This window comes from Gymnoscopelus braueri, assembly GCF_963280865.1.
Source record: "Gymnoscopelus braueri genome assembly, chromosome: 15".
Taxonomy (NCBI): Eukaryota; Metazoa; Chordata; class Actinopteri; order Myctophiformes; family Myctophidae; genus Gymnoscopelus; species Gymnoscopelus braueri.
Genome location: NC_137620.1, coordinates 9,916,549 through 9,988,637, shown reverse-complemented (window position 1 = coordinate 9,988,637; position 72,089 = coordinate 9,916,549). Strand labels below are relative to the sequence as shown.

Genomic DNA, 72,089 nt, shown 5'->3' with positions numbered 1-72,089 from the left:
AAGAATGCCAACACTCAAGGAAATGTCATTCAGATTTTTATTTTATTTAGAATGGCTCGGGTAACTTATGAGTTGCCCGTGCCATTCTAAATATTACCTAAAAGACATTTCCGTGAGACAGACATTTTGCTATCATTAAACCAACTACGCCAGCCTAATGAATCACATTTTCATAATGAATTGCATTTTTATGGCGCTTTTCTAAGTACTCAGACTTACTCAAAGCGGTTTACAATGGTTCATTCATTCATACATTGGATAACACCAGCTAAGACCGGCTAAAACCAGCAACCATCTTAAGCTTGTCTATGCTGGGGGTTTTCTTTCAGCTTTCAGCAGGGTAAAACAGCTATTAAATTACCATATTGGCGGTTGGTCATATTTAGCCCACAGATCACAGTGTACTTGATATTAACTGGCATTTTCCAAAGCATTGTTGGTTTGTTTGATTGTCGAGGAAGATAATCCAACGCACACGTTGGATTAAGTTAATTGTGCTATTAGTTATTTTCAATGAGCTGTAGAAAAGTTGCATTTACAGACTAAATTCAAACGTCCATGATTTATTAATTCAGTTTTGTATACTAGATTTTCAGGCCTGAAAGTATAGTTTAAATTGGTCTTTATATATGGTTATGTTACGTTTGTGATACGCAACAGCCACAATGAACCTTGCTACTCCTACTAAACATAGGAATACACACAGCACACTGAGAACTAAGATACTTGGACACACACGCACGCACGCACGCACGCACGCACGCACCAAGGTGAGTGTGTACGTGTTGTTAGTTTTAAAACACACAATTAACCCACTGTAACTGTATCTTCCTGGTACGAGGGCCAAGGTGTATGTCACACACACACGCCTTGCTGTATTGCTATATAAAGCTGTTGCAACAAACAGTACGTTAACCAATTCTCAATATCCAGAAGGAGAGGACAGACGTGTGGACAGCAGACTGAACAACGGTTTGAACATCGCTATAACAATTCCAGTGATACGTCTGCACACTTCTTGACACCATGAAGACTCTGGCTCTGGGACTGTGTGCGCTGATTCTTATAGCTTCAGTTGCAGCGCAGGTAATTATTCGACTATATAAAGTATTCTTGTTCTGCATGTCACTTGACATACAGTGGTGTAAAGTTACTAAGTACATTTACTCAAGTACTGTACTTAAGTACAATGTTGAGGTATTTTCTACTTTACTTGAGTATTTCCAATTTTCAATACTTTTACTTCTACTCCACTACATCTCAGAGGCAAATATTGTACTTTTACTCCACAACAAGTATTTGAAAACTTTAGTTACTAGTTACTTTGCAGATATAAATGATTATATTATAAAACATACCATTAACCACGATTCAATACATAGGCTATTTTCAAACATTTTAGTACTTTTACTTTTGGCACTTAAAGTACATTTTGATACCAATACTTTTGTACTTTTACTCAAGTAAATTCTGACTTTCTGATTCTTACTTGTAACAGAGTATTTCTACATTGCAGTATTGATACTTTTACTCAAGTAAAAAATTAGACTACTTTTTCCACCACTGTTGACATACATTGTTCATGACATAACCGTTCATCAAATGATCTCACCAATGCTTGGTATTAGTTTTTTTGGGGGCATAATGGTCATCAGTCATGAAGACATAAGGCCACTTTCAACCAGGTGTCCCTATTTTGGTCATATAGGCGAACATTTTCAAAAAATAAAACAAATATTTTAATTGGCAAAAACAGCAGATCTACAGCACATCGCATTGCACTGTGAGCGAGTTGTGAGCTTGTAGATTGGTTATTTTTGCTATTCATTGTGTGCTGCAGTACAGTATATGGGGCTAAAGTGGTTATAACTATGTTATTAGCTAAGAATAACAGATATACCAACAATTCGGGACAGGTGACAGTGTACAATAGGGCCACAGTCCTCTGTTGCGTTCAATGACAGCAGCAAGTGTTATATTTACTGTAGTAAATTGTGGTGCATTGTTTTGTAACTCTAGATACATAGCTAATCATGTAGTTATACTGTATATCGTCTCTGTCGGGTGGACACCTCCAAAACTGTTACTTTTCAGAATTCAAATTCAAAAATAGCAAAAGTAGCAGATCTAAAAGCAAGTAAAGTATGGCTTTGGCCTTATTCCTGTATAAGTATTATAGTGATGTCTGTTTTTTAGGTGTGTCCTGTCATCCTTTTATTTGGACTACCATAACGGCCCTCTCTCTCTGATAATAGCCCTTGATCCTAACAGAGGCATTTCTTGCATGGCACACTGTCCTATAGCCTACCACTATAACTTTACAAAACACTGACTAATATCTCTCCATCCATAATTCCATTTAGGCTGGAACAGGCCCGATTCCAGCCGTCATTTCCAAAACCGCCGCAGAGATTGCCGCAGGGAAGACCGCCTCAGGGAAGACCGGACGCACGGTCGCCGCACCCACGACAGCCAAGATCACAGAACCCACGACCGGAGATAACTGAGGAAAACGACCACCGGAAAACAACCGCCGCACCCACGACCGTTGCACCCTCGACCGCCGCACCAACAATCGCCGCACCCACGACCGCCGCACCCACGACCGGAGATAACTGAGGAAAATAGTAAAACAGGACTGTACCTATTAGACTAAATGTTTATAGTGAACATAGTAAAACAGTACATACCGATTCTGTGTAACTTGTGCAAATGTTAACCGCGGCGCCAAATGTTCTGTGAATAGCTCCGGATCGTAAAACTAAATCAGAATGTACGTATATATATAATAATAAAACATTAACAGCCGCAGATCTATTCATTGCAATCATGCATTAAAGCCCTTCATGTTGATGATCATATCAGCCTATGCAGTACATTTTGGGTCCTCCTCCCTGACACAGAGAGAGAGCGGAAGAGATTCGCAGCCATAGAGGGCTTTGCAGGCCCTAAGCAATAAGTAATAGACCAGAAATGAGTATCCTTCCTGGCCCTGCTCCGCGTGCGTGTGTGCGTGCGTTCGTGCGTGGTTTCTCTAATTTATGCTAAAGCATGTCTGTCTCTAACGTTTTCCTGCAGACAAACATCTGTGTTTAGATAGGGAGGGTTGCACTGTGCAAAGACTAGAGTTGTACTTCACCACCATTTGTTCATGGCTTCACCTTATGGTGTATGCCTGCTCATGAAACCTACTTTTATTACTGTCAACTCAGACCGTGCGCAATGAGGACACAATCATATTGCCAATGCTATACTTTGTTATATCAGCTTCTCTGTGGGGGTGTTATATCATTCACTCATAAATGATTCCTAGGTGTGCTCCTCATTCATTTTGAACTGTATCTCTAAAGCTCATTCTATTATACTCTTTTGTGGGCTATAACCCAATAAATGATTTACTACTGTATGTGTATAGTTTTCATTCCTTTAAACTGGTGCTAGTTAAATTCTATGACGGGCCAGCTTTCCTAACTTTCATGTCCACACCATACTTCACATCTTTTCAGGTACCTTCCTTCAACAGTTCAGTCTTTTATTTTCTTGATTGAAATAAACTAGCTTTCAGTAAATAAATGATGTGTGTGTGTGTGTGTGTGTGTGTGTGTGTGTGTGTGTGTGTGTGTGTGTGTGTGTGTGTGTGTGTGTGTGTGTGTGTGTGTGTTGAAAAATGGAAATGGTAAATCCTTAAAGTTAAAGCAGCCAGGCTGTGTGCAGACATTACTCAAGATGAGGAATAATACCTAATACCTAAACTTAACCATCTCTAACCTAATTACTAGGACTTAACCATCTCTAAACTAATGACTAGGACTTAACCATCTCTAACCTAATTACTAGGACTTAACCATCTCTAAACTAATGACTAGGACTTAACCATCTCTAAACTAATGACTAGGATTTAACCATCTCTAAACTAATGACTAGATTGTTTTGTTTTTGTAGCATTCCTGAGCCAATAATTTGATAACCGGTGGTCTCTCTGGTAGGAAAGTCTCCTACCGGATACATTAGAATCTATCCGGTAATCAAATTATTGGCTTGAGTGCGACAAAAACAAAAAAATCTCCATAAATTCAATGCTTCATGGGGTGTGTAATTGATAGATTATTTTGTTTGGGGGGGTGAACTACTCTTTAAGTAAAAGCATCAATACTGCAATGTAGAAACACTATAATATAATAAAGGGGACTCTAATAAAATACAGAAACTGCATCTTGCCTAATAGTAATAGGACAGTAAATTTGTCAGAGCTGGCTCTGCTCTGTCTATGGTGTCACATTGCCACTGCCAGTTAAAGTAACTAAGTACATCTACTCAAGTACTGTACTTATAAGTACAATTTTGAGTTTTTTTTTTACTTTAATGGAGTTTTTCCGATGTTCAATACTTTTACTTTACTACATCTCAGAGGCAAATATTGTACTTTTACTCAACTTTAGTTACTAGTTACTTTCTAGATTTTGATTATTATTACAAAATATACATTTTGACCTTTTGAAAATAGCTGATCTACAAGCTCACAATGCTTCACGATGCAACGCATTGTGAGCTTGTAGATTGCTATTTTCAAAAGATTTATATACATTAAATACATTTGAAAACTTGTGAAATGACATTCTGCAGTACTTTCTACTTTTGGTACTTTAAGTACATTTTGATACGATTACTTTTGTGCTTTTACTCAAGTACATTTTGAATTCCGGACTTTTACTTGCAACAGAGTATTTCTACATTGCAGTATTGATACTTTTACGTAAGTACAAAATGTGAGCACTTTTTCCACCACTGGACACTGCACAGTAAGACAGAGGTATCACAGCTGGGATGAAATTGGCAGCAATAATTATGTGATCGTTTGGTTGTCTTATCCTGCCCTCTAGTGGATGAAATGAACTTCCATTTAGACATCAACTAAGGACAGGTGTGAGCAGTGATGTAAAGAAACTAAGTACATGTATTCAACTTTTTAACTTTACTGGAGTATTTCCAATTCTCAGTACTTTTACTTCTACTCCACTACATTTCAGAGGCAAATATTGTACTTTTACTCTACTACCCAGATAGCAAAAGTTGTTAAATCAACGTTGAATTATGGTACAATTAAATTAATGATTGAAATGCCAACATTGAATCAATATTGAATCTATGTTGTTGACGGTTGTTGTTGTTTGTTTTTGTTGTTGTTTTTTTTTGGGGGGGGGTCACATAACATTTAAATAAAGCACCATATGTTGAGGACAATGGGTTGTGATTCTTTTTTATTATGTATAAATGTTCCTAAGGTTTGTGCGTAATGACGAACATCTAAAAGTTGCCTTTCAACAGAGAGTACAAGGAGTGAAGCAGTCCAAATGTCCCATATCCTATTTAAACCTAATGGTACAGTATGTCCCAGCCAACCCCACCCCGGCCCGCGCCATTTGAATCTCCTGGCTTCGGGGACACACACGCGCGCACACACACACACACACACACACACACACACACACACACACACACACACACACACACACACACACACACACACACACACACACACACACACACACACACACACACACACACACACACACACACACACACACACACACACACACACAGTTTCCTATCAACCAACCCTCAGTGAATTGATCCCAGTCTGCTGCTTTCAATTAACATAATAAACTATATGTGACGTCACAACCACGCCGTTCGAAGGCGCGCGTGCACACGCGTGTGTGTGTATGGTTTGCAACATAAAAATTCAGGTGGATGTTTTTTTGTGTGCCATAACACCCCATCTTTACTCTCTGGAAACAGCGGGGAGCAACACTGCTCCACCACCCTCACTGTACATCAGTACATCCATGAGTATAGACCAATTATTTGTTTACCAACATTGAGACTGGATGCACATGTGATTGTTTCATGCAATCAATTCTCAACCTGTTGTTTTGGGGTGCGCTGAACCCCCTCTTGTGTGTTGGTTAGTGCTGTGCGTCCTAGCGAGATCTGACAGAATGAGTTTCATTTGCAACCAGTGTGACACTTGCAACCAGTGTGACGTCGTCTGTTAAGGGGTCTATTGGCTTCAGTGCCTCCCTAGGCTGGACTTGAACCTGTGGCCTTGCTTGCAGGGGTTGGAATTGAACCTGTGCCCATGGTCGCCGACCCCGTGTGGTATTTGCCAAAGACCTCAGAGGTGTCCACCAACTATCCGCTGCCCTATGGCACCTCCACACATTTGCACATGTTTCTTTTACACGTTTCTGGATGTTAGTCTTCAAAACATGCTTCACAAAAAGAAGCGGGAGGATTTGAACCCACACCCTTTGGATCATGTAGAGCAGTGGTTCTCAATCAGTGGTCCGGGGACCGCCAGTGGTCCTTGAGGGGGTTCCAGGTGGTCCCCAGCTAAATGATGGAGAGTTGGTAACCAAAGGACCCTTATAGATCTTTAACTTTTGAGAGTGTAAAGATGATTTTACTCTTGAGAGTGTAAAGATCATTTTACGCTCTCAAAAGTATAAGTATTGTTAAACATCTGCATTACTTACTTTATAAAAAGTCTACACAATTAGAGAATGTAAAATAATTGTTATTTTGATCAACGTTTGCCTGTTATCTCTCCTATCAATCCACAGCATGGAATTGTGGACAAAATCTTATCCAAAAAAGTTTTTAAAGGTTTTGGGTCTGAGAGTCTAAATCTCATCAAATGGTGGTCCGTGGCTCAAATCCCGAATAAATAATGGACCTTTATATGAAATAGGTTGAAAACCACTAATGTAGACAGTGTCTTAACACAGTGAGCTACCATGATGCCTGCTCTGAATCTGTTTTCCTCCTGTTTTAACTAACAACAGAACAAACAACGATACAAACAAAATATATCAAGATATGCAGTTGATTTTATTTATATATATATATATATATATATATATATATATATATATATATATATATATATATATATATATATATATATATCATTGTTTGTTATACTGTTGCTTGTCTGGATTGTTTATGGAGCAGTTTGGAGCACAAAACACAGTTTTTCTTTTTATGAATCCATTTGGCTTCATATGATTAACAAGTTCAATAGCTCACTGTGTTAAACACACTCTCTACATGATCCAAAGGTCTTGGGGTCAAATATTACAAATAGCTGTTCTACATCTTGAAGAATCTTACAATTTCTTAATACTTTTGAAAGTTTTAAACACAAATCTTTATGGGGCCTTAAGGGCCTTTACCTTTACCTTTTTTATTATTATTATCTTCACTCCATTACATTTCAAAGACAAATATTGTGCTTTTGACTCCACTACATTTATAGGAAGGGGGAAAACAATACATTATGAATTACGAATTCCACTTTCAAATATAATGAATAATAAACACACGAAAAAAGTAGGGGTGTGCCGATATATCGTCCCGCGATATATCGCGATACGTTTTCGTGCCGATATGTATGTTTTGGAGAGAAAAAAAATTTGAACTAGAAAATGTGCTCCTCGGAGCACAAGTCTCCGCCAGCAGACTATAGCAATTATATTATCATAGCAATAACTAATGAGATACAGTAGGGTTCGGCCTTGTTGTGGGATCAATTCAACTCTAGTCCTCTTCTGTGTTACTGTTGTAGATGAGTATGCTTTCTTAGCTTTGGCCTTCTTCGCCTTTGTTTGACCAATGTTACACACATACGCACGAGGGACACACACACGCACGGACGGGTGATTTGGACTAGAAGATACTGTTCCAATCAAGACTGATTGATCCTGTCTTACCTCGCTTCAAAAACGTAAACGGCTTTTTGAAGTGACACACCTATTTATAGGATTGTATTTCGTCATGCATCCCTCTAGCCAATCAGAGACATTGATGTCAACATATTGACACGTATTAAGACTTCGGCTTTGTTGTGGGATCATTTCAACTCTAGTTCTCTTCTGTGTTACAATTGTAGATGAGTATGCTTTCTTAGCTTTGGCCTTCTGCGCCTTTGCTTGACCAATGTTAGGTGTTCTCAGAGGGACACACACACGCACAGACGGGTGATTTGGACTTACTGAAGGTACTGTTCCAATCAAGTCTGATTGATCCTGTTTTACCTCACTTCAAAAAGTAGGGACTTTTTGAAGTGACACACCTATTTATAGAATTTTATTTCGTCACGCGTCCCTCTAGCCAATCAGAGGCATTGGTGTCAACAAATTGACACGTGTCACGTGGAGCTTGCCCAATCTCAGAGGGACACACACACGCACGGACGGGTGATTTGGACTAGAAGATACTGTTCCAATCAAGACTGATTGATCCTGTCTTACCTCGCTTCAAAAACGTAAACGGTTTTTTGAAGTGACACACCTATTTATAGAATTGTATTTCGTCATGCATTCCTCTAGCCAATCAAAGGCATTGGTGTCAACATATTAATACGTATTAAGATTTCGGTCTTGTTGTGGGATCAATTCAACTCTAGTCCTCTTCTGTGTTACTGTTGTAGATGAGTATGCTTTCTTAGCTTTGGCCTTCTGCGCCTTTGCTTGACCAATGTCAGGTGTTCTCAAAGGGACACACACACGCACGGACGGGTGATTTGGACTAGAAGATACTGTTCCAATCAAGACTGATTGATCCTGTCTTACCTCGCTTCAAAAACGTAAACGGCTTTTTGAAGTGACACACCTTTTTATTATAGGATTGTATTTCGTCATGCGTCCCTCTAGCCAATCAGAGACATTGATGTCAACATATTGACACGTATTAAGAGTTCGGCTTTGTTGTGGGATCATTTCAACTCTAGTCCTCTTCTACGTTACAATTGTAGATGAGTATGCTTTCTTAGCTTTGGCCTTCTGCGCCTTTGCTTGACCAATGTTAGGTGTTCTCAGAGGGAAACACACACGCACAGACGGGTGACTTGGACTTACTGAAGGTACTGTTCCAATCAAGTCTGATTGATCCTGTTTTACCTCACTTCAAAAAGTAGTGGCTTTTTGAAGTGACACACCTATTTATAGAATTTTATTTCGTCACGCGTCCCTCTAGCCAATCAGAGGCATTGGTGTCAACAAATTGACACGTGTCACGTGGAGCTTGCCCAATGTTAGCTTGGCTAACAATGTTTGCTCACACAAAGCGAAAACATATTCTCCACCTTCGGCGGAGACAATAATAATCAGGCATGCAAACAGCCCGAGGTGAAAAGGGTGACAACATGTTGTTTATTTTCGGGCCAGGTGTCACACTATTGCCCTATTTGGATTCAAAACGGCTATTGTAGCTGAAAAGCTACAAGTTTCCATGTCTGAATAATGCAAAAACAGAATTATTTGTTTGCATTTGCTTTTTTTCTCCCCCATATATTTTTATAATAAAAAAAAAATCGTATCGTATCGAAATCGTATCGAAGTTGTGAGCCTAATATCGTATCGTTTCATGAAATTAGTGTATCGGCACACCCCTAGAAAAAAGCTTATCTAAGCTCTCAACACGTCACATTTAGACGTGCTGTGAGCTTGTAGATAAGCTATTTTGTTTTTTCTGGGATTTTCCCCCTGATTTCTATGAATCTATTGTGGCCTTTTCAAACAATAATAAATAAAGCCACTGTTGGTCGGGGTGGTGTTGCTGTCTGTTGTTGTACACGTCTCTTCTTGTTTACAAACTCTCAAGCACGGAGATCTGAAAGTTGCGTCAAACAAAAGATATTTATTTTCGGAGCGTCACTTACATAAACATAAACTTTGATTATAAAACAAAAAAGAGCCTGCGGTCAACAAACTGTGTCGCTTCCCCGTCTCACATTCTTCTTTTGTCGGAGGGGGGGGGGATCTCTATTCAAAACCATTCAAACTCATAGAATCAAATAACCAAGAAAATATCAAATTCATATAGCAGGCAATTAATCAGAATATCAGAATAATAGTTCTGAGTAATAATCAGAATAAACACAAAACAAATAAATAGAAAATGTCTCTAACATAATCAGATTTGAATCACATTCCTAGGTGATCAGATCAATTCAGATCTACAATCTCACAATGCATGAAAACATGACTGTCATGTGAACCATGGCTAAGTGCCCCCCTATTCAATATCCAGGGATCTCCGGCACCGTTGGACCAATAATAATAATATTAATAATACATCAGACTTATATAGCACTTTTCTTAGTACCCAAAACAGATAAACAAATAAACAACTTTATTTAGGAGCGAAAAAGTAAAGGCAAAGGGCGTGAAAGTTTGCACACGCACTCCCAGAAGGCCAAGTAAGAACCTCCGCCACAAATGTTTAAAATCGGCCCAACAGTCGTGATTCCCAGTAGCAGAACTTTCAATGAAGGCCAGTCCAACCTACCAGCTTGACCAGCAGATTCCAGCTGGGTGTCCAGCCAAACAAACACATTTACAGGGTGGGCCTACATGGCTCAGAAGAGTTCAATGGCAGCAGAAGAATGCCAACACTCAAGGAAATGTCCTTCAGATACTTTTTTATTTAGAATGGCACGGGTAACTTGTGAGTTGCCCGTGCCATTCTAAATATGACCTAAAAGACATTTCCGTGAGACAGCAGACATTCTTCTGCTATCATTAAACCAACTACACCAGCCTAATGGATTGCATTTTTATAATGAATTGCATTGTTATGGCGCTTTTATAAGTACTCAAACTTACTTACAATGGTTCATTCATTCATACATTGGATAACACCAGCTAAGACCAGCTAAAACCAGCAACCATCTTAAGCTGGGGTTTTTCTTTCAGCAGGGTAAACAGCTATTAAATGACCATACTGGTGTACTGGCATTTTCCAAACCATTGTTGGTTTGTTTGATTGTCGAGGAAGATAATCCAACGCACACAAGTTAATTGTACTATTAGTTATTTTCAATGAGCTGTAGAGAAGTTGCATTTACAGACTAAATTCAAACGTCCATGATTTGGAAGTTTGGTATACTAGATTTTCAGGCCTGAAAGTATAGTTTAAATTGGTCTTTATATATGGGCATGTTACGTTTGTGATACCCACGCAACAGCCACAATGAACCTTGCTACTCCTACTAAACATAGGAATACACACAGCACACGGAGAACTAAGAAGCTTGCACATAAACAGATAGAACAGACACACACACACACACACACACACACACACACACACACGCACGCACAAATGCGCATGAGCACACACACACGCATGCACGCATTTACGCACGCACACACTGCAAGGTGAGTGCGTTAGTGTTGTTAGTTTTAACACACACACAATTAACCCACTGTAACTGTATCTTCCTGGTATGTACTGTACCAGGGCCAAGGTGTATGTCACACACACACCTTGCTGTATTGCTATATAAAGCTGTTGCAAAAAAAACAGTACGTTAACCATTTCTCAATATCCAGAAGGATAGGACAGACGTGTGGACAGCAGACTGACACATTAAAAGGCTTGAACATCAGAAATACTTTGACCATAATATGTCAGTGGTTTGAACATCGTTATAACAATTCCAGTGATACATCTGCACACTTCTTGACACCATGAAGATTCTGGCTCTGGGACTGTGTGCGCTGACTCTTCTGGCTTCAGTTGCAGCGCAGGTAATTATTCAACTATTTAAGTATTCTTGTTCCGCATCTCACTTGACATATAGTGTTCATGACATAACCATTCTTCAAATTATCTCACCAATGCTTGGTATTAGTTGAAGTGGTTTGTTTTCTGGCGGCATAACGGTCATCAGCAGGGGTGTGCTGTGGATTTTTGAGCTAGTGGAGCTCTATTTTAATGACGTCACGTGCACATGCATGCACATAATGCACGCGCGTGCTTAATGTCATGCAAAGCAGCCAGGTAGAGGGCTATTGTTCTAGGTGTTGAGGCGCCGTCAACGCGTGTTGGCGGCTCTCTCCCGGGCGTGTGCATGTGGGGCGCACGTGCCTGCAGCATCAGAGCTAGTGGAGCGGTGCTCCGGTGGGCTCCACCATCAGCCCATCCCTGGTCATCAGTCTTGATGACATAAGGCCACTTTCAACCAGGTGGCCCTATTTTGGTCATGTAGGCGAACATTTTCCCCCCAAAAAAAATCAAAAACAGCAGATCTACAACACATCGCATTGCACTGTGAGCGAGTTGTGAGCTTGTAGATTGGCTATTTTTGCTATTCATTGCGTGCTGCAGTACAGTATATAGGGCTTAAGTGGTTATAACTATGTTATTAGCTAAGAATAACAGATCTACTAACGATTCGGGACAGGTGACCGTGTACAATAGAGCCACAGTCCTCTGTTGCATTCAATGAAATGCAGCAAGTGTTATATTTACTGCAATAAATTGCGGCGCATTGTTTTGTAACTCTAGGTACATATTTAATCATGTAGTTATACTGTATATCGTCTCTGTCGGGTGGAAACCTCCAAAACTATTACTTTTCAGAATAAAAATAAATAAATAGCAAAAGTAGCAGATCTACAAGCAAGTAAAGCGTGGCTTTGGTCTTATTCCTGTATAAGTATTAATTCCATTTCCATGCTCATTGTATGTGAGTGAAGTTGTGCCAGAGCTCATTCTCAACTGTAATTGACCTTGTCTTGGCTGGACTTCTACTAGTCATTTATCTTTTCCTACAGTATAATCTGCCACATAAGACGTTTACTTATTATAAAAATTATAATTTATTACATTTTAATTAAAAAAAAAAAAAAAAAAAAAAAAAATATATATATATATATATACATATTATAGTGATGTCTGTTTTTTAGGTCTGTCCTGTCATCCTTTTATTTGGACTAGCAAAACGGCCCTCTCTCTCTGATAATAGCCCTTGACCCTAACAGAGGCATTTCGTGCATGGCACTCATAGTCCTATAGCCTACCATTATAACTTTACAAAACACTGACTAATATCTCTTCCTCTCCATCCATAATTCCACCTAGGCTGGAACAACCCTGGTTCCAGCTGTCACTTCCAACTCCACCGCAGCGACGACCGCCGCACCTACGACCACCGAACCTACGACCGCCGAACCTACGACCGCAGCACCCACGATAGCAGAACCCACGACCGCAGCATCCACGATAGCAGAACCCACCACCGCAGCATCCACGACAGCAGAACCCACGGCAGCAGAACCCACGACAGCAGAACCCACAACCGCCGCACTCACAACCGCCGCACTCACGACAGCAGAACCGACGACAGCAGAACCCACGACCGCAGCATCCACGACAGCAGAACCCACGACAGCAGAACCCACGGCAGCAGAACCCACAACCGCCGCACTCACGACAGCAGAACCCACGACCGCCACACCCACGACCGCAGAAGCCACGACAGCAGAACCCACGACCGCAGAACCCATCACCGCAGCACCCACGACCGCAGCACCCACGACCGCAGCACCCACGACAGCAGAACCCACGAATGCAGAACCCACGACCGCAGCACCCACGACCGCCACACCCACGACAGCAGAACCCACGACTGCAGCACCCACGACTGCAGCACCCACGACCGCAGAACCCACGACCGCAGAACCCACGACCGCCGCACCCGCGACCGCCGCACCCACGACCGCCGAACCCACGACAGCAGAACGCACGACAGCAGAAACCACGACCGCAGAAACCACGACAGCAGAACCCACGACAGCAGAACCCACGACAGCAGCACCCACGACCACCGCACCCACGACAGAAGAACCCACGACCGCAGCACCCACGACCGCAGAACCCACGACCGCAGAACCCGCGACCGCCGCACCCGCGACCGCCGCACCCACGACCGCCGCACCCACGACCACAGAACCCACGACAGCAGAACGCACGACAGCAGAACGCACGACCGCAGAACCCACGACCGCAGAAACCACGACCGCAGAAACCACGACAGCAGAACCCACAACAGCAGAACCCACGACAGCAGCACCCACGACCACCGCACCCACGACAGCAGAACCCACGACAGAAAAACCCACGACAGAAAAACCCACGACCGCAGCACCCACGACAGCAGAACCCACGACCGCAGAAACCACGACCGCAGAACCCACGACCGCAACACCCACGACCACCGCACCCACGACAGCAGAACCCACGACAGCAGAACCCACGACAGCAGAACCCACGACCGCAGCACCCACGACCGCCAAACCCACGACAGCAGAACCCACGACAGCAGAACCCACGACCGCAGAACCCACGACCACCGCACCCACGACAGCAGAACCAACGACAGCAGAACCCACGACAGCAGAACCCACGACAGCAGCACCCACGACCGCAGAACACACGACAGCAGAACCCACGACAGCAGAACCCACGACCACAGAACCCACGACCACAGAACCCACGACCACAGAACCCACGACAGCAGAACCCACGACAGCAGAACCCACGACAGCAGAACCCACGACCGCCGCCCCCACGACCGCCGCCCCCACGACCGCAGAACCCACGACCGCAGCACCCGCGACCGCAGCACCCGCGACAGCAGAACCCACGACCGCAGAACCCACGACAGCAGAACCCACGACAGCAGAACCCACGACCATAGAACCCACGACAGCAGAACCCACAACAGCAGAACCCACGACCGCGGCACCCACAACAGCCGCACCCACTACCACAGAACCCATGACCACAGAACCCATCACCACAGAACCCACGACAGCAGAACCTACGCCCGCAGCGCCCATGGCAGGGACCACCACAGAGACCTCTGCCGGCACCACAACAACTGTGGACAGTACGACGCACGGTGGAAGCCCTTCAATTAAAGCAGCTCTGTTGAGCTTTGTGGCGCCGTTGCTGCTGTATGTTGTGACACACTGACAGTGGTGTAAAGTAACTAAGTACATTACTCAAGTAGTAGTAAAGTACAGTTTTGAGGTATTTTTGCTTTGAGGCAAATATTGTACTTTTACTCCACTACAATTATTTGAAAAATGTAGTTACTAGTTACTTTGCAGGTATAAATTATTATATTATAAAACATACCACTTAAGCCCTATTTTATACATAGGCTATTTGAAAATACCCGATTTACAAGCTCAAAACGTGTTGCATCGCGACGCATTGTGAGCTTTTAGATCTGCTATTCTCGAAAATGTCAGTATTTTTACTTTTGGTACTTTAAGTATATGTTGATGCCAATACTTTTGTACTTTTACTCAAGTAATATTTTGAACACAGGCTTTTTACTTGTAACAGAGTATTTTTATATTGTGTTTATATTGCTACTTTTACTTAAGTAAAATATCTGAGTACTTCTTCCACCACTGCACACTGAGTAGCTAGATAGAGACACGTGTGGCTGTGCAGGTGTGTTGAGTTGACACTCTGAAGGAGCTGGTAGCTCCTCAGAAAACCAAACCATGAAACACACAGTGCTTTGAACATGTAATAATTGCAGAACCATGAAGCCAGTCTAAACCATGAAGGTTGATGTAGACTTAGTTGCACACCGTAAATAGAATAGACGATCTACAAGCTTGAGCTCGAAGATCTGCCATTTCAGTGTGACGACAACAGAGTTACTTACAAAGTGCAAGATCAGAGTAATAAGCATGAGCCCTAGTTAACAAACACCAGGGGAAATGAGAACTCAGCACTGGCATACGCAGTAAAAGCACCCTCATTTAATGGGTACTGCACATTAACACTGAGGATTTTATTGTGTAGGTACATGTAATCAGTGGGACTGGGAACCGGTGTGGGTAGCAGCACCACCCCTTCAGAGCAGCATATTAGGCATCTGGCCAGGCAGAGTGTTAGACTGCGTTTGCCCAGGTTTTCCGCCACTTCCCTGTTTCGTGGCGGGTTGCGTTGCATGTTTGTGCTCGTAGCGTCAAGTATGAAGGTAAGCCTTTGTTTTAATGATGTAGTGTTATCTGTTTCTAGTTTGATTTATGTAGACATCCTTCAGGTTACTTACGTACATGTTTTCCTTTGTTACACGTTCGTTTAGGAGCACAGAGCCCTGCTTGTGTGGGAGCGTGTGTTTGCACACAGGCTTAGATAAACAAAGGTAGGCTTACTTTGTACTGCAACAGCACAAACATGTTCCTGAATTCGATTTGAATGTTCGACATTCTACAGGTTATTTATGTACATGTTTATCTCTTCTTTGTTAGACGTGCGTCAACGAGCGCCGAACTAGAGCCCTGCTAGTGTGTTTACACACGGGTCTGGAGGTAGGCTAGCTTTTGCATTGCGACAGCACAACCGCTTTTTATGAATGAAATGAGTTCTCACGCTGGTGTATTTTATCATGCAGGCGGTGCTAGGATCGAGCGAACTGTTTGCACCAACGACCTGGGCATTCCCCGATCACCTGTTAACAGGGTATGTGTTAACTTTCATGATAAACATTGTAAAGTACATTGAATGCATTTGACTGGTAATTGTGTACTGGGTATATTATTGTAAAGGTTGGGCTGATGTCGAAGTAGTAGTCAGAATTTGATTCTGATTGCAACCAGACATCAGCCAAACATCTATCCACAAGTGTCCTAGGGGTTGTGGGCATCACTTCCTGTCGATTTCTTTGGATGTCATTGGATTTGATTGGATCAAATTGACAGGAAGTGATGCCCACAACGCCCTAGGAAACGTGTGGATAGCACCAGGGTAAATCGTGAGACTAATTCAATGTTTTTTTTTATTAGTTTTTTTTTTATAGTTTATGCTGCTACGTTTTTTATTTTGTGCTGTACTTAGATTCAGTGCTATAGCCCCTGTGGCACCTGTCCAAAACCAAGAGGTTTAATTAGGCTACAGCCTGAGACAGAAATATACTTGGTTAATGGTTATACGGAAGATTTGCACTTAATTGGCTTAACCAATGAGTACATTTCAGTGCAGCTACTTAGCCAAGCTATTTTATCTGTCTTTTTAGTGGCCCTATGCAATCTACTATTGGACATAGTTTTGACCATTAAAGTAGTTTTGACCATTAGTATGCTTTGTACAATTCTCCTAACTGTGAATAAATTGTCATTTTGTAGTTAAAACCGACCTCTCTGTCTATTCACTCAAACTGAATACTTACTTTTGGGAAACTTAACTACATATTAACTTGGGTCTCCCATCCTGTAATTGGGAGTGGCGTAGTGTGTATAATGTGAGTACTAGTTGACTCCATCTGGTTACATACAGTATACTGTGTGTACTGTACACTTACATAACAACAGAGAGAACTACTGGTTTCTTCAACTTTTGCACATACCCCCGCCAAATATGCTTGTAGATATTTATGGTTGATATATTTTACATTAATGCTCAATAAATATATTTATTCAATACAAGAGTTGTCTGACTGAACTCTAACCGTAACCTTGAACCTTATCATAACTTATGTTAACATGAATGTAACCCTAAAAAACAGGATCCAGTGTCTGCTCCAGCTCCAGTCTCATCAGCACTGCACATACTGTAGTAGCAATTATATACACGTGTCAGCATGCTCCAATAAACGCAGTGCAAGGACACAAAGACATGAGACAGACAGTAGGCTTTCAGGCAGGCTAGGATGACTGAAGAAAATATATCAGATATTTAAAGACAGATAAGCAAAGAGTGTAATGAATGGTCAACCTTGAATGCTTTATAGTTACTTTGTAGATTTTGATTATTACAAAACATACATTAACCAATTCAGCCCTATATTTCAGCCATTTGAAAATAGCCGATGATTGAGCACTTGAACATTTTTATTTTTCATATATTTAAAAAAGAAATAGATATCTTTACTTTATTTGTTTATTCAGACGGGACACCGCATATTAATGAACAATATCAATATAATGTAAATACACAGGATTTAGCAAATATGCTAATTTACATCCGCAGTCCCCACAAAAGAAAAACACATAAAAACAAAAACAGGCAGACAATAGAGTACATTTACATGATATAGGATAAAACAGAGCATAATACATAAATACAAGAACAGGGGTACGGAACAGGTACAAAAAGGTGAAAAGTATATCTATTTAAGGCGAAGACATAAGATCTGAATCTTATGGGAGTGAGCTGGCACTTTTTAGCAAAACAGTTCATCTCATTTGATGTGACAGTGTTGATTTTCACAGCAAATTTTGATTTAGTTTTAGTCATAGTCTTTTGAATAAAATTCAATTTAGTCATATTTTAGTCATCTGAAATGTTTTAGTTTTTGTCTAGACTTAGTCGACTAAATATCATAAGATGTTAGTCCACTAAATCTACAGTTGATTTAGTCGACTAAAATGTATTTTGGCGGGCCTTGATGGCGTCGTAATGGCTGATCTTGCACTTGGATGCATGCTTAAAATAGCAGATCTACAAGCTCACAACGCGTATAGATCTGCTATTTTCAGAGCGCAACACCCGAGCACAACCAAACATAAAATTACTTGTCTTTTAGTTCTACTGGATCTCCCTCACTAACATTTTAGTTTAGTTTTTATTTGTTGATGAAATTGTCAATATATTTAGTCTAAGTTTTAGTCATTATAGCTTAGTTTTTATTTCGTTTTTGTCAGTGAAAAAAGACAAAAAATGTTTTGTCACAAAATCAACACTGTATGTGATACATTGATGGATATGTTTGCATTGAATTTATACCCCTTAATGATTGGGTGAAGTGGGTAGGATTGAGCTCTTCTTCAATTAAGGCAAGTGGCAGCATAAGCTAGTGTGTATAAATGATTGTAACTTTCAATAACCATAACAGCAGTGGTGTAAAGTAACTAAGTACATGTACACAAGTACTGTACTTAAGTACAATGTTAAGGTACTTTTACTCAACTGGAGTATTTCCATTTTTCAATATATTTACTTCTACTCCACTACATCTCAGAGGCAAATATTGTACTTGTTACTCGGCTACTTATCGGCTAATTATTTAAAAGCTTTACTTACTAGTTACTTTGTAGATTTGTATTATTATTACAAAATATACATTAACCACTTCAACCCTATGTATACTTAGGCTATTTGAAAATAGCAACGCGTTGTGAGCTTGTAGATCTGCTATTTTCAAAACATTTGACCATGTAATTTTTTTTAACTTAAAAATGTTTTATGCATGTATGTGCCTTAATTGTTGATTTTTTGTGTATGTAATCTCGACAGCATTGCAAATGAGGGTAAACCTCAATGCTCTTTTCGAGAATAAATAAAGGTTTCAATCAAATGTTGATACATTTGCATAATGTTTAAGTACCAGACTTTTATTTCTAACAGAGTATTTCTACATTGTGGTATTGGTACTTTTACTTAAGAGTAAAATGCGAGTACTTCTTCCACCACTGAATGATTGTAACTTTCACTAACCATAACAGCACAAATAATTGACATGAAATTATCTAAATAAATGTAAAGCATTTGCCCTAATGTCAAGTGGAAGATTACTGAGCTACACAAAAGTGATTTAGTGAAGCTTTATCAACTAAATGAATCCTTTCAAAATCTTTGGATAACGTCATTCAGATGTTAGTGGCGTTATGTCAGCAGAAAATTGCATCATTTGAGTTTTTAATGTTTTATACCAAGTACAACACTGATATATATGACATTTAAAAACAACAGCAGTTGACCCAAAGTGCTTTCCAATCAAAGACGACCAGCAACCTGATAGCCACATACAAGGCAAGTTATAAACAAGTAACTTCCGGTAGAACAGATCAAAAGAACAAATCTATCGGAAAAAAATAATAAAAAAACCAACACATTAAAATGCATGCAGTGTACAGACAAAGTGGAAATAAAACCATTGGACACCCTCTAACAGAACTAAAAGCAAGGTAGAAGAACTGGGTCTTTAGGTTTTCCTGTGTGAATTATCTGGTGTGATTTCAAACTGGTTACAGGCGTAAGGACAGCGTGCTCGGTCGCTCATGTCTGCCGTTTTTAGATAGGGAGATCAGTCGGTTGGAAGGTGTGAAAAAATAGTTGCTGAATGCACCTGAGAGACGACACAGACAGACGGCTACTATGGTGCTAAAAATGGCCTATTGCCCTGATGTCTTTTTCAACAACAAGTTCGCTGCTATCCGATGCTCGACGCTTCCCTACAACTTGCGACCCGACGCGACGCGACAGTGTACCCACCGCCCAAATGCTATACGTTCACACTGGCAGATACAAAAGATACAAAGCCACACCGCATATTTGCATCTTTGTAGCTGAAGTTGAAACCAGCTCAACCTTTTAGTAGCTTTGTAGCTGTTGTAGCTTTTGCAGCAGCTACAAACGTAGAGTGTATCTTTGCATCTTTATGTCGCCGGCTTCCTTTGAAAATGAATGGTAGACTGTGTCTTTGTAGCTGCCATTGTGTACACAACTTTAGGCCTCTCTTTGCGAGTTCTAGTGTGAGTTAAGTGGTGCACCTTGAGATTACACAATGTAGTGAACCATTTCCCACACTGGACACAGAAAAAGGGCTTCTCTCCAGTGTGACTTCTTAGATGTGCTTTCAGATTACTAAGATGAGAGAACGTTTTCTCACACTGGTCACAGCCGTGAGGCTTCAGTCCAGTATGAATTACTTGGTGTCTTGTGAGATTTGTCTTTACATTGAATTTTTTACCACACTGGTCACAGCCGTAAAGCTTCTCTGTAGTGTGTACTCTCTTGTGTACTTTGAGGTTTGCACTTGTAATGAACCTTTTCTCACACTGGTCACAGCCGTAAGGCTTCTCTCCGGTGTGAATTCTATGGTGTCTTTTGAGGTGAGACCGAACCTTGAACTTCTTCCCACATTGGTCACAGCAGTGAGGCTTCTCTACATTGTGGGTTTTCAGGTGTTTTTTGAAATTAGGCAACATAGCAAACTTTTTCCCACACTGGTCACAGCAGTAAGGCTCCTCTCCAGTGTGAATTCTCTGGTGTTGGTTGAACAGATTCAATTCATTGAACATTTTTCCACATTGGTCACACGTAAAGCGTTTCTCTCCGGTGTGCATTCTAATGTGCGCCACAAGGTGCTGCTTTTGCCTGAATCTATCCCCACATTGGTCACAGCGGTAAGGCTTCTCTCCGGTGTGAATTCTCTTATGCGTATTGACATGAGTCAAGAATCTAAACGTTTCCCCACACTGGTCACAGCTATAAGGTTTCTCTCCAGTGTGAATTCTCCGGTGTGCTTTGAGGTAAGACTTATCACTGAATCTTTTCTCACATCCGTCACAGCCGTAGGGCTTCTCTCCGGTGTGAATTCTCTGGTGTGCTTTGAAACTACCTAGTTGAGCGAACCTATACCCACACTGCTCACAGTGGTAAGGTTTTTCTCCTGTATGGACAAACATGTGTCGTTTAAAGGGTGTTCTATACGGAAAACTCTTCCCACATATTTCACAGATGAACGGCTTCACTCCGGTGTGAAGCTTCTTGTGTTGTCTGAAGCCAGATTTTGTTGTGAATGTTTTATCACATTGTTCACAGTAAGGCTTAGAGTGACGTTTCTGGTGAAATGTTAGATGAGTCATTTGAGCGAAACTTTTCCCACACTCGTCACAACAGTAAGGTCTTTCTGCAATATGCATGACACGGATGTGTCTTTTTAAGGCTGAATGCCGAGATAAACGCATCCCACATACTTCACAGCTGAACGGCCTCTCTCCAGTGTGAACATTCTTGTGGTCTATGAGGGTGGATTTTTTTGTGAAACTTTTACCACATTGTTCACAGCGGTGAGGCTTCTCTCCAGTGTGCGTTCTCTTGTGTTCTTTTAGAACATCCAGTCTACTGAACTTTTCCCCACATTGTTCACAGCTGTAAGGCTTCTCTCCGGTATGAATTCGCTGGTGTACTTTGAGATAATAAATTGAGACGAAGCTTTGTCCACATTTCTCACAGCGGTGCTGTCTTGGTTTAACTGAGGACAGGGCAGGAGGGGTATCTGAGATAGAAAACATAGACCTGATAAGAGCAGATTCATGCATCGCATGCATCAGCCTTTAAGTTCAGAGGCTTCATTAACTCATTCAGTGCCCAGCTTATTTGTGGAATTGCCACAGCCAAAAAAAAAGTGCTTAGGAGCCGTTTTTCAGTAAGAAGTTAAACAAAGAGTGAATGGAGCAGCAACTCTTCAAATCATCATATCTTGGGTTCTGAACGTTTTACGTTTTAGACGTCCAGTGGCACTCGGGGCTTATATGCCACTGGACGTTTTAGACGTCCAGTGGCACTGAATGAGTTAAGTACATTCTATTCAGAAATATGGCATTGTGTCTACATCCTTGACAAATCGACTTAGAAGTGAAAGATGAGGGACAACATAATAAAGCAAAGAAACAGAGAGCATGAAACTCACTGAGGTCCTTGTGGTCTCCATGTTCCTTCTGTTTAATAGAAACAGACCTGGCTGTGTCTGGAGAGTTCATCTTCACCTGCAGTCTGGACTCCATAGACTGGTCTGGAAGGAAGGAATTGAAATTCCATTAATTCAGTATGTAGTCAACTTTTACAATAACAGACTTTGATGGATCAATAGACTTGGTCAATAACTTGTGTATTCATTCAGCAGCTGCTTTTCTTTTTTTTGTTATTATCAGGAGAGACAATACATTATTTACATATTGAGACAGCAGCAACAAAAGAATAAGAAAAGTAAAGCAAAACAAAAAACAGACAGAAAATAAAAAATCAGAAGTAATCAAAGAGAAATATACAAACATGAAAGAACAGAAGAATGTACAATATGTATCCTCACACATACACTGTAACACAATATATATATATATATATATATATATATATATATATATATATATATATATATCCACACACATACCGCACATTCAGGCTATCAAATTACACATAATACAAATCTCTTTATAAAATTATAAATCGTATCATAACTCAAGCAGCTGCTTTTTTTGATCATCATGCAATGTGCAGAGCAAGTGCACTAATCCCACTTAATGAAGAGATATCTTGTGTGCAACTGGAACATTTGTCCAAAAAGTGGTATTACTAGCGTGAATGACGCCTCCTTTAGATGGGAATTTACATTTACCTCCCCTTATGGTCTCCCGATAGATTTTACTTTCAGGCCAGTAATGAAAGAAACCAGGATGGTGTCAGGAAAGAAACCAGGATGGTGTCAGGGCATTCCACATTTTGGTGGCAGAGTAGTAGAATGACAATTGTCCCTCTAGTGTTGTGGCTGTGGGTGTCACAGTAGTGACAGGTAGGAGGGTATTGAGGGCACTGTCCCTTTGACTATCTTAAATACCAATCCCATTGATATTTGCTTAACCACGTCTGAATGAGGGCTCCAGCTATAGTCTTGACAGCACTTTTGTTTGTTAAGAGGAAATTCTGCCCAAAAATCTTTGATTGAGTTTCTTAATAACTTTTGATGCCATTTTTACACTTTTGTCAAGAACACAGCTTCTGAGATTACAATATTGTCAACTCTGACTTTGAAATCGTTTGAATTACAAAGGGTATGTTTGGACCCAAAAACAATGAATTGTGTTTTACGACAGTTTGTTATCGGAAAGCCAAGTGCGGATTTTGACGCGTTCAGAACTGAGGGCTTCCTCAACTTGCATCGTGTCCTCGCCCAAGACCAGGAGTGCTGAGTCATCAGCTTTCATGTCGTTAATGCAGTGTTAAGCAGCAAATTTTGATTTAGTCTTAGTCTTTTGAATAACACACCATTTAGTTTTAGTCCTATTTTAGTCTTCTGAAAACTGTTTAGTCTTAGTCTTTTGAATAACACACCATTTAGTTGTAGTCCTATTTTAGTCCTCTGAAAATTGTTTAGTCTTAGTCTAGTCTAGTCGACTAAATATCAAAACCTTAAGTCTTTTAGTCTTAGTCTTAGTCAAAAACTATTACACTGCAGCAAATTCTGATTTAGTCTTAGTCTTAGTCTTTTAAATCACACACCATTTAGTTTTAGTCCTATTTTAGTCTTCTGAAAATTGTTTAGTCTTAGTCTTAGTCTTTTGAATCACACACCATTTAGTTTTAGTTCTATTTTAGTCTTCTGAAAATTGTTTAGTCTTAGTCTTAGTCGACAAAATTAACACTGCGTTAATGTATAGAATGTATAGATGGTCCTAGTATGCTTCCGTGGGGAACCCCACAGTTCACTGGGAGGGACGAGGACAGGGTTCCATTGACATCAACCACTTGTTCTCTTCCGTCAAGGTAGGATTTCATCCAGTTCACAGATGTGTTATCAAAACCGATCGCCTTCAGCTTTTGGAGGTCCAGCATGACCATGCCGCAGCATTTGCCCGAGTCTACTTCGCGTCTGATGTAGTCGGTCAAACACAGTAGGCAGGTGTCGGTGGAGCCAGATTGAAATTCAAACAGCGTTTTTCATTCTGCGAGGTAACTACTGATCTGATCGTGAATTAATCTCTCTATAACCTTTGAGATGGAACAAAGGATGGAAACATGGCGGCAATTGTCAGGTTCTAATTTCTTTCCTTTTTTATACAGAGGGATTACTCTCGCCAGCTTGAATTATTGTGGGACGTGACATTGGCAGATGGATACATTTGTAATGTGGGCTACCATTGGAGCAATAGAGACGGCTGTTTTTCAGAAAACTTAGGTCAGGATTTAGAAAGCGTTTTTAGAATCGGCCTCAGGTCTAAAAGGGTTAATAAAATAATCAAAATAAAAAAAAATTAATCCTGCCAAACAATTATGTCACTGGTAGGCGGGTTTCTGAATTATATGAAGTGGGTCAAGTCGTCCACATGCAGTAGTAGTTACCCAAAGCCTGTGCAGAGTAAAACAGTACATACTGTACCTATTCTGTGTCTGTGTAACTTGATCACTGGTTTCAACATGGTGGTCTGCTTCGCTGCTACAACTCTGTTCTTCACACTCTGATGGAGAACTTTAGGATGGCTGTCGTTAGAGCTGGATGTCAAATGTTGTTTTAACAGCCCCGGATCTAAAAGAAAAATAATAAATAAATGAGAAAATAAGAATAATACAAAAAAATAGCCCTGATCTATTCATATGTCATTCCAGTCTTGCATTTAAGTCCTCGATATTGTTGATCAAAAACATAAGTATGTTTTGGGTCCTCCGTGTGTCATCCACGGGCACAACACCAGAGGGAGCGCCACTGATCTCATTCCCCCCAGCAGGCATGCAAACAGACCAGGGGTGAAAAAGGTGACAAGATCGAATTGTTTGTAGGCCAAAAAAAAGTTTTAGGGGGTGGGTACACCACAGTGTTAAGCTATAGTATAGAGTTGCAGTTTTCTTCAGATAAAGCCAGACATCCAGGCTGGCATATTTTTGGCATATCTTTTCTTTGACACATTGTAAGCTTTAAAGCTTGTAGATCAGCTATTTCAGCTATTTATTTATTTTTAAGTATAAAATGATTAAATACACAAATAAATCATTGTATATTTAAGTTATTTGTCATGTCTGCCCTGTGCAATTTTTTATTACGAATCCTATAATTTGTATTCATATGTTCCAAAGTTCAATAGGGATGGAGCTCGAAAACCGAGCCCACTATAAACCCGGGCTTGAATTTATCGAGACCCGGGTATCGATAAGCTTTAGGCTTGTCGAGCCTGTTATCGAGTGGCCCATGACGTCATGTCTAAACTATCAAAACAAGAGGCGAAATAAATCTAATCACCCACGCTGGCACAAACATGTTGGTCTAAAAGTGTATTAATAGCTGCAAGTTGTGCCAAACAGCGCTGCCCGAGGAAACAAGGAAGAGGACTTTTATTGGCTCACTACATCACTATTTTAAGGGGGCTGTAAGCGTCCATTTGGTTCCATTTCTACACTCGGATAGTTGCGTCGTTGTTGTGTTTACATGTGCGGTGCAGCGGTGAAACAATGGCGTTAACGAGTGAAACGCTCAAAAGTTTCACTCGTCCTCTTCTACCCAAGGTAGCAAGTCTCCGTTGACAATTTTAATAATCCAATTGATAATAATCCGTTTGGGATCTCCCTGTGAATGAATAACTAGTGTCGCCTGGCGTGTCCGTCTTCTCAGTCTATCGTTGCCGAAAATGGCAGATCTACAAGCTCACAACGTGGTGCGAACAGAGTCAAAAGACGCAGTGTGAGATTGGAGATCGGCTATGTTTGGTGTGTGACACCGTCGTACGATGAAGTATAAATTACACTTTTAAAGTGACAGTACACACATTAACCGTTTCTTCAATATTATTTTCCAAAAGTAAAAAGGTCACTTGCCTTCTGTCTGTTAGAAAAGTATTTGAAGGCCCTAGTAAAATGTAGTGCGAGTGATATATTTTGGTTAAAGAAAAAAATATATATATGCATTTTTTGTTTATAAAGAGTTGAAGAGACATGGAGATGTTATAGTAATTATTACAATACTATTCATAATATAAAGCCATTTAACACTTATTGCACATTATATGAATGGTTGTTTTAATGATAGGCAAAAATATGTTTTACTTTTGTCATCTTCATTTAATTTTAGATAGTGGTCAGCCACAAACTCACAGTCACAACTGGCCAATAAAAAAAGATTCCGGTTCTGTTCAGATTTTTTCGTCTCACCTCTTTTTTCTTAATAATAGAAAAAGATCAATAGTGGGCTCGATAAAAGCTCAGCTCAATAAGCAGGATCGATAAGGTGCTCATTATCAATAAAAATGAACGAGCTCCATCCCTAATGTTCAATGTCAAAAACACAATTAAATCGTTAATCGCAATTATTTGTATGACAATTAATCGTCAAGTTGACGATTCATTGTAATCGTGACAGCCCTAACTATGACATCATATTGAGTAATGTTATAGTGAAACAGTACATACCTATTCTGTGTAACTTGATCACTGGTTTCAATATGTTGGTCTGCTTCACTGCTACTACTCTGTTCTTCACACTCTGACGGAAACCTTTAGGATGGGTGTCGTTAGAGCTGGATGTCAAATGTTGTTTTAACAGCCCCGGATCTAAAAGAAAAAGAATAAATAAATTAGAAAATAATAATAATAACATAAATAGCCCCAGATCTTTCACTCTCACTCTGACGGAAACCTTTAGGATGGCTGTTGGCAGGCCTGGGTACCAAATGATTTTTTAAATGCTCTGGATCTAATGAGTAATAAAAAATGAATAGATTACCAAAGAATAGTAAATAAATGCCCGTAAGTGAACCTGACCCGCCCACTTTACCGAGGAGGCATCAGAGTTGACTTGTGTGGACTGGCTATTCAATAATAGCAGATATACAAGCTCATTACAAGCGCAGTGCTATGAGCTTGTAGATCTGCTTTTTTTTTTTTTATCATGAGAATTTGGCAAATCTTTGAATATATATATACTTTTTTAAAGTGAACATTCTTAACTCAAATCTTTGCTTTTGGAGGTCCCTGGAACAAAATATTTTCAGATGGGGGTCCGCGACCAAATACATATAATTTTCGAGGTCCTTCAAATGAAATGGTTTGAGCACCACTGATAAAGAAACTTTTTTTCAGAAAACCGTTAGAAGACTTAGAAGACATTTGTAGAATCGGCCTCAGGTCTTAATGGGTTAACACAGCTAATTATCCATGATGCATTTTGCACTAACACCACGCAGCCACTTGGAAAACGGCGGACACAGACCGTGGTCGCAACGTTAATAACTGAAGACAGTTATTAAGATAGTGAGAATAGCCCATCTACAAGCTTGTAGATCTGCTATTTTCACTACTTTTGTGTGACACTCTTGTATGATGAAGTAGGGCATATTTTGTTTACGAGAAAAAAACATAACAATTTGAAACACAGGGATGTTATAGTAAAACAATACATACCTATTCTGTGTAACTTGACCACTGGTTTCAACATGAGGGTCTGCTTCGCTGCTACAACTCTGTTCTTCACACTCTGATGGAAACCTTCAGGATGGGTGTTGTCAGGCCTTGGTGTCAAATTCTTTTTTAAATGCTCTGGATCTAAAGGGGGGGGGGAAGAAAAGACCAAAGAATAGTAAAGAAATACGTGGAAGTGAACATGATCCGCCCACTTTACTGAGGATGCATCAGAGTTGACTTGTGTGGACCCAAGAAAAAAAAAAAAAAGGAAAGACATGCCATATCCGGTTTACTTCTCGTATCTGGGTGACGTAGGTGGACGCCTTTTTAGGAGACCAAAATTAGGTGGGAGTCTATTCATTTCAATGGGAGAAGTGAACGTGAACACAGCTTCTGAACTATTCTTTAGCTCCATGGTCACTGAACTAAACATTGGACCAAAATCGCCACGAGTCACAAAATTTTCCGAACATTTTGACACTCAAAAGAGTTTCAGACGGACAGATCAGGATCAAATCAACACCACCAGTACACATAGGACATTCGCGAGATCTGCCATCAGACGGCACCCACTTACTCACTTAGGAGACCATTTGTATGCCATTTGTGTACCATATCGCCTCTAGTGACTACAATTGGGATGGCATGTCTTTCTAAATCCACCATCTTTGACTTATTTTTTTAAATATATTTTTATCCCACGATTTTGAAACTTTTTTTCACCCAATGCCAATTATGAGTGATCCTGGTGATCCTGGGCGCTACACTCCCCCCACCAGCCTAGGGAGTCCAGGGCCGAGGTCATGCCTCCTTCAATGCATCTTTGACTTAAAACAAAGCACAAATCCCATAATGCATTTCACACCAACACCACACAGAAATGTTGTTAAGCGAGAATCCTGTATAAACTTAAAATCTGTGGTCATTTATCAAAATAAAGCCTGGTTGAAGATGCACTCCAAAGTTTTCTGGCCAAGAGCAGCCTTATTGCAGCCAGTCCTTTAAGAAATGTCCTCTGGTTCTGATGTCTTTGTAGTTGTTAAACATTAAATCTAATTTGTTGTGGGTAGTAGTCTCAGCACATTTTGGAGATTATACTGCCTCAGTCTGCATAATGTTTGATTCATGTTTAACTCTCTGTGTGTGCAGTTAATGTTTAATCTAATTGAAGGGTTTCTGGAGGTTCAGGAAAGACTTTTTTGAGACCAATTTATCAATAACAAGAAAGTACTCAATCATTGGTTTGCGTTCATCATTAAAACAAACCACAATCATTGACTTGTGTTAATCATTCATTACATTTACATGTATACACTGTTAAAGATGAATAACCCCCAGGGGAGACGTAGCCTCAATTAAAAGCACGCACCTGGATTGTTGACAGACTCTCCTCCAGCTGTCATTTTCATGAGCAAGGCCACCTGCTGCCGCTCGGAGAGCGGGTGATTCCCGGCCCGGATCCCTGGCGTCCCCATAACATTCTGGGTGTTGGTAGGCTCCGGACCTTGCTTCTCTGTAGAGAGAGGGGCAAAAAACGATTGCAAGAATGGCATGGGCAAAAAACGATTGCAAGAATGGCATAATAATAATAATAATAATAATAATAATAATAATAATAATAGAGTAATCACCTGGGCACTCATTTAAAAATGATATTTTATGGTTAAAACAAAAAATGTATATATATATTATTTTTACGTTAAAGCTCTATATTCAATAGAGTAATCATTGCATTCTCCCTGTCTCTCTAGCTCTTTAATAAACCGAAAAATAAATGTTCAGATGGGTTGCCAATGTTATCCAATCGGAAGAGAGTACCCTTTTATCGGCCTAGGTTTTTTTGTGTTACAGTTCCAATTTCTTTGTGTCATCGCCTTCAGTTTCACATGTTTATCCTGTATCCTGTGTGAGTTCTCTATACTGATTGGGGGAGAAATGGTATCCTGACCTGAAATTATATTTTCTGTTTACTAGAGAGCTGGAGAGACATGGAGACTTGTGTTAATGAAAAAACACTATAGCATGGTTTTTATTTTATCAGAATATAGAGCAACACGTATTTAACAAAAAATATCACTTACTGCACCTTTAAGTTACACAGTCGGTGAGTGTATGTCATACATACATTTTTTTTTAAAATATAAGAGTAAATATATTTACATTTATAAATGATAAAATCTGCATTGAACATGATACAGTGGATGAGGTGAGATGGCGACATCATAGAGAACACTGCAGTTCCAATCAGTGTTGCCATGTCCACTTATTATAAGCTTATTTTCACGTTTTTGTTGAAAATAGCAGCTCTACAAGCTCACAACGCGTTGCATCAGGATGTATTGTGAGCTTGTGGATTGTCTATTTTCAAATACCAGATGTATATAGGTTTAAATACTGATCGTGATGCTATATTAACTAACTTTGCTGCATGTGTGTGTGTGTCTGTGTCTGTGTCTGTGTCTGTGTGTGTGTGTGTGTGTGTGTGTGTGTGTGTGTGTGTGTGTGTGTGTGTGTGTGTGTGTGGCCTGTAGTCACTTCTTTTGGGCTTGTTTTCGTAGACCTGGTTGCTTGTAAAAACTGGCAACACCGGTCGAGGCGATCTTGCAAGCCTGAACTTTTGAGAAACAGCCAGTCAGCCATTGTCCCTTTAAGGCTTTAAGGGAGAGTAACTGGTTAGCTGGTATGTATGATGTCATTTTACTGCGCCTTTAGGCAGTTGTTATTGTGGTGAGCCAAAACAACGGCCCCCAGGAGGATTATTGAAGCTGCCGTGGAAGCTGGTATTGCTCGACTTCTGCATTTAAAACCACAGTTAAAAACGCTATTGCGCATGCTTCTATCATTCGTCTGAAACCCTACACCTGCTCGCTGCTCTAATCCCGTGGTTCTCAACCTGTGGGTCGGGACCCCGCACGCGCGGGGGTCCCCACAGTAAAGTGACAATTTAAGGAATTTTAAGACCTTTTTAATAACTGAAAAAAAGAAAAGGAAATGAAAAAAGATCAATACTGCATTAATAGTAATCAACAAACTATAGTATAAAAAAACTGGTCAAACATTGGCCAAATTGTCAAATAATATAAGAAAGAGGGAAAACATTTGAAATGCTTGTCAGGGTGGGGGGGGGGGGGGTCACGGCCTAAAAAGGTTGAGAACCACGGCTCTAATCTTCGGCATTTGGGCACCAATTAGTATTACATACCTATTAAAACTAAATGTTTACAGTGAACATAGTAAAACAGTACATACCTATTCCGTGTAACTTGGTCTCTGCTGGTTTCAACATGGTGGTTTTCATCACTGCAACTCTTGTTCTTCTTCACACACTGATGGAAAACGGATGGGTGTCGCGCCAAATGTTTTATGAATAGCTCCGGATCTAAAAAAACAAAAACAGAATTTTTTTTTAAAAACCCGGATCTAGTAATCAGTCATTATCTGTCAATCATGCACTAAGGCCCTCGAATACGGTTGACCAAAAACGCAGTGCATTTTGGGTCCTCCTCCTCCTCCGAGAGAGAGAGAGAGAGAGAGAGAGAGAGAGAGAGAGAGAGAGAGAGAGAGAGAGAGAGAGAGAGAGAGAGAGAGAGAGAGAGATGGCGCTAAGCCAAGAATAAACAGACCAGGAAATGTGTTTCCTGCTCCTTTCTCTCCCCTGCATGTATGAATGTGCGCTCTGTGTGTGTGTGTGTGTCACTTTAAAACACTTCTAGGGAATACAAAAGGCCTAAGTAAGTAAAGTAATTACTAACTTCCATACAGATGTTTCCCACATGGTGCTCAACATCCACACACTACATCTGTCAACTCTTACACGGCTTCCGTAATATTTTAATCCACATAAAGACAGCGTCCCAAAAAACAGTGTCATGGTCTGATTATTTCAGACAATGTTGCAATAACAATACAATGCTACAATTGAACTTAAACACGGCAACATATCAGTTGTCCTAGTTTCATTACATTCCTATCTTACAGGAATAACGACGTTATTACCTGAAAATCTGAAGGAATGTGTACATATGTCACTCTGCGGAAAGTACAGAATCACACGTTTCTCCGAGTTGCATCAGTAGGATTTCACTTCCTGGTTGGTTAGCTTACAAGGAAGGTAAATCCTTTGTTGGCTACAGTGTTGCCAGATTTTGCGAGAGAAGTAAGCAACCCGGACCCGGTCTATGAAAACAAGCCCAAGAGAAGCGACCAGGCCAATAGTTCCCAAACTGGAGATCCAGGGGGTCCACAAATATTACGTAAGAAAGAGGCAAGGCAAACACTGTGAAAATAGTCGATCTACAAGCTCACAACGCCTCGCAGTGCGAGGCGTTGTGGAACCGAGTCAAACTAAATGTAATGTCTACAAGTGCTTGTCAGGGTGGGGGTTCAAATATGATCATTTTGGGGGGTTGCGGCCTGAAAAGTTTGCGAACCCTTGGACTAGGCCATCGAGCTCTTTAAACCAATGCATCGGCTATTTGAAAATAGCAGATTTACAAGCTCACAACGCGTCGTAATGTGACACGTTGTGAGTTTGTAGATCTGCTATTTTCTAACAAATAATCTTGGGGGAAAAAAGTGCAAATATTTGATTTAAAAAAAAGAAATTAACAATTCAAATCTGGTACAGACAAGGGTCCCTGGCACAAAATATTTTTAGATGGGGGGGGGGGGGGTGTTCCGTGGACAAATACAAAGAACCACTGGGTTGAACAACATTAGGAAGCAAGGCCAAAAAAGCAACTACACTTTACTTGAGAAACAAGCCCAAAAAAACCTAGCCCGCAACAAAACTAAAGCCCAAAGTCGCTTATAGTAAGCAGGCATGGCAACGCTGGTTAGCTATCACACACACAGTATAATTCCTACTACTGTTGGGAGGTGGATATATGACCGGTTTTCTGACCTTTCTGTTCGCTGCTGCCTTTGACTGAGTTACTTTTCTTTTTCTTTCTCTTCTGCTCTTCAATTGTAACTGTTATTCTTTTCTTCTTTTGTTTTTATACATCCTAATGTAATTGTATAATTGTGTTTCCTTTGCTTGATGTTCTGTGTAAAGCACATTGAATTGCCTCGTTGTTGAAATGTGCTATAACAATAAAAATGCCTTGCCTTGCCTATTATGAGTGGTTCTCAAAGTAGCACCTGGGGACCCCCAGGGGTCCTTCAGGGGGGTTACAGGAGGTCCCAAAAAAATGTATAAATATCATAAAAATCTATGTAACCACTTTAATATATAGAAACACACATGCACACACACGTTGTAAGCTTGTTGATCTGCTATTTTTAAAATAATCTGGAAACATTTTTGAAAAACACAAATCTTGTCCTGGGGTCCCTGGCACAAAATGTTTTCAGATGGGGGTCCGCCGTCAAATACATATTAATTTAGGGGTCCTTTGAGAACCGCTGGCCCATATGATCTCTCCATTAATGAACAGATTATTCCTCTGTAATACTGGGTTCAATTGGGAGTGTTACAATCCTTGCACTGGCCTGGGTCAGTGGGTCATAGTGTTGAATTTTGACAGCAAATTTTGATCCAGTTTTAGTCATAGTCTTTTGAATCAAATTCCATTTAGTTTTAGTCATATTTTAGTCATCTGAAATGTTTTACTGTTAGTCTAGTTTTAGTCGACTAAATATCATAAGATTATAGTCGACTAAATCTACAGTTGATTTAGTCGACTAAAATGTATTTTGGCGGTGTCGTAATGGCTGATTTTACACTTTGTTTCATGCTGAAAATAGCAGATCTACAAGCTCACAATGTTGGATGATCTGCTATTTTCAGAGCGCAACACCTGAGCGCAACCAAACATAAAATTACTTGTCTTTTAGTTCTACTGGATCTCTTCTCCAATACATTTTAGTCTAGTTTTTATTTGTTGACAAAATTGTCAATATATTTAGTCTTATAGCCTATATTTAGGCTTTAGACATCGTAGCTTAGTTTTTTATTTCGTTTTTATTTAGTTTTCGTCAGTGAAAGGTAGTCGACAAACATTTTTCGACGAAATCAACACTGGACTGGGTCATACAGTATTTGCACTCACTATAAGGCAGGATGTTGCTATAATAATGACCAGCTGTATTGAATGGGTAGATCGGTGTGGTTTCTCAAAGTTGGGTTAGGGGTACTCCCGGTGGTCCTTGTCTGAGAAGGTTCCAGGGGTCCCCATGCAGCAAAGGTTTAACCCCAGCATTTGAAACCCTATATACGTCAGCTATTTGAATCTTCAAGCTCACATTTTTGGGGGGTGAATTATCCCTTTAACGTGAAAGTGTCTGAGAACCACGTGTCTCTCATGAAGGCCTACTCTCAGGACTGAAAGTATGTGAGAGATAGAGTGGGGGAGGGGGGATGTGAGTCATACATAAAAATGTGACTGAGAATAGGACAGGGCCAATTGTGTTCTTTCCAAGGCTTAGACGGAGAGCAAACAAAATGAAGAACCGAGTATGGCATTACTGGGAGGTTCATCAATTTTGAAAAACTGGAAATATAAACAAAAAATAAGTATTTTACCGAACAGCATAAGGCAGTGGTTCTCAAACCTTTTTCAAGTCCCTAATCCGCAGCCAAGTGTATTTGGCTGCGGACCCTAATCGGAAAAATGTTGTGCCAAGAACCCCATACAAGATATTTGTGGCGTTAACAAGATTTTTTTTTAAACAGCTGATGTATATACGTATATAGGGCCCTGTGGGTCCCCAGACCCCACTTTTAGAACCTTGCATTAGACCACGGACCACCATAACTCTGAGAGTGTAAAATGGAACCAAAAAGGACGTAAGGGTCCATTTGGTTCCATTCTCAGAGTTACAGCCCCATAAAGGGTTGGTTGCTAACTATCTATCATTTATCTGGGGACAACCCTGGAACCCTGGTGTATTCTTTATCAGATATTAACCACTTAAATAATATTTAGTATACTTTAGTATTTAGTATAATATAATATTTATACTTAGTAAACGTGACCTTTGGCTCTGTACAATTTATTTTAAATCTACACCAAACCTCTTGAACATAGCCGATCTACAAGCACACAATGTGCTTGTAGATAGGCTATTATCGGTGAATGTTCCCCTCAGAATAAGGATGCTAGGGTTCAAGTGCTTAATGTAAAAAATAAATAAAAAGTTCCTGTCACACAAACATTTGTCTGTAGTAACTATGAGGACCCCCAGGGGTCCCGGACCCCCTGTTGAAGACCCTGCTTTACAGTAAGCAGGTATATGAGCTTCTTTCATTACAGGTTGACAGTTTTCTTACAGCTGACCAGGTAACTATAATGTAGCAACAAAGTCCAATACTGTTCTACAACAGTGGTTCTCAACTTTTTCAGGCCACGAACCCCCAACATAATCATATTTCAATTGGGGACCCCCACCAAAATAATCATAATTGAACGGGGGACCCCCCCCCCCCCCCACCTTGATAAGCACTTGAAATTGTTGGAGTTGAGGCATTCCATTTAGTTTGACTGAGTGAGTGCCACAGATAAATATTGTGTTGTTTTTGCCTCCTCTTATTATTTAACAATTTGGCCAATGTTAGACAAGTTTTTATAGTATAGTTTGTTGATTTCTTTTGATGCAGTCATGGTCTTTTTTCATTTAATTTATTTGTAGTCAACAAAGCCTAACTAAGGCTAAAAGCCAGTTTTTCCCTAGCCTCACATTATAGCCAGACTTTCAGAGACTTTGAAAAGGTCTTAAAAGTCCTTACATTGTCCCTTAACTGTCACCTGGGACCCCCTGGGACCCCCCTCCCGACCCACAGGTTTCACCAACAGTTATCATTATTACTTACAGGCAATAATACAGCACATAATGGTAGAAGCTTATACAGTATGTGGCAGCCCTGAAACATGACAGTCATGACGCTGACAGACCGTCATGTGAACCATGGATAGACCAGAGATATGTGGAAACATGGAAAACAACAAGAATTCTCTCAAGTCAACAATAATGTCGAACAGACCTCCACTCTAATAACATAATACACATTTTGTCGTATATGGCACTGTTTAACCTTATGATACTCACGGATAAAACTACTCCGAGGTTTGGACGAGGACAAACTAGCACTCACACACACGCGATATATTATAACTGTAACGCTATTCAACCGAAGGTAGCTCAGTCAGAAGAAAGTAATGGAGGATGAATACCAAAACGCTCGCCCCAAAACACAGTCCCCCCGGGGAAAATCCGGCAACCTCGGAACGGTCGCCAGTCGCCACCTGGTAGCCTTAGCTGTAGTATACAACCCTCGTAGACGTATTTATGATTCTGACGTTTTCAATCTACGAGAGTTGTAGGGTGCACTTCCCATAGTGACCTGGACTTTCTGCACTATGCCCCGTAGACACTCCAAACATTGTACAAAATGAAATAAAGGTGCTTACCGCCGAGCCCCAAATGTTAACTGGGTCTACGGGGTAGTAGTTTAATGTAATAATCGATATCTTTCCATAAAGAAGTGTTTTAATGCCGCCTCTGGCCGATTCTGTCGGAAGTTCCCAATGGGCGGTAGTGACGGGTAGTGACGGGGCGCATCCGGTGGAACCCGGAATTACACTAAATGTAAACAGGAAGTAAACGAGGGTTAAAAAATGGCGTTCGGCCACAGACGACATTAAAACACTTCTTCATTGAAAGATATGGATTATTACATTACACTACTACCCCGTAGACCCAGTTAACATTTGGGGCTCGGCGGTAAGCACCTTTATTTTCATTTTGTACAATGTTTGGAGTGTCTACGGGGCATAGTGCAGAAAGTCCAGGTCACTATGGGAAGTGCACCCTACAACTCTCGTAGATTGAAAACGTCAGAATCATAAATACGTCTACGAGGGTTGTATACTACAGCTATGGTAGCCTATTCCTAAACTTAACCTCAGTAAAACTATGCCTAAACCTAACCTTAACCTAAGTAAAACTATGCCTAACCCTTAACTTATTTCTAACCTTATGCTCAAAATCAAATACAAGAACCGCTGGAAGTGAGTGGTCGGCGAAAAAAAAAATGGAGGCGAGTGTGTTTTGGGGCGAGTGTTCTGTTTACCATGGAGGATAAGCAGGATTCAGGAAGTGAGACTTTAGTACAAACGTCTCTAGTGCAGTTACCAAACCCCGTCAATAGAGGGCAGTCATGATGAATAACCTGTATTCAGAATTCAATGTAGTAAGGAGAATGCATAAGAGTGCTTTTTCATGGCTGTTCTCAATTAAGATTATTACAACAAAACAAGAATAATTCAAAACACAAGTATAACTTTCCCCAGGAGGCAGAACAGATATGGCTTTGCCCACATAACTTGAGATAAGTAGTATAAATGGATTATGGCTGTATTAATAACTTTATTAATACAATCCAAAGGGTGTGAAATGCATTGCATTTTTTAGTCAGGACTGATTCATTAAAGGTAGGGTAACTGATATGTTTTGTTAAAACAAAACGTTAACAGGGTAACAGGGGTCTCCCCATCGCTCCAGCTCTTTAATAAACAGAAAATTCATTTTCAGGTGGGTTGAACATTTTCAGCCAATCAGGAAAGAGACAAATAGTACACATTTATCAGCTTAAATTTGATAGGGTTCCAGTTCAAATTATGTCTGCTCATTTCAGAGCCATCACTTCCAATTGCACTTGTTTATTCTGTATTCTGTGCAAGTTCTCTGCCTGGTTGGATAAAATAGATATCCCGACCTGAAAATGCATTTTATGTTTTCCAAAGAGCTGGAGAGACGGGGAGACTCCAGTTACTGAACAAACACTCTAGCAATGAGTAGCCAGCTACTATCAGAATATAGAGCTATTATAACAATAGGCTATCACTTACCCTACCTTTTATTTTTTTGATACCTATCATATCCCACAGGGCAACTTCAATTTTCAGCTTCACCCAGCTGAGTGCTGCCCACAGAGGAGCGTGGGCACCATTTTTTCCTTCCCGATATCGATACCCATAACTTGAGTATCGGTCGATACTGTGTAGTACCAATCCAATAACAGTGTGTATTAAAAAAAAGAAAATCTAGGACATTGGTTCTCAAAGTGGGGTCCAGGGACTCTCTGGGTTTCTTGAGGGGGTTCCAAATGGACCCCACATCCTACTATATAATTGGAGTAACCTCTGTCTTGGTGTCCGTCTTGGTGTCCGTCCGTCTTGGGTCGACCGACCGGCCGACCGGGTATGGGCTAGTGTCTGTAACTCTGAGAGTGTGTGGAACCAAATAGACACGTATGGTCCATTTGGTTCCATTTGTACACTCTCAGAGTCATGGCGGTCCTTGAAATTAAAAAGTTTGAGAACCACCGATCTAGGAATTAATACAAATGAATAAATATATATAAAACCGTAGTGCAACATCAAATGAAACATTCAAAATACAAAATAATTGTGATCATGTGATAAATTATGGTATGGGAATGGCATACTCACCGATACGATCTAAAATTCATAAACAACAGAGCTTCTTCTATACTAGGACACTAAATTAGTCAGAGCTGGCTCTGTCTATGATGTTACATTACCACTGCTCACGAGACAAAAGTAAAAGTACTCATTGTGCAGAATGTCTCATTTCACAAGTTTTCAAATATGTAGAATGTATAAAACGGTTAATGTGGTAATGTATATGGTTAATGTATGTTTTGTAATAATAATCAAAATCTACAAAGTAACTAGTAACTAAACTTCTCAAATAATTGTAGTGGAGTAAAATTACAATATTTGCCTCTGAGATGTAGTGGAGTAGAAGTAAAAGTACTGACATTTGGAAACACTCCAGTAAAGTAAAACAAATACCTCAAAATTGTACTTAAGTACAGTACTCGAATGTACTTTGTTACTTTACACCACTGTAAATGGCCAGCATTATGGAGGTTAATATGTTATTATTTTGTATTATTTTTGTTTGTTGTCGTTATCCTGCCCTCTAGTGGATGAAATGAACCCCCATTTAGACATTACAGGGGCCATGAAACTCCAGCCTGATGTTGTAGTTTGTTTTCCAGTTCAGGTTAAAAACTACAGCAGTTTAAAAAACATGGCAGACTAGTAAGCAACACAGCTGCACCATACTAATTAATTATTTCTTATTCTGCCAGGAAATACCTTCCCATGCATGAAAATGAACAAAACTTGGCACATACAGTGGGTCCAGTCCTATGCCAAACGTCCTCAACTGGCACTCTAGGCTAATACAATGGTTTTCAAACCTTTTCGTGTCAAGGACCCCCAAACTGATATATATTTGGCCAAGGACCCCCATCTGAAAATGTTTTGTCTCCCGGACCCCCGGAAGAGAAGATTTGTGTTTAAAAAAATCTAAATTATTCAACATTTTTCAAGATTTCTTTTTTAAATGTTCAGAAATAGCAGATGTACAAAGAGCTTGTATATCTGCTATTTTTAAATAGCCAAGGTAACACATTTAGTTGGGGACTCCCTGGAGCCCCTCCAAGGACCCCTGGGGGTCTCCGGACCCCACTTTGAGAACCACTGGGCTAATAGTCCTCATAGTGGTGCTACTACAGCAACCGTCTCAATTTGAAAGTTTTAACATTCCATAACAAATCAGTTTTACATGCTGTCACTTTGCAACTTTCACCAAAATGTAAGCCCAAGTAAGCAGAAATGTTCATTTGCTTTGAACTGCTTGAAATTATGAAGTTCATCACTCTCTTTTTCTCATGAACTGTACAACTAATTAAACCTATTTCCTCCCACATTCGTTGCTCTATTACCATGCTGCATGGAGTTTCTTCCACAAATGAGCCAGACCTATTTTTTGAATGAACAGAATTGAGCCCACAAAATGAAAAAAAAAAAGAATCTCTCTCCCCATTTCCTGTCAGCCTACTTTCCTATCAATAAAGTCAGAAATAGCCTAAAAAATATCTATACAATAAAAAAAGAAAAGAAAAGAAGACAGACAGACAGACAGACAGACAGACAGACAGACAGACAGACAGACAGACAGACAGACAGACAGACAGACAGACATAATGGGATCTCTATGTTCTCTATATGAAGTACTGTACAAAAAGTGCCAGAATGTTGTATTGATAATTGACTTGTTGACACTATAGCTTGAAATCTGCCTAATAGTGACATCCCTCCCCTGCTGTTATTGTTACATCCTACTGCTTGTGCTCTCTGAAGGAAGTGGTAGCAGAGTGGAGGTTGTTAGTAGGAGGAGCTCTGTTTCAGTGCTCTGTTTAGGTCCAGTGTGCTAAAGGGTAAAACTAGTCTTGCACAGCGAAACGTTTTGATAACTCTGCCTACGCAGAGGTTTCTGAAAATCTGGCTCTATGTATAGCTTGTTTTTGGCCTTAGTTACTGTAGGCGTTGTTTAGAGCAGGGGCCTTTCAACGTTTTTTAGGTCCAGCTGAGAGAGAGATGAAGCATTGGCACCACTACACATTGCATAAAATGGTGTTGCAGATTCAACTTGTCATTGATAGCTTCATAGACGCACTATCATCAGTGTTGGATTCACGTTCATGTGTATTTTCAAACCTATTTGCCAAAAATAGCAGGTCTACAAGCTCACAACGCCTCGCCCCCAAATAGGGATGCTAGGGTTCAAGTGGTTTATGGAGAAAAAAAAATCCTACAGTATCACGCATAGATTTGATGGCCCCCTGTGGTACCTCTGAGGACCCCCTGGGGGTCCCTGACCCCATGTTGAAGACTACTGGTTTAGAGTGTCTTCCCCCATATGTAGCTTTAGGCCAGGGTTCTGTGTAGAGAATCGATGGTGGTACATTTTAGTGTGGACAGCGACAGTGGGTAGTGGGTTTTAGTCGAGACCACCTAAAGCGAGTCCAAGTCAAGACCAAGTCCGAGGGGGGGCGAGTCCGAGTCCGAGAGGCCAGGTAGGGGGTCGAGTCCGAGTCAAGACCGAGACCGACGGGAGGCGAGACCGAGTCGAGGCCGAGACCGACCGGAGGCGAGACCGAGTCGAGACCGAGACCATATTTTATTTTTTATTTTTCTTATTTGATAGAAAATGTTCAAATCAGTCTCATGGTGGCGCTATGACAGGCCACAGGAAACTTTGCACACTCCCTAGAGGCCAAGGAAAAACCCTTGCCCTGCATTTTTCACATCTGCCTGTTAGAGTGCCACCAGGAGGCTGACTTTTGTAAAACAAATTTGTTGCTATTACCCCTTCAGATTCTGTCCAAAAATCACGCAAATCAGTACACAGTATCTCTATAGTCATGTGATCAAGACGGATGTGTCCGATATTTCATATTGCATCCTAATTTGCTAACATTAGCTTCCAAAGTTTGCAGGATAGCTCAGTTTGGAACAAAATGCCTCAAATCATGAACGCAGCGTGCGATTTCCGTGAAATTCTCCACACACATTCCCACTAGAGAGGAAGAAATGCCGCCCTTTTCACATTGGCCTGTTATAGTGCCACCAGGAAGCCACAATAACCTACCTGACCTGGCGGAGACCTGTGCTCCGAGGAGCCCTTTTTCTAGTTTTGTTTTGTTTTTATTTTGACATTTAAAACATTCTTTGCATCTTTTAATGAATGGCAGAGCAATTAGCTATTTAGTTATTTTTACTGAATTAATTACATCTCAATGGTAAACCTAGACCAAACAACAATGACCAAATTGACCAATGAGCCATTATCATCATTACACATTAATGTTCCTTACAGACAGAACAATGAAAACTACTCCCCTTTAATGACAAGGAGCCATCATTACATAGCACATCGATATGTGCTACTTTAATGACTGAATTACATGTGAATGGTAAAGTTATTCACCAATCAATGACTAAGTCTCACACCCCAGCAATGAATCAGTGTTTCAAACACTGGTGAGACATTCAATTTAAACGCACTGTCATTCAATATGCGTTTGCATCTTCAGTTTTAAAATATGTAAACGTCATAATAACAGGCTACAGTAGTTATATATATATTTTAAAAAAAGCAGATCTACAAGCTCACAATGCGTCCCATGACGCATTGTGACCAGGCCTGGAATTTCATCATTTTAGGCCAGGGGCAAGGCCACTTGGCCTTTTGTCATTTTTTAGGGCACAAAGGCCAAATGCCAGGGCATTTTTTTAAAGTCCACGGACATAATGAATTTAATTTGAAGGTTAAGGATGATTTTATTTTAATATAGTACAAGAATAGTATAACTATCTGTGTAATATAACCCATATTGGCAAATGACCAATATTTGTACTAAGTTATATTGGTCTCAATATTTGCCACTGAAGTGGGGGTCACATTAGATTCACAGATTTTATGTATTTTCCCCACAAATTATTTTCATTCAAATTAAATGTGATTGAACTTGTTACGTCTCGCTCCCCCTCGCCTCCACATCCTGGTGCTGTGGTCTCTCAGTACCCGGCAGCACCACCTGAGGGCTCCATAGACCATATTCACACGGCGGCCATGTTTCTATGAAGTCAATGAAAGTAGCCACCCCGGGTGGCGGCACTTTCAATGTTAAATTCCAATATGGCCGCCGTGTGAATATGGTCTATAGCACACCACAGCACACCTCAGCACACCTGTGTCCCGTTCCCAATCTCCTCACCTGGTCGTCATCTGCAATCACCTCCAGAGGCTACAAAAGCCTGGCTTGCATGCAGCTCGGCGCCAGATCTTCACCAGTCTATGGTTGGTAAAGTATAGCCAGCTAGACTTAGATTCCAGTGTTGTAGAGCTATAGCCAGTTTAACTTTACGCAGTTACTGTGCACTTTCCCTCCTTGTGAATCTATTACTGACCCTGCTTCTCCTCTCTTCTCCAGTGTCCGGGATTCCTAGCTGAGCCGTGCCAACCTACGGAGCCCACACCCCTCTTCCCCCCACCTTGTTCTTTAACCTCCTGTTAATAAACTCGCCCGGGTGGGCTTTAACCCTTTATTGCCTCCTCCTTGCTGTGCGTTTGGGTCACACACACACGGGTCATAACAGTTAGATCTGGCCATTTGGACCCAGCCAGCATGGAAGGAAAACCACCGCCTCTCAGTCCGCTTCAGGCCCAGGGACAGGTTTTAGCACAGCACTCCCGCCTGCTACAGGAAGCGTCTGCTGTAGTTTCTCATGTGCAACAGGAGCTCCAGGGGGTTTCAACTCTGCAGCAGTCCCAGGCCACTCAGCAGCAAGCCCAGATTAACCAACTCACTACTTTGGTCCAGGATCTCTCTGACCAGGTCGCCGCGCTCTGCGCTCGACTCACTCCACCTCCGGGCCATCCGGCCCCCGCTCCTGACTCTTCGCCTGCTCAGCCTGTCCCAGTGCCAGACGCGGTCCCTGAGCAGGTCATGTCACACAGCCGGGAACCCCACCTTGCTGCCCCGGCCCCCTATGACGGTACCTTCTCCCTCTGCCGGGAGTTTCTCATGCAGTGTGAGTACGTGTTTGATCTCCAGCCCAGCATGTACTCCACCTCCCCTGCCCGTATAGCTTACATAACTAACCTGACCACCGGAAGGGCGCGCCGGTGGATTTTGGCCAGCCGTGAGGGGTCTGCAGCCTATATGCAGATCTACAAGGATTTTGTGATGGAGTTCAAGAATGTGTTCGACCATGACGTCCAGGGGCAGGACGCAGACACAGCTCTCTCCACTCTCCAGCAGGGCTCTTTCTCTGTAGCAGATTATGCCGCTGAGTTCCGCATCCTCGCCGCCCGTTGTGATTGGAACGAGCCTGCGCTTCACAGCGCGTTCCTCCATGGCTTGGGCGAGGCTACGAAGGACGCCCTAGCTGAGAGGATGAGACCCTCCACTCTGAACCAGCTCATCTCACTCTCCGTTTCCATTGATGAGCGCCGCCGCGAACGTAAGCGTGAGAGGGCATCCCAGCATCATGTTGCTGCCAAGCCATCTTCCTCCACCCTGTCCAGTCTCACTCGGCCTGTGCAGGTTCCATCTGCCTTCCCTGGTTCCTCAGGAGAGGACTCCATGCAACTGGGCCGAATCCGTGTGACTCCCAGGGGCCGCTTATCTCCAGCTGAGCGTGAGCACCGCAGACTACATAGACTCTGTAGGTATTGCGCCAGCTCAGCGCACAGTGTTCACTCCTGTCCAATTTTGCTCTCCAGAGTGTCCTCTTCTCGGGCACCAGGGGGAGTAGTTTCGCCCACTCTGGGTTTTCGGGTGAGTCGTCTCGTCACCTCCCAGCCCCTCACCAGTGTTGCCAGATTCCCTGTCACTCTCGCCTGGCAGGGGCAGACACTCACCATTGCAGCTCTTATCGACTCCGGGGCCGATGAGAGCTTTGTTGACCTCCAGTACGCCCAGAAGGTGGGACTCCCGGTCTCTGCTCTGAAGAGGCCTCTCTCTGCCTTCGCTCTGAATGGTCACACCATGGGTCCCATCACACACCGGACCCAGTCCCTCACCCTCACTGTCTCGGGAGATCACGTGGAGAACATCCGTCCCTACGTCATTCACTCCCCGGACGCCCCGTTCATCCTGGGCAGACCCTGGTTGGAGCTTCACACCCCCCACGTCTGCTGGAGTTCTGGGCGCATTCTCAGCTGGAGCGCCGCCTGCCAGGTCTGTTGCCTTCAGTCCGCCCCGACCTCCGCCCAAGCTGAATCTCCTCCTGCCCGGGTTGCTCCTCGGCCGAGGGGTCGTCAGCGGCGGGCTCACCCCGACCCTCCCCACCATTCGCCTGGTGGCGAACCTTGGAGGGGGGGTCCTGTTACGTCTCGCTCCCCCTCGCCTCCACATCCTGGTGCTGTGGTCTCTCAGTACCCGGCAGCACCACCTGAGGGCTCCATAGCACACCACAGCACACCTCAGCACACCTGTGTCCCGTTCCCAATCTCCTCACCTGGTCGTCATCTGCAATCACCTCCAGAGGCTACAAAAGCCTGGCTTGCATGCAGCTCGGCGCCAGATCTTCACCAGTCTATGGTTGGTAAAGTATAGCCAGCTAGACTTAGATTCCAGTGTTGTAGAGCTATAGCCAGTTTAACTTTACGCAGTTACTGTGCACTTTCCCTCCTTGTGAATCTATTACTGACCCTGCTTCTCCTCTCTTCTCCAGTGTCATCTACAGCCAAGCTAAAGAAATCCCCAGGGCTTACGGTAGTGGTTGGCAACTCGCCAATTAAAGATAAGGGAAGAAGTAACATATTTGGGATGCATACTAAATAACTCCTTATCTGGAGAAAGCATGGCTCTGAAAGTTATCATGAAAGTAAACCAGAGGATAAAATTCCTTGCTAGAATATCGCCCTTCGTAGATCGAAATGCGCTAATAATACTGGCAGGGGCATTGGTACAATGCCATTTCGACTATGCATGCACATCCTGGTACTCCAACATCCCAAAGATCCTGAAAAAAAAGCTCCAGACCTCACAAAACAAATTAGTTAGACTGATCCACAAGTTACATCCCAGAACTCACCTTCTGCCGGCCCACTTCAACAGCCTCAAGTGGCTCAAAGTCGAGGAAAGAGTAATTCAAATTAAAATGTGTATGGTCCACAGGATCATAAATAATGCTGCACCTAAGTACCTAGATGAATATTTTACCAAGGTCAGCACAGTACATAGGTACTCAACCAGAGGAAGCTCCACTAACTTTGTGCCTCACCTATTTAGCAGTTGCATGGGCCAGAGTTCATTCCTGTACACTGCAACAGATGCATGGAACGAACTACCAACAAGCATCAAGACCACTAGCTCCATGGCTGGCTTTAAGTTCTCCCTTAAGAGATGGCTCACTACCAGTGCGACCTAAAAATACATTTTTTTATTAGGGTTCGTATCCTCCCCAGCCCCCGCACACATGCGCACGCGCGCACGTACATGCACGCACGCACACGCGCACACACGCATACACATATAGATACTCACACGCACACCCGCACCTACACCAAGATCAACAGGACCACGATGGAAATAAGCTTCTGGCTTTCTTGTGTCTATCCTTTTGACTATTCCCTGTGTACATTGTTTTGTTATGTGCAAATTGTCAATAAATAAATCAATCAATCAAAAAGTCCGGGATTCCTAGCTGAGCCGTGCCAACCTACGGAGCCCACACCCCTCTTCCCCCCACCTTGTTCTTTAACCTCCTGTTAATAAACTCGCCCGGGTGGGCTTTAACCCTTTATTGCCTCCTCCTTGCTGTGCGTTTGGGTCACACACACACGGGTCATAACAGAACTTGCACTAACAATGACTTTAGTTGATTTTGCAAAATTTAAAATATAATATTTCTTAATTATTAATAATTGAAGCTTGTAGATTGGCTATTTTCACCAGTTTTTAAATAATAATTAAAAAAAGGAACATACAAGGTTTCCACCCAACAGCGACGGTTCTGTATCAGTACATGAGTCAGTTTTAGCATATTTCATTCTAATTGCCTATGATGACTGCCTATGAATTTCATGGCCTGGGTAGGTAAACCTGGCCTGGCGGAGATATGCCCTGTTGCGCACAGCAGAACAACAGGTGAAGGCAATGAACTTAAATGAGGACTGTGCTGCGCAGCAAAAATGGCTCAAACTATGTCAAACTGTCACATAGCTGAAATAAACTTTCCATTTAGATCATTGTTGACAAACAAACAGAACATGGATGTTGTTTGCAAAAGGATTATTTATTTCTTGTCCATTTGTTTGTGAGGTGAGATCACAGCTTCTCTCTACTTTTGTGTGATATTGATAGCCTATAACTTTGAATTTGTTTGCAGTTCATTTCTATTGCTTACTGGATATTAAGACTCTAATAATTTTGGGATTTCGCTGTATTTTGTCAAATGTATGAATCTATATTTTTCTGTTGATCAAGCGTCGGGTTTTGTGATTAGATGCGCACACGCGCTGTCAGCCACTGGCAATCAATAATGTGCGCAAGGAAACCTTACTAAGCCGGCTCTAATCATCTTTAGAGAATCTTGTTTATTAAAACAACCACAGGCTACACAGTGAACACACAATAAATAAATAAATAAACACCTGGAAAGCTTGCGCTGTTAGTGGAAATAATTTAAAAATAATATAAACTAGAGGGACATGGCAGAGTGTGTTCTGCTGCTGCTGCGCTGTCAACCACGAGATGATGCGCTCCAAGACAGCTGTCCATAAGCGCCAGACAGCTCTCTTAGAATGTTAATGTGAATAGGCTCCTCATAATATGGGTAGGTATAATACAATTATTTCATTGCATTGTAGTGACTTGGTCTTGGACTCGAGTGGACTCGGTGGGGGCAGAGTCCCGAGTCCCTTAGTCCGAGTCCGAGTCAAGACCGAGTGAAATTATGGGCGAGACCGAGACAAGACCGAGTCAAATTATGGGCGAGACCGAGACAAGACCGAGTAAATCAAAAAGCGGTCTCGAGACTACAACCCTAAGTATTAGCCCAGTAGTTTTACTTTGGTGTATTTTACAAATAATGTGTTGCTGTTTCTTTCACCTCATAGTAGTTGGAGAATGTTTATGGCGCTGCTTTAAGCTAGATCTGGCCAGCCTGCCCTGTTCATAAATGTTAGCAGTCACCTAAAATTTTCACCTTATGACATGCCTTTTGTGAGAACTGCTGTGAGTTCACGACCTTGATGCAGAATAAACATCTTACACCTACTCAGGCATTCATTGTGCTGATGCTGTCAAGGTTTAATGAACATTTTGATCCAAACAGTTCTGCTCATTGACCCGATCCTGTATTTCTCATTTGGTTTCCTTCTCTTTCTATTTTCTCTTTCATTCTCTTCCTCCTTGTTCCTTCTCAAAATCCCTAGTCCTGACCCATTACTGCACAGCAGCTATAAACTTTGTTTTTAAGAGCTTTATGACTTACAGTATGTTGGCTTATGTTCACCTTTTACTTGTGTAAAGTACGTGTTTAATCAAGCACTCTGCAACCAAATTAAGCATGCAGAGTTGTTGTTTTTTAATTCAAGTACAGAAGAATAAAAAGCTTAATACTGACGAGAATGTAAGGAGATCTTTATTAATTAGTTAATTAAAAGCTATGACATGACAAGTAGGTTCTGAGACAGTTACTTTGCTCTCAGACAACCAGGTTTATGAACAATTGACACTAAAAGCCTATTGCCTGTCTGTCTAGTACAGGCACGCACGCACACACACACATGCATGCTCGCACACATGCACGCTCGCACACATGCATGCAAACATGCACCCACGCACGCATGAATGCAAACAAACATGCACGCACACATGTAGCCTACACATACTATTATACATAAGCATGCATATAATATTTAGCAGTAAAACCCATGCACACAGCACAAGCCTTGCCTTATTATGTCTTGTTATTCTTAACTCTTGCTGCAATGTTGAGGAACCGAAACCAATATCTACCACATCAAACTGCTGGCTATAGGCTGACACGAGTGATGAGCCCCACTGTAGAGACCACTAGGAACTTTCCACTCCGTCTCAATACCAAGAAGTGTTTTTTACACAGGAAAACGTGGTCCGTTGGTACATCACACATCACATTGTTCTCACACATCTCAATGCACACAGTGTACTTTTTCTTTTTTTTAAATGACACCTAAGTAAAGAAAATGTACCTTTAGACTAGGTCAGTTTTCCAAAAATCTTAACCCTGAAGGCAAATCGTGTTAATTTATGACACACATGTTTTTTAGGGGTATTAAGGTGTGCTGGATCCAAATCTGCTGTGTGTCAAGCTCAAAAATGGCCGCTAAGCCCTCAAAATGGACCATTTAAAGATGGCGGCCACCACTATGCTGAAACATAATAAAACACTATATGTTTGATTAAACAAGGTAGAAAATAGACTGAAATATGCTTTTTTTATGTTTACATATATGGGGAATACAATTAAATATTCTGATATAAGATCAATTTTGAAGGAACCACTTTTATTTCATTTATATTGTGAAAATTGGCCTCTTTGGTAATGAATAATGTTTTTTTATTTTCCTTTTTTTTGGGTTGTTAATGAATAATTGCTTTAAGATGTATAATTGCCTTAATTTGTGTTTCTGACTTGTATTTGCAGGCAGCAGACACATGGACTTAGTCCCAGTCATCCTCAGTGTTCTGGCAGGTGTTGCCAAGTTTCTTGCAATTACACGCTTCAATGCACTCCATACGTACTTTCCTGCAGCCTGAGACATCCCTTTGTGCAACTGCATGACGTGATCTCCCTGCATGCTTTTGGCATAGGTGGCAGAGAAAGCAGCCGTGGCACCAACTGACCATTCAGGTGCATCCATCCCATTTCGGTCACTGGAGGAAGATCAGGATGTGGCAAGTGAGCTTGGTTCCAGACAAGAGCTTGATAGTGGGAACGCATGATGTGAAACTTTGTGAGGTTGGTGGCAGAGTCTCTTGTGCACGACCTACAAAACAACTTGACTCTTGCTTCATTGCCTGTATCAACTTCAGGCACACCGTATATCTTACAGATGAATTTCTCTGTTGACCTCGCTATGTCTACTGTGAGAGGGCCTTTTCCAAGCCCAATGAGATCTGTGTGATGTTGCTGGAACACCTGCCAGGCTGTTTTCTTACTGTGGCCACTGAACTGAGACACACTGTCACAGCCAGTGACAGCATGGAAGGCAAGTAGTGTGTCAACTTGATCAGCAGAAAGCAACATGCGAATTTCATGTACTGGAAGAGAGACTTCAAGATCTGGATCCGATGACTTGACAGTGGTCACTTCGGCAAACCCCCCTGATACAATGATGGTTAGATTATTTGGGCTGTGTTTAATCAGATGGTTTGAAAGCAATAGAGCAAGGTCTGCTTTATTTTCCTCAAGTGCCATGAAGCTAGACCAGTCTGGTGGAAGAGGAACGGACTCGTTCTCTATTTTACGACGTATTGGTCGGCTGCGTTTAATCCTTGTGCCTGCTTTGATCGTTAGCTCTTGATACCTGTCAAAGACTAAATCAATCCTCTGGCAGTTTTCTCCCATTTTAAAAACAGCTCCAGCAAACATGTTGGCATATTCACCAAATGTTCTAATGCCAGGTTGCTTTCCTAGTGCCATCACGAGTGCTTGGCCATCAATGAGCAGGCAGCTGGAATCATCAAGTGTAACTTTTGCAGGGGTTTGGACTTGTTCTGTCAGTATGTTTACTAGCACAGATTTGTTTGTGGAATGTAGACTACCATTAGTTGTCGCCAAAGATAGTGGGATGGTCATGAGTTCATGTGTAAGGATGTTTTCAAGGTTTACCTGGCGCCCTGCTCTGTAAGCTGTAATGAGCCTTTGTAGAATGTTCCTATCCACTTTGATAGTGTTTTGCTTGCCCTTGGAAAGTTGCTCAACTTCATATATAGAGGCAAATGTCTTGGCCTTATTCTTTCGAATAGGTGATTTCAGAGCCAGGTGCTGGTCACTATCTGGAGGCTCACATAGACGTTTCTCGACAAAGACTTTAATTTGTGCTTGTCCAAGTTCTTCTGCATTAAGCAGAGATTCCTGAATCTCAGATGTGACTACATCCTTGTTGATCATGTTTTTCAATGTGTCTCCACCATCTTGAAACACACCATGCTGTTTCAATGACACAACTATTCTGGCCTTCATCAGAGTCGTCTTTCTCCATTCTTTTTTTTGTTCACTCATTGTGTGTGTACTCATCATCTTCATTGCCTGATGTCATTCCTAGCAAAGCTGTTGTCTGAGAAACTATGTCTGTCCTCAGATTATATGACAATGTCCATCTACTCAGAGTTTTAAGCAGTTTCCTCACACTTGATTTCAAATCAAAATATTTAATTGGATTCCCCATATATGAAAACCTATTTAAAAAGCAAAAAAAAAAAAAGTTTCTACCTTGTTTAGTCCAAAATATGCTTTGTAATATATTACAGCATAGTGGCGGCCGCCATCTTTAAATGGTCCATTTTGAGGGCTTAGCGGCCATTTTTGAGCTTGACACACAGCAGATTTGGATTCAGCACACCTTAATACCCCTAAAAAACATGTGTGTCATAAATTAACACGATTTGCCTTCAGCACTTTAAATAAGCACATTTTCTGAAATCCTGCCTAGTCTACTTTGTAAGACAATGATTCAACAACATGAAATACAGAAACATGTGTCATGTTAATCACAGCTTTTTGATAATATAAGAAATATCATTATATATTAAAGATAGTAAAATAAACGTAATATAGAATAGAATAGTATAGAATAGAATCATAATAATATTGTTGTTCATAATGTCTGTTGAAAAATATAGCTATTTTGGATGCAAATGGAAATAATATAATGGTGGCATTATAGAGCATTATGAGACAAAATCTGATGAAGAGGGTCAGCAAGCTAAACAAGTGAGAGACAAATAATAATGTGTGTTTTTATATGTCCACAAGTCTATTTTCTGCTCATGTAGATGATGGTGAAGATGAGGACACTGCAGAGCACAACTCCAATTCTGCTGATGGAGAGAAACACCAGGATCTTCATCTGGTTACGATACTCATCTTCCTCACTGTCCCCACCCCCTATCTCCCCACAAGAGGCCACAGCACAGTTGTAAGTACCACTAGTGTGGACGGTGCAGTTCAGAGTCACAGACTCTCCTGGCTTCTTCTCTGGAGGCTGCTGGACAATCGCTTGGATGCTGGACGATGAACCTTTAACATGGAGCCTGATTCCTTCTTGGAACTGAATTTCAGTAACCCGCCACATCCCACAGTAATACACTGCAGAGTCTGACATTTGCACGTCAGAGATCTTGAGATGATTTTTTCTTTCCCCTGTGACCACCGAGAAACGGTAATTGTTAAATTTCTCGAAGAAAGTAGCTTTGTCATTGTACTTGTTCCGGAACGCTAACGGCTCAGGTTTATCTCCAAAACTTTGCTTGTACCAGTAGCAGAGCTTGAAGTGATCTTGAACGAAGCAGCTCAAAGTCACGGTGTCTCCGACATCTTTCTGCTGTTCAACCACTGACAACTGAGCAAAATGAACTGGAAACAGAAATATATACATATGTACATATAAATATATAATAAATAACATTGAAAATCTTTGTTTATTTTGAGTGTAGGTAAAAAAGATATTGTGGTATTTTACCTTCTCCCCATAGAAGTAACATGAGATGCAGGACAATCTTTGGTGCTGCCATCATCTTCAAGTTTGTCTCTTGAGTGGAAACAGTTTACGGACATAGACCATTTCTTATAGGTGGAGTGATTGGAGCTGTGTGTGATTGGACAAACTGATTGCTCTGTCTTGTGATGATGTCATTAGAGATTGCTTGTGACTGTGCCGTGTGGCCGAGCACTGGCTCATAGGAAAGACAGATTTACACATAATAATAATAACACAGCGAACCCCAGCACTATTGTTTACTCACAAAGCAAGCAGTGTTCTGATAGCAGGCATACAGTACTAAGTAGACAAGCTGTAATTCTCAGCAAACCACCAGGTGGTAATGTTACTCATGTACTGACCAGCCAAGTGCCATGGCAGGGATTAGAACGATTACAATAACATGTAGCATTTAGTAAAACTAATTAAACATATCTCCTCCCACATTTGTTGCTCAATTGATGCAAAACTCAACACAGAGACTTCCTTAATTCCACAAATGATTCAGCAAAACAAAATTATAATCAAAAATGTAGTCCAAAGGGGATTAAAATGTTTTACTATAAACAGTACTGTAAAAAGCTACAGCAAATTTTGCTAAATAAAGGTTCAGAATTGTATCTAAAAAACCAATTGCAGTCAATTCAAATACAGCATCTTTAAACATTATTCTTTTAATAATAATAATAATAATACCTGATATTTATATAGCGCTTTTCTAATACTCAAAGTCGCTTTACAAGTTAAACTAAGTAGAGCAAAATAAAAACAGAACAACTTTAATAATAGAATACAGAGAATAAAGTTAAAAAGTTAAAAAGGCTGCAGAAGGCCAGGGAATAAAACCAACAAAAGTTGAATGGCAGTTGAAAAGGTGGTAGGAGATCAGGCTAGGTGGTTTTCCACTTATAGTAATCTAAGTAATCTGTAAAATACAATACAGACATATCTATGTTGTCTAGATGAAGTGAAAAAAAGGCCCCTTCCCCTGCTGCTATTGTCACATAGTACAGCTTGTGCTTTCCTCATTAGTGGGAGGTGCTCTGTTTAGGTCCAGTGTGGTGTGGTCAAAACATGGGTTAGCTGAATCATTTTACTTTGGTGTATTTTACAAATAATGTGTTGCTGTTTTCTGTTAGCACTTAGCAGTTACCTCTGATCTTCCCATTTCTCCGGGTAGCTCAGTGTGATCACAACATGCCATTGTGAGAACTGTTGTGAGTTCACTGCCCGGGTGATGCAGAATAAACATCTTATTTTCTATTCAGGCATTATGCTGTGTACATTAGACACTTTCCATCAAGGTTTAATGATCCAAGGTTCTGCTGATCGACTCTCCTGTATTTTTCATTTGTTTAACCTTTCCACCTCTTCCTATTTGTCTAAGTCCTCCTCTTCTTCCTCCTCCTCCTTCTTCTTCTTCCTCAAAATGCCCAGCCCATTATACTATATTTATATATACTATTATCTTTGTTTTTTTAAACTTGACATCTTATGTTGATTTTGGTTCACCTTGTACTTGTGATTATAATCAACCTAAAGCATGTTGCAATTAAATTAAGCCTGCATACTTTTTTGGAATTTCAGAGGGGGGGGGGAAAGTTTAATACTGAAAAGATAACAAGGAGATCTTAAATATAAAGCTGTGGCATGACCAGTAGGCTCTGAGACAGCTAGTTCCCCCAATTTGGCCCAAACAACCAGGTTTATGAACAACTGTTGCCTCCTCAATATCTCTACCACATTGTCAAACTGCTGGCTGTAGGCGGACAAGGCTATAGCAGTGATCAGGCCCTCTCAGAAATGTAGAGACCACCAGGTACTTTCCACTGTCTTAATAGCAAGAAGAGGTTTATTACACAGGAAAATGTGGTCGGCCTCACATTGTTTAAATACTCAACGCACTGAACCTTTTTAAAATGACACCTACGCAAAGTAAATTAACATTTGAAAGACAATAATTCAACAACATGAATAAAATAAATGCAGAAAAATGTTGTCATATTGCAACTTTTTGACAATAATATAAAGAAATATCATTATATAATAAAGACGGTAAAATAAACATAATAAAGAAGATATAATAGTATATAGAATAGTATAGAATAAAATAAAGTATAATACTTTTTTTTTCATTAAGCCTGTTATAAAAGTTAAGCTATATTGGATGCAAATGGAATTATTATAATATTGGCATTAGAAAACATCATGAAACAATTGAAATGAAGTAATATGAATTTTTTTGTGTGTTTTTATCTTTACTCAAAATAACAGGTGTATTTTCTGGCCATGTAGATGATGGTTAAGATTAGGACGATGCAGAGCACAACTCCAGTTCTGCTGATGGAGAGAAACACCAGGATCTTCATCTAGTTACAACAGTTCTCTTCCTTACCTTCCCCACCCACTATCTCCCCACATGAGACCACAGCATGGTCAGTACCAGCAGTATATGGACGGTACAGTTCAGAGATTCTCCAGGCTGGACTGACTTCCCTGGAGGATGCTGGACAATACCTTGGATGCTGGACGAGGAACCTTTAACATGGAGCATGATTGCTCATTTGAACTCAATTTCATAATAGTGACCCATCGCACAGTAATAAATTGCAGAGTCTGACATTTGCACATCTGAGATCTTGTGATGATTTATTTCTTCTCCTGCGACGATGGAAAAACGAGGATCGTTCTTAATTCTTTCGGAAAAAGTAGTATATTCCCTTTGAATCTGATCCGGGACGCTAACAGCTCAGTGTTTCTGTGCACACTGTGAGTGTAGCGTGCCTCTTCAGTTGCTTCTGCATAAATTCAATTGAGTTGGAAGTATTGTTATTTTACAGTAAAATATTATCAGTCTGCAAAAATACTGTTACTGTAATAACATTTTACTGCTACCCTTTTAACGCATCTGTGTAACCACTTTAACCATTATTTTATACTTTGGCTATTCAAAAATAGCAGATCTACAAGCTCATTGCTCAGCACAGAGTGCCACGCTACAAGCTTGTAGATCAGATTTTCTTTTTGAAAAATCTGATGAACATCATGAACATTTGTGCAAATCTTTGAATATATATTTTTTTAAAGCGAACATTTTTAACTAAAATCTTTGCTTCTGGGGATTCTACAAATGTCTTCTAAATCCTAACAGTTTTTTTTGCAAACTTATGTTGCTATAATATCAGTGGTTCTCAAACTTTTTTCATGTCAAGGACCACCAAAATTGATATGTATTTGTCCCCCCTCCCCCCCTCTGAAAATATTTTGTTCCAGGGACCCCCAGAGGCAAAGACTTTAGTTGAAAATGTATATAAGATTTGCACAAATTTTCACTATTTTTCTAAAATAGCAGATCTACAAGCTCGTAGCGCGGCACTCGGTGCCACGCTTTGAGCTTGTATATCTGCTATTTTTGAATAGCCAAAGAAATCTAGAAATGACACACAGATGCGTTCCCGGTCTTAATGGGTTAAACTACTACATAGTACTCTATGGCAAAAGGCTTATTTAATCTACTAACCCGATCCCTCCCACAGTTCCATAGTCTTTCTGCACTTCAGAAGAATATTATAATATAACAGTATTATGTTTATTTACCATCAGGTTTTGGGCTTCCTTCATTTAGCCTAAGTGTGGTTAGCCAGGGTTTCTTTACACAGATATTTCTTGGCCTTGTGTGAAATTCCTTAGGTGGTGTAGTCTAGTTAGTGACCTCTGTCAAATAAGTTATTTAGACAGGTGCTAGGTTGGTGTCTGCTGTACAAGCCTATGTCCTATAGGATCTAAAGCTTGTCTTTATTGTAAACCACATTGTGTGGTATAACGGCAAGAGAAGAAGGAAGTGGAAAAACCTCACAGTCGAGCAGTACTTCAGCATGCTTTAGTGAGTTTTCGACATGAATACAGTACTTGCTGTATACATTTTAAAGTTGCTTACCACGTCCTCGTCCTCAACCCTACAAGTTCTACAGTTTTCAAGCGTTGACCTGTAGGGCTACAGTCATCGCATCAAGGCCTACAAGGTGCAGGTTTTATTCCCTATGAAAGAACACAGGAACAGTGCTGTTGATTTATAAATGGGTGCTGTTGGATTTCAGCCTACATAAAGAATAGAAACTGTTCAAGTGTGTAGCATATTGGTTATATACCCTTGAGCCATCAATCTATTTAATAATTAAAAGCAAAAGTCTATCTTTTATGACAAACGTCATATGTGATACTAAACTGACCCCTAAATGTCAGCTAGTCTGAACTAAATATATTTTCATAATGTAAGGATACATATCATGTTTTGGTGTACCACATTCACCATTATATTTCTTTTTTATAATAAATATATTTCACATCAAGCTTATGTAATTTTTCCCCCAAAATATATATTTTTAGCTGAGAAATCCTTTCAAGCCTTTTTCTCAGAATGACAAAAAGAATGAAGTGGGCTCTCTAATAGCGCCTGGATATCCCCACAAATAGTGCCATGTTTTTGTTTCCAAAAGATCCACAATGAGTTCTCTTAACTGCCCTGTTTTCTGCATACCATAAAAAGCAGTGACAGGATACAGAGAAGTAGGCTGCAAAGTCTGTTACTCTGACTCTGACTATTTTATTTTAATTGTTAGACTAAAACATGTTGGAAATAATTTTTTCCCCCCCTTTCATGCAAACATCATACAAAGAGAGGTCATTTGTTTTCATACCTCAACCACTCTCCACCAAAGAGCTCATGGCCTGCTATCCTCATATCTGGGGCCAGTATCAAATCTCACCATAAGATGGCGCTGGCTACCAAATAATATGGTGTTCTTTTACAGTAACATCACATCCATGGTGTACACACATGGACAGACAAAGTATGAGGGAAATATTACATTTATTATTTAAAAATAAATGTTAAAGTTGAAGTTAGGCACTGTTAGTATGCTATGATTATGTTTATGCATGGGTTTAATTAATTTGTTTAGTTAAGGTTACTGATTGTAAGTTAGGCATGAGTTTGGTGAGGTTAAGGTTGGGGTTTTCATGCATGCCAAAATTGCCAATCATAGCCAAATGGAATGGAATATGAAAAATCGAACAGATACATGTTTATCATATGACTCCAGAAGTCTTGTTTCAATAAGAAAAGGTAAATGGTACTTTTTACTTGTCAAATTTGACCCTTACACAATGGCAGGAAGGAATTATGTCAGGGTTTTGTGACACTGAGATGCAAAAATAAAAATCAGGACTTAGGGCGTGCTCCCACCAAGAGTTGGCTGGCCGCTGTTTGCAGAATCTGCCAATGCATTGTCAATGCAAATGCGTTGATTCACGCAAGAGCAGATTTTTCCGCTAGTCGCGCAGACCTTGCGTTTATCTGCTCTCCGCGACTAAGCATAAAACTGCTGGAGGCAGGAGCCGATTTTCTCCCTCTGTCCAATCGGGTGAGTCGAAGGCGGACCGTCTCAAGACTCAGGAAGCAACATGGTGCTCAAGGCAGCAGGCACCATAGACATATATCTATGGCAGGCACAGGCGGTGCGGGCTACGGGGAGGCTCCTGAAAGTGAGTGACAGGCGCGACACTCCCGTTTTTTAGAATCCACTGGCTGCAAATAACTGTGGCCGCGCACAACCTGCGTTTAACAGCGGCCAGCCAACTCTTGGTGGGAGGGATGGCCGCTGTTAAACGCAGGTTGTGCGCGGCCACAGTTTTTTGCAGCCAGCGGATTCTAAAAAAAATGCTGTGACGCTCCTGTCACTCACATTCAAGACCGTCCCCGTAGCCCGCAACGCCTTCTTCCTTGACGTTGCCAGGCAACCACTGACGCACATCAAGTGAAGCCTTTGCGACCGCACTGACTTGTAACCAGGCCAGTTCTTTAATGTCAGTCATATGGAACTCTTTCATGGTCAAATCATAAAGTACTGGGTGAGATGCAACAGCTACAACCAGTTGGTCCACTGAGAGCACCATGTTGCTTCCTAAGTCTTGAGACGGTCCGCCTTCGAGTCACCCGATTGGTAACCTCGCATCACCAGTCTTTCCATCTCGGAGGAAAGCCTGGTCTGCGTTACTAAAGACCCATATGATCCGGTCTAGGCCACGCCTACTAAAAAAAAAAAAAAAAAAGAATCCTCTTTCCGGATTCTGCCCATCCGGTTTTGCAGTGCCGCTTTGTTTTGGTTCCCCAATCCCTATTTAAATGGAATAGAATTTCCCCGTGGGATAATACAGACGCTAAATAGTCTCCGGATAGTGCACGCACATTTACATTTTAAAAAATAAGCTAAACTATGCCGCATCAAGGATTTTATTAGGACGGACCTATTTTGGGGTGAGACGTCTTTCCGGTTCTGCCCATCAGGCCACTTTTTCTTTTTTTTACTTCCGCTCCCGACCGGATCATATACCCGAAAAGGAATGCTGCCCAGGCTACCCGATTGGACAGAGGGAGAAAATCAGCGCCTGCCTCCAGCAGTTTTATGCTTAGTCGCGGAGAGCAGATAAACGCAAGGTCTGCGCGACAAGCGGAAAAATCTGCTCTTGCGTGAATCCACGCATTTACATTGACAATGCATTGGCAGATTCTGCCCCAGAGGTAAAATAAAAGTGCGGTGGGAGCGCGCCCTTAAAGGTTTTCTTTACTTGCACTTAAGAAGTATAGGCAGTAGTAGCTCAAAGGTAAAAAAGAAAAAAAAATCAGCACTAAGGGCGCGCTCCCACCAAGAGTTGGCTGGCCGCTGTTTGCAGAATCTGCCAATGCATTGTCAATGCAAATGCGTTGATTCACGCAAGAGCAGATTTTTCCGCTAGTCGCGCAGACCTTGCGTTTATCTGCTCTCCGCGACTAAGCATAAAACTGCTAGAGGCAGGCGCTGATTTTCTCCCTCTGTCCAATCGGGTGAGTCGAAGGCGGCCCGTCTCAAGACTCAGGAAGCAACATGGTGCTCAAGGCAGCAGGCACAGGCGTTGCTACGGGGAGGCTCCTGAAAGTGAGTGACAGGCGCGACACTCCCGTTTTTTAGAATCCGCTGGCTGCAAAAAACTGTGGCCGCGCACAACCTGCGTTTAACAGCGGCCAGCCAACTCTTGGTGGGAGCGCGCCCTTAGGGCGCGCTCCCACCAAGAGTAGGCTGGCCGCTGTTTGCAGAATCTGCCAATGCATTGTCAATGCAAATGCATTGATTCATGCAAGAGCAGATTTTTCCGCTAGTCGCGCAGACCTTGCGTTTATCTGCTCTCCGCGACTAAGCAGAAAACTGCTGGAGGCAGGAGCTGATTTTCCTCCTCTGTCCAATCGGGTGAGTCGAAGGCGGACCGTCCCAAGACTCAGGAAGCACAAGGCAGCAAGCGGTGCGGGCTCTTAACTCTATGTGCGGGCTACGGGACGGTCCTGAAAGTGAGTGACAGGTGAGTCACAACGTTTTTTTAGAATCCGCTGGCTGCAAAAAACTGTGGCCGCGCACAACCTGCGTTTAACAGCGGCCAGCCAACTCTTGGTGGGCGCGCTCCCACCGCACTTTTATTTTCCCTCTGGGGCGGAATCTGCCAATGCTTTGTCAATGTAAATGCGTGGATTCACGCAAGAGCGGGTCTTTCCGCCTGTCGCGCAGACCTTGCGTTTATCCGCTCTACACGACTTGTCCATTTCTGCTGGAGGCAGGAGCTGAATTTCCCCTTCTGTCCAATCGGGTAAGTCGAAGGCGGACCGTCCCAAGACTCAGGAAGCACCATGGTGCTCAAGGCAGAAGGCGATGCGGGCTACGGGGAGGGTCCTGAAAGTGAGTTACAGGTGCGTCACTCCCGTTTTTTAGAATCCGCTGGCTGCAAAAAACTGTGGCCGTGCACAACCTGCGTTTAACAGCAGCCGACCATGTTTTGGTGGGAGCACGCCCTTAAGCAGGAAACCACATTCAAAACCGGGATAGAAGAGGAAAGTTACATAGTGAGATAAAGTATCAACCGTATATTACAACTTCCGCACCTAACTTCTGGCATTTCAACTGGCAGGCTTCATGTCCCCTTAAGATAAACACACCTTTGATTTGTCATAATTATTATAAATATATTAATCACTTAGTTTCTTCTTTCTTAAAGCCATATACACAGTAAGCACATGATTTAGTAAAAGAGATAGAACCTGATAAAATAACTTCCAGTAGCCTACTTTGACATGAACCAGTGATTTATTTCCAGATAGATGAGACACAACACGGTGCATTAATAGGATCACACACACACGTGGAAATGGAAAATAAAACAAATACATCAAACATGGATTCACGAATATAAATAATCCTCTGAACGTGGATGCATTTCAATAATAACCTGAAAATACCTTTTCCACATGAAAGCAACATGTACCAATGTATAAAAATAGCATGTGTAGTTACAGTCCTCTGTAGTTAAAGCTGAGTTACAGTAGTAAACTAATTACTGTATATGCAGTATATCAAACAGTGTCTTATGTAGAAACAAACACTGCCTGTAACATGAAGAAATAGAAAAACACTCAATGCTGATTTAGTCATCAATATATCGAAACAATGACACAATGGTCTCTCCATTGTTTTTCTGTAGGAGAACATGATGAAGATCTTTACACTGAAACCTTCATGTTCATGATAAGTGTTTTCATTGCAACTGAAGAAGATAGAGTTGTTGTTGTTGTTGTTGTTTTATCATTATTGTTGTTGTTGTTGTTTTAAATATTGTTATACGTATGGTGAAGGGGTGTAATTTCCACCATTGTTTTAACTTGTTGTCCTATGTACCTGCAAATATTTATTTTAATGAATGAAATGATAATTGTGTGACTGATGTCAAAGTAAGGTTTTATCTATGAAACATCTTCATCTCTCACAGACTCTAATGATGTCGGTGTCTGTCTGGCTGGGTGCTTCATTCATGGTGTCATATCCTGAAGAGGAATCTATTGGTCCAGGATATCTCAGCAGCCAATCAGAAACCTTGTCAGGTGTCCAGTAGTACAAACTTTTTTCAGATGGTGTACCCCCACTCACTGAATCAGAAGAACAGAAGACAACATTTACAATGATGAGAAGAAAGAACTGCAATGGATAATTATTATCATCAATAACATTATAATCAATAATTATTATTATGAATAACATTGATGACTAGAAAGTACTGTTCCTGAAGAAACAGTTTGGGATCGCTAAGCATGTTGATAGTATTAATTATTGATAGTATTATAAGTGTTGAAGGTATTAAAGTATTAGTGGTGTTAAAGGTTTTAAAGTAGTAGTGTTAAATGTGTTAAAAGAGTTAAAGTATTAATAGTGTTAAACATGTTAATTAAAGGTGTTAAAGTATCAGTAGTGTTAAAGGTTAAAGGTTTTAAAGGTGTTAAAGATTAAAAAGTGTTAAAGGTTCTAAAGGTGTTAAAGGTTAAGGTGTTAAAGCTGTTAATGGTTTTAAAGGTGTTAAAAGTTCTAAAGGTGTTAAAATATTAGTAGTGTTAAAATGGTGATGGAGTTGACAGTGTTGAGTTTTTTAGGGTAAAACAGTGGTTGCTAGGGTCTAATAGGCAGTTTCTAGGGTATAATAGGCGGTTGCTAGGGTCTAATATGCAGTTGCTGGGGTAAAGCAGTGGTTGCTAGGTTTAATAAGTGGTTGCTAAGGTCTAATATGCAGTTTCTATGGTCTAATATGCGGTTGCTAGGGTATAACAGGTGGTTGCTATGGTCTAATGATATGTTGTTGCTAGGGTCTAATAAGCAGTTGCTAGGCTCCACTGTAGCTAAATGGCATTTCCCCATTCAAATGAATGAGATGTTTTTTAGCAATTCAAAGTTAAATATCTTTAAAAAGTACTAATTATTTCAAAATGTGGTAGCCGACATGTCCTAAGTAGGCTGAACGTTGTAGAGTTGGAACAGAGTTTCTGGAACAATAGCGGAATAAAAAATAAATAGTGAAGATAACAGTAGTGTGATTCCACAATGATAAAATTCAATTACATACAGCAGGCCTACATGTGGTTAATATTTACATATTAACAGTGAGTTCCTTTTAAATGTATAAGCACTATTACCGAAAGAGGAATATTTGTTAAAGCTAGCTCACTTTTTTTCACATGTTCACACATTTATGAACTAATCACATCACAATTATCACATTTAAGTGTATTAGCAGATCAATTATATTGATACTCACTACTTGGAGGGCCCCCTTTGCTATGACAGCGCTTCCTGACAGCTGGCAGGTTTGGTTCTTCTCGCTCCGTCACCACTAACTTCAACATCCTCTCTATCATCTCCTCCTCTCTCCTCCTCCATTCCTCCTCCCTCCTCCTGCCTTCCTCCTCTTTCCTCTTCCATTCTTTGTCTATTGCCCTCCATTCTTCCTCTCTCTTCATCCATTCTTCCTCTGTCTTCTTCCATTCTTCTTCTCGTCTGTTCCATTCTTCAGCAGTGAATGCTTGCTTTCCTTTTAGTCTTTCAAACAGTGTCTTCTGTCTTGTCTCATGTCCCACCCCGAAGTGTGCTGTGTCTCTGACAGACCTGTCTTCTCTTGAGTCTAAAGGTCCAAAGTGTCCTCTGTTCCTCGTCACCATGTCTTCTATTTTCTCCATCAACTCATCTACTTCTGAAATGTCCCTGTCAGAGAACTGCAGTACATGGTACCTGTAGCCACATTTCTCCAGGAGCCATCTCAGAGGTTTGTGGTATCTAAAAACCACAGACTTAAAGGTTTCTATTGCTTTCGTAGTTGCCAACAACGCCATATTGCAGTTAAGTTTGTTGTCCCAGAGATGAGAATGAATGGTTGTAGAATGAAGGAGTCATCACTAGTTAGTGAGGTTTCGTTGCTTCCAGTTTATTCAGACAGTACAGACAGTATAGAACAGCCAACCATCTCCACAGCCCAACGGCCTGGAGTGGCACACACAGTTAGATACACTTCAGTATGGTTCTTTATAGCAGTGGTCACATTTTGAATAAGTGGGTGGGGGTCAGCCTCCAAAAGTTAGACCCCCCCAGACAAACAATAGATCCCCCTTTTGGTCCCTGATTCAATTAGCACCTGTATGAAGCAGGAAAGGGGGAAGGGAGACACATGCATAGCACCCAGGTAAACAACATAAGGCAAAGCTAAGTGTATGTACCCCCACACCCCTCTCAGACAACCCGGCACCTCTCTCTGACTCAATCCACTTCTTCTGTCTGTATGCTCCCTGTAGACTTGTGTAGTTAAATAATACCAACAAATATGTATGTTATGTTATCAAATATACTACATTCCCCCCATGAGAGACTTTAAACGTCTCTCACAAACCCGTATATTTCAAAAGAAACACAAAGAATCCGCCCCCCATGAAAAGCGACCGGAACACCAACCAGGAAAAAAAAGTTAACATTCAGGAAAACTAAAACAGCAAACAACATCACACAGAACAATGCACATACAAAAACCAAGATTACATAGTACAGCGACACGGTGAATTACATCAAATAGACACCCCCAAAACTAATTAGCGTGCAGGATCCCTCTGTTAGCCTGTTAAACTCCAGGATAAAACATTACACAGCCACCCAGTGGAAGCTGACAGCACACAGTCGAATCACGCCCACCAAGCGATAACACCACCCCCCAAGATCAATGTCCCCCTCGCCCAGTCACCAAAATATACTCAAAGATAGCCTAATTCTTATCCCTAAGTTTTACACCGTACCATCAAGCATATATGACAACTACCACGAAAGTGCCCACACGGAAAAAAGAAGGCAGCGTACCCCCCAATGAAACAATAACCCACAAAGTAAACTCACATTAAACACAGGAGACCAGAAAGTAAAAAAATACCCTCGCACCACTTCCCATGGCAGCCATAGCCCCATAGTTTAACCCACCCTCATCACAAAAACATAACCCCAGGTCCCATATGCGCAGTGTTCCGCTCGATAATGTCTCTCTTGCAGTCTCCCTCAACGTCATCTTCTCACCCAGCCGTGCTCCAGCGCCGTACCCAGATTGTCAACAGATAGCTGCATTTTAACAACAGAGCGCTCCACTCGCGATCGCTGAAGATGTGTTACCACACTCTCCACGAAGAACCCCATCATCGCAAGTCCTCCACTCTGCCGGCACCCGCTGTCCTCCCCCCACAACATACCCGCCACGAAGAAATTCGACACACCAATTTCTCCGCTCTGCCGTCTGCACCGCAGCGCGCCCTTCTAGCGATCGCAGAAGATATGTTGAGCAGCCAGATGAGTCGTACAGCCGTCCTAGATCTGGTCACGAAGTCCGCTCCTTGTAGATTCTCGAAAAGTTGCCGTCATGTCGTCCCGATGTCCCGCCGCACGTTCTTTCGACGCCTGGCTCAGTATCCCTGGAGACTTGCGCCTCCAAAAAACCAAACCAACACGACTGCCGACTTCGACGCCATAATGTGGTATCTAAAAACCACAGACTTAAAGGTTTCTATTGCTTTCGTAGTTGCCAACAACGCCATATTGCAGTTAAGTTTGTTGTCCCAGAGATGAGAATGAATGGTTGTAGAATGAAGGAGTCATCACTAGTTAGTGAGGTTTCGTTGCTTCCAGTTTATTCAGACAGTACAGACAGTATAGAACAGCCAACCATCTCCACAGCCCAACGGCCTGGAGTGCACACAGTTAGATACACTTCAGTATGGTTCTTTATAGCAGTGGTCACATTTTGAATAAGTGGGTGGGGGTCAGCCTCCAAAAGTTAGACCCCCCCAGACAAACAATAGATCCCCCTTTTGGTCCCTGATTCAATTAGCACCTGTATGAAGCAGGAAAGGGGGAAGGGAGACACATGCATAGCACCCAGGTAAACAACATAAGGCAAAGCTAAGTGTATGTACCCCCACACCCCTCTCAGACAACCCGGCACCTCTCTCTGACTCAATCCACTTCTTCTGTCTGTATGCTCCCTGTAGACTTGTGTAGTTAAATAATACCAACAAATATGTATGTTATGTTATCAAATATACTACAGGTTCTCCTTCAGACTCAATGTACTCCTCAACACTTCTCGCTCCCAGCCACCATCCCCATGTGAACAGAACCAGAGCGTGTCTCCAGACTCTTTCCCCCATCAGCTCTACGTGTTCCTCCACTGATTTCCTGCTTCAGAGAAACTGGACATGGCAGAAACAGTCAACAGGACCGCATGGGGCCCAGGAGAACACAGAGCCAGTCCATGTTGAAGGACATCTTTGATCTTCTGTGATGGAGGTGTAGCGGACCAGTCTGGACAGATCACCACACTCATATTTCTTTCAGCAACTTGTTTCTGTTGTCTGACACATTCTGTCAGTTTGCTCTGGGTTTCATACTCCTGGAATATGATGATTAATCTGTGTTAGTCATAATAATCAAAACCTTCATTCTATTCTGTCATCAAGAGTCAGCTCTCAACCTGGGCAGAGATTAATTCACTGCATGTATTATTGTCCATCACTTTGTCTACAAGTGTCAAAGGAACACAAAAATACAGTAATGAACTATATGGAATCAATTATCAATATCTAAATTATGTTAATAATTGCTACCTGCGTAGAGCTATACTATATGGAAATGAACAGAAATAGCTAACAGTACAGTTAACACCGACAAACAGGCTTGGTTCATCTTGAGTTCATCTTGAGTTTGCCGATCCGACTGATATGCCCATATATGGAGATCTCTGTATCTGTCAGTCCTTGTCACTTTATGCCCATATATGGAGATCCCTGATGTCATCAGTATATGCCCATATATGGGCATGCCCCCTTTTGTCCCCATATATGGAGCTGACTGATTTGTTTGCACATTGATGAAGTCATACTGAGTTAGACATCACACTCCATATTTGGGCTTAGCTAGATTGGGAACTCCTTATGCGTCATGGTGAAATAAGCGTTATGTCAGAGGTCTTTAAGCCCATTTAAATATGCCTTAAATCGAAATTTATTTGGATTGTTCATAAATGTATAAATATGTTTTTAACAACTAAATATAAATAAACCACGATACTGAAGACAAATTTACTATAAATGTAATGGACAATAAAGTATTCTTAAGTCTCTACGTTAATTTCAGAGGAACATATATGTGTATAGGCTTGGGTCGGTTTCTGGTTAAACCGGTCTGGTCCAGTGTATTCATTGGAACCGATTTTATTTTAAATACACCGACTGACGTCATTATGAGACCTGCTGGCAAAAGAAAATTGCTGATCAACGTCATGGCTGCACAGTGCAGCCTGCACGGAGTCGTTCAGGATGTAGGCAACTCTAAAGAGAGTGTTTTAAGTATAATATGCATGTAGCTTGCTACTATAGATCTACAAACATGAAAAACTGAAAATTATGTAAAAGGAATGATCAAATAATTACTCAGAGTTGATGTTAACAACAAAGAGATCAATTTGAGTCTGTTAATGTTTTGTACAAACTTGTTTCTGATGAATGTACAAACTACAAATTGATGTCTTATACCTCAGGTATACCGCACCTTACGTCTTACCACAGATAGATATCCGGTACCATGTGTAAATATGTAGATTTTATTTTTATTTTTTATTGATCTCTCTTTCCCCTTGCCCCCCCTTCTTTTTCTCCCCTTTCTCTTATGGAAATAACAGAAAACTATGGAGCTTGCACAAAACTGTTTTACACCTGTTAAGTCAAACTTGGTATAACGGTCCCGTTTTATTAAAAAAAATAACAATTTGACTGGCCCAAATATTCATGACAGCTAATACTTTCACATTGACAGAAAAAATTAATATTTGATATTTATTGTTTACATTATAACATAAAAAAATCTTTTATAGTTTTTTTTTAAACCATTTTTAACTAGTTATTCCTAATAAAGTTGTTTTTATCTTGTTTCTGTAAAGCGACTTTGAGTACCTAGAAAAGCACTATATAAATTGTATGTATTATTATTACTATCATTATTATTATTATTATATTATTCACCTTGAATATAGTTTCTGTAAACACAGTCTCCTGCAGTATGTGATTTCCAGCCGTGCTCCTCCCAGAGTGCTCTCCACCAACCATCATCACCCTCACATCTGATAGACTCTGATGTTCTCCTGACAGACACATAGTCAACGTTAGTTCACACATAACACTGATTTGACGATTTGAGCTATAAGAATTAATACGTATAAATATTTCCTACTGAAATGACTGCAGAGCGGTAAAAATGATGCATTGCTCATCTGGTATTATAGCTTACTTTATGTTCTCATTTGATCAATTATGTAAATATGTTGAATCCCTGAATATATCAGCTGGTTACATTATTACAACAGTTATATTAATCTTTATATCCAAAGCAGATTTAATGTAAGAAATATGTTACAATATGGAGATATTATGCATCATAAAATTATTCGTGTTCAGTTGCCAGGGAAGCTTCTTCAGACAGAGAGACAGACAGACAGACAGACAGACAGACAGACAGACAGACAGACAGACAGACATCACCTTCAAACAGAGCTTTCAGAGCAGTTCTTTGTCTGCGGGTCCTGGTCATGAATGTCGCAGCATTTTCTTCTATTTTCCTCTTCCTCTCTGACAACTTCTCTGAAGCATCTACTCCACCATATTCATAGTGTACAACTCTGTTTCCTGCAACTACATCCTCTATCTTCTCCAGCAATTCTGTGACCTGTGTAACCTCATCTCTCTTCTTGTTGTTATTGAAGACATGATACCTCTTCTCACATTTGTCAAGAAGCCAGCGGAGGTCTTCCCCTTCAGCCTCAATGTGCTGCTCAATGCATGTGTCTCCAAGCCAGTCTCCACGGGTGAACAGTACAATAGTGTGACTCCACACTCCCTGTGTCAGAAGAAGTGTCATGTGTTCTTCTACTGCTACTCTCTTTGTATTGGTGAATGCTTCATCAACAGGAACTAAGAGAAGAACAGCATGTGGTCCAGGAGGACAGAGATACATGCTGTTCTGGATCTCCAGTTTGTCCATCTCTGAAGTGTTCTGTAGTGGACTGTTGTAGTACCAGCCTGGTACATCTACCACTGTCAGATGTCTCCCTGCTACTTTACCATGTCTGACCTTACAGGGTTCTGACCCATGACCAGGATTAAAATCAGAAGTTCCTCCCAGAATGGTGTTTCCTGTTGAGCTCTTCCCAGACCAATACTGTCCCATCAATAGAATATTGAGGTCAGTCATTCCTGTTAGAGAAAGCATTGTTTAATTTCAGAAACAGCTCTTTGTGAAAATTAACATTAAATATATATTTTTTAAGTAAAATAAAACATACCAACATGTCCTGGAAGTCTAGTTGGTTGTTTATGCACCTCTGCTCTCCTTTTTTCTACTCTTCTCTCTATCTCCCTCAGTTCCTCTGAGACTGGGTGTTCTGTTTCATAGTGACAACCATTACTAGTCACCATCTGGTCTATCTTATTTAGCAGCTCTGTGACCTGGCTGCTATCTCCTCTGTCACTAATGTTAAGAACATGGTATCTGTCATCACATTTCTGTGTAAGATATCTTAAGTTAGTGTCACATCTAATGAGATCGCTCACAGTTCTCATTTTGTCTTCACCAGTTACAGTGAACACCACAATAGCATGTTTCCAAACACGATCACTGAGGAGAAAACTCACATGCTCCTCTATTGACATCACTGTGCCTACAAATGTGGTGTCCAATGGCATCACTAGGACAAAGGCATGGGGTCCTGGAGGACACAGATACACACTCTGTTGGATTTCTAACCGAGTCAGTTTTGGGGTCAGATCCAGGGGATAAGAGGTCTTCTGGTGTATAGACCACAGTAACCTGTCTCCCTGACACTAACTCTTGTCTCGTGACACTCTTAGCTTCTCTTCTGTTTGTATCAAAAACATCTCTGCCCAGGATGATGTTTCCCACTGAACTCTTTATTGCATTAGCTACATGTCTATCCCCGATCAGAACAATTCTCAGTTCTGTCGGGTCGCTGTTCTTCCCTGGTTGGAAAAATAAAAGCAATATTAATGACAATCAGACAACACAGACGTGACCAAAAAGTCAGTTTCATCGGTTTTGATAGAACTCACCTCTGATGGAAGCTGAGTTTCTACTAGACATCATGTCTACATCTGTTGCTTGAACTGTAAAACAGAACAATAAATCTCAATAATGCATTATTATTATTATTGCCGTTTTACAGGTACACATTTTTTTGTATCTGTTTTCTGTAACATTAATTTGCTGTAGTGTACTTGCAAAAATCGAGAAGAAGCGAGAAGACAAGATTCCAAGACTAAATAAAACAATAAATAACCGTTTCAAATTAGGTCCAGTCAGATCAGGATTCAATGTCAAACAGGTTAAAGTGCATAACAAGATAACGTTTCAACAGAAGGGATTACAGTATTAGCCACTAAAGTACTTAATTCTGCTAATTGTCCTTAGAGAAGGGCTCTGAACAGGTTTCTATACTTCTATTCATTGTAATAAACCAACCTCAGTGAGTCAAATTCCTTGTATGTGCAAACATACCTGGCAATAAAAAAAAATATTCTGATTATGTTGTGTGCTGGTCATATTTTTCTTGTGAAGCACAGGCAACATTGTAAATTCATCTTTCCTTGAGTCCACACCTGACCTCAACACATCATGTACCAGACGTGGCACACTAAATTACACAACTTAAATTCCATTGTCTGTGTCCCCAATCAGCTTTTAAGTTGCCATTGTATTCTCATAGTAATAACGCAGACAGTTGCAAACTTTCACTTCACCTGTACCACAAATTGTCCCAATTAGCCAACTATTGCATAATAAAGATATGAACCTTGGAATGAATGTGCATTATTGATGCATTATTTCTGGGAGCTGATCTGCTGTAAAGCATAGGTTTCTGCCACCGTAACTGTAACAGTTTATTTCTCCCGACCTGTGCACACAGCACACTCAAGACGTACACTTTTCATATATCCAATTGAAGAAAAAACAACAACTAACAAATAAGAAAAGGATTGTTAAAATTCAGATTCCCTTATTTTGAATGTCATGTTGTTTGGTATCATGTGTGCTTTTTATAATGAGTATAAATATTCCAATACCAGTTCAGAAATCATGTGCATATGATAACACTCCCCCATTTCCAAATAGATAAATAAATATAAATAGTTTGTCATGTTTTTTTGTGTTTTATCCGACTAACAACTTGATAACAATAACTGATATGTTCCTCAGTCATCAGTAAAACTATTTCTGAGGATTTACACACATGAATGGTAAATGTTGTATTTATATTCATCCAAAGTGCTTTACAATACATTACATTCACCCATTCACACGCACATTCTTGTTTACTTGACCTCAAATGCTAAAAAAAATATCTATATAATTTATATATTGCATCTGATAGATACTAATGATGTTTGATGTTTACCTGGTATCCCAATTACTCTGTAGCATTTAATAGTTTTTTGTTGCACACTACTTTAACGACCATTTATCCGGCTGTTTGTGGACTAGGGTCAACAGGATCATTTGCACTTTGCATGTCACTGTAGATAAGACACTCTTATCTACAGACCCTAGTCCACAAACAGCCGGATAAATGGTCGTTAAATTATAGATGTTATCTGTGTTGCTGCTGAAAGAACATGGGTGTGATGTGACAATAAAGCTGATTCTGATCCGATTCTGAGTATGCAAAACATGAAATTCTTTCACTTTCGAGGTGATGCAGGGATTCATTTCTGGGAAATTGACTGGCTGACTGTGGAGCATTTCACGCACGCACGCACGCACGCACGCACGCACACGCGCACGCGCACGCACGCGCACACACACACACACACACACACACACACACACACACACACACACACACACACACACGAAGTACTCGACCCCAGTGAGAGTACAGATACTACTGCTCAAATTTACTCCACTACAAGTAAGAGTAGCTCAGTCAAAATATTACTCAAGTAAGAGTACAAAATTCATTGCTTTTTAGAACCACCCAACTGGCTCCAGTTCGAATCTCAGGCAGGGAAGAATAGCTTTCTTTCAGCTCTCTTGTAAGGAGTATCCAGCGCACCTAGTGGGAGAAAATTTTGTTCTGAAAAATTCAATCAAAAATTTGAAACAGCTAAAAAGAGTGCTTTCAGTTCCTGATCTGTCAGTACACTCTCCCATTTGTTTCACTCATAATTTTATTCCAACTCCAGATTGCAGCTAGACCAGTTCAAGGTCATGCACAGATTACATTACTCTAAGGTTAAAATGAATACTGTCCAGCAGACTCTTATGCTTGGTACTGTACACTGGTAGCACAGAGAATTATTTTAACAGAGTGGAAGACTTCCACCGCTCCTTGTTTTACCAGATGGCTTAATGAGTTTGTATCACTGATACACCTGGAGAGGCTGCGTTGCAACAAACAGGACAGTCTGGCAACATTTGAATACATCTGGGGTCCTATCACAGGTCATCTCGACTCTGCTGTGTGACTGTTACGTTTTGTACAAGCTCAATTATTAATGTGTCCAACTGTTGTATTGATTCTGTTTGCCTATGCAGTACCTCATTATGATTACTCACGTTTAACATGAACTATAGTCTGGTGTTTGTTTGTCTTGTTATGTCTTGTTGATGTCATGTCTTGTAATAAAAAAAACAATAAAAATGTATATAAAAAAGTACCAAAAAGATAATGAACTTATTCACAAAAAACAGGATGCATCTATAAGTAAAAAATCACACCCAGTGTGAAGTGGGCGGTGTGGTCACAGTGGTCATCACAGTGATGGAAGTTCACTGTGTAATATTGTGGACCAACCATTGTACACCCCTAACTTAAAAAAAAACATAAATGTGTTTTTTTTAAAGTGCATAGTCCTACTTATAGGGCTATGCACATGTGTCATGTTTCACTAGCCAATCACAGTCCTGAATAGACTGTGATTGGCCAATCACGGTGCCGGGTTAGGGGGGTACACTGGTGGCCAATCACAGCGCAGGGTTGGGGGGGTGCAAATCCCAAACCTCACATAGGGACGGTTTCACCGCCCAAAAATCACACCCAGTGTGAAGTGGGCGGTGTGGTCATCACAGTGGTCATCACAGTGATGGAAGCTCACTTAAAAAAAAAATTGTTTTTTTTAAGTGCATAGTCCTATTTATAGGTTATTAACTCTTTCACTGCCAAGAGTATTTTCATAAAGTACTCCCCCAGTGCCAGCAATTTGCGTTTTTTTTTGTAATTTTTCATTCAAATAAATGATCTGATTGGGTTTT

At 41.0% G+C, this 72,089-nt stretch overlaps 3 protein-coding genes across 5 annotated transcripts; all 3 read right to left on the bottom strand.

Moving 5' to 3' along the window:
- Positions 1-17,396: 17,396 nt before the first annotated feature.
- Positions 17,397-35,919, bottom strand: LOC308102446 (uncharacterized protein). 3 transcript variants are annotated; one of them, XM_080452168.1, is made up of 9 exons: positions 35,812-35,919; positions 31,012-31,141; positions 29,132-29,275; positions 27,763-27,903; positions 26,773-26,913; positions 24,755-24,901; positions 22,292-22,393; positions 21,730-21,877; positions 17,397-21,645 (listed from the first exon to the last, which is right to left on the bottom strand). In XM_080452168.1, the coding sequence occupies exons 2-9, from the start codon at positions 31,058-31,060 to the stop codon at positions 20,253-20,255; spliced, it is 2,265 nt and encodes a 754-aa protein (XP_080308294.1). In that variant the 5' UTR covers positions 31,061-31,141; positions 35,812-35,919; the 3' UTR covers positions 17,397-20,252. The 3 variants fall into 3 exon arrangements, with proteins under 3 accessions (XP_080308294.1, XP_080308295.1, XP_080308293.1); XM_080452167.1 differs by having other exon boundaries at positions 17,398-21,877; XM_080452169.1 differs by lacking the exon at positions 22,292-22,393 and having other exon boundaries at positions 17,397-21,877.
- Positions 35,920-50,806: 14,887 nt separating this feature from the next.
- LOC308102271 (immunoglobulin kappa light chain-like) lies at positions 50,807-51,884 on the bottom strand. Its single transcript, XM_080451906.1, has 2 exons — positions 51,829-51,884; positions 50,807-51,722 (listed from the first exon to the last, which is right to left on the bottom strand). The coding sequence occupies exons 1-2, from the start codon at positions 51,881-51,883 to the stop codon at positions 51,124-51,126; spliced, it is 654 nt and encodes a 217-aa protein (XP_080308032.1). The 5' UTR covers position 51,884; the 3' UTR covers positions 50,807-51,123.
- A 12,955-nt stretch (positions 51,885-64,839) lies between these two features.
- On the bottom strand, positions 64,840-68,015 carry LOC308101343 (GTPase IMAP family member 9-like; the record flags this gene model as incomplete). The annotated part of the gene is made up of 3 exons (XM_080450767.1): positions 64,840-65,163; positions 66,791-66,909; positions 67,307-68,015. The coding sequence occupies 3 exons, from the start codon at positions 68,013-68,015 to the stop codon at positions 64,927-64,929; spliced, it is 1,065 nt and encodes a 354-aa protein (XP_080306893.1). The 3' UTR covers positions 64,840-64,926.
- Between the last annotated feature and the right edge of the window lie 4,074 nt (positions 68,016-72,089).

Excerpts from the sequence above, each read along its gene's own strand:
- LOC308102446 (XM_080452167.1), bottom strand. The coding sequence starts at position 31,060 with ATGAAAACCACCATGTTGAAACCAGCAGAGACCAAGTTACACGGAATA. Across the intron at positions 27,904-29,131 it reads AGAGTCTGTCAACAATCCAG|ATCCAGAGCATTTAAAAAAG; the intron begins GTGCGTGCTTTT and ends CCCCCCCTTTAG. Across the intron at positions 26,914-27,762 it reads GGTCAAGTTACACAGAATAG|ATCCGGGGCTGTTAAAACAA; the intron begins GTATGTATTGTT and ends TTTTTCTTTTAG.
- LOC308102271 (XM_080451906.1), bottom strand. The coding sequence starts at position 51,883 with ATGATGGCAGCACCAAAGATTGTCCTGCATCTCATGTTACTTCTATGG. Across the intron at positions 51,723-51,828 it reads GTTACTTCTATGGGGAGAAG|TTCATTTTGCTCAGTTGTCA; the intron begins GTAAAATACCAC and ends TTCTGTTTCCAG.